The 71619-nt window shown below is 42.7% G+C and overlaps 3 protein-coding genes across 5 annotated transcripts; 2 read left to right on the top strand and 1 right to left on the bottom strand.

Moving 5' to 3' along the window:
• Window positions 1–29202: 29202 nt before the first annotated feature.
• Window positions 29203–33163, top strand: TCF21 (transcription factor 21). Its single transcript, XM_063124655.1, has 2 exons — window positions 29203–29826; window positions 32637–33163. Exons 1-2 carry the CDS (start codon window positions 29332–29334, stop codon window positions 32724–32726), a joined length of 585 nt encoding a protein of 194 aa, XP_062980725.1. The 5' UTR covers window positions 29203–29331; the 3' UTR covers window positions 32727–33163.
• Window positions 33164–40371: 7208 nt separating this feature from the next.
• On the top strand, window positions 40372–49449 carry TBPL1 (TATA-box binding protein like 1). Of its 3 annotated transcripts, none has more exons than XM_063124652.1 (7): window positions 40372–40430; window positions 44369–44555; window positions 45859–45941; window positions 46062–46125; window positions 47335–47438; window positions 47528–47622; window positions 48916–49449. In XM_063124652.1, exons 2-7 carry the CDS (start codon window positions 44421–44423, stop codon window positions 48993–48995), a joined length of 561 nt encoding a protein of 186 aa, XP_062980722.1. In that variant the 5' UTR covers window positions 40372–40430; window positions 44369–44420; the 3' UTR covers window positions 48996–49449. The 3 variants fall into 3 exon arrangements, with proteins under 3 accessions (XP_062980722.1, XP_062980721.1, XP_062980723.1); XM_063124651.1 differs by lacking the exon at window positions 40372–40430 and adding an exon at window positions 40460–40626; XM_063124653.1 differs by lacking the exon at window positions 40372–40430 and adding an exon at window positions 42696–42918.
• Window positions 49450–52896: 3447 nt separating this feature from the next.
• SLC2A12 (solute carrier family 2 member 12) lies at window positions 52897–70669 on the bottom strand. The gene is made up of 5 exons (XM_063125709.1): window positions 70495–70669; window positions 61291–62619; window positions 56241–56363; window positions 54788–54920; window positions 52897–53081 (listed from the first exon to the last, which is right to left on the bottom strand). Exons 1-5 carry the CDS (start codon window positions 70598–70600, stop codon window positions 52976–52978), a joined length of 1797 nt encoding a protein of 598 aa, XP_062981779.1. The 5' UTR covers window positions 70601–70669; the 3' UTR covers window positions 52897–52975.
• Between the last annotated feature and the right edge of the window lie 950 nt (window positions 70670–71619).

Genomic DNA, 71619 nt, shown 5'->3' with positions numbered 1-71619 from the left:
CGCTGCTGCCCTACCATGCCTATTCTTGACACCAGTCCTGTGTGAATGGATCAATCCAGACTAGGATATTAATGTGGGAAAATGTGGTCTATGTGTCTTGGATTTGCCAGGTGTATACCCACAGAGAGGGGAGACACTTTGCCACTTTTTGCTACCTGGACTCCTGAGCTTTGCTCATGGATTTATCTTTTTGCAGCAATTCTCTCTTCTCCCCACCAAGGATCATGTAGGACCATACGTACTAATCTCGCAGGTTTTGCATGTCTCATCTGAAGTCATTCAAATAAATAAATATATGCTATCTTTCCGGCGCCAGGTTAAGACTTTCCTCTTTGCCCAGGCATATAGCAGCACATCTTAATTACCCACATGTTTAGTTTTTAATGGCTTTTAATGCTTTATGTGTGTATGTACTGTGTTTTAGAATTTGAAATTTTGGATACTCATTTTTATCTTAATTTTTTAGAATTTCTGTAAACCGCCCAGAGAGCCCTGGCTATGGGGGCAGTATATAAGTGTAAATAAATAAATAAATAAATAAATCCTCCCTACTGACCAATTTCTTTAGACTGGCTTTCTCTCCTATACCCTTAACTGTCAATCCATTTTATATAAATAATATAAATGTCAAACCATCTTATACAGTTAATATAAATAATGGCTCAGCCCATTCTGTGGCTGTGCATCATGAAATTTTGGGAAGAGGAAAATTCCCAGGTGGGGGGAGAGGAGGAGGAGGCGGAAATGCTAGGTGCCATCTTGAACAATGGCAATGGCCACAATACGGAGCGCTGCTAGGATAATTCTATGGGAGCAGAGAGCTGAACATCCCGTGTTTTGCTTGGCCCAAATAGGAGCCAATTAATAAGTGGAAGGGAATGGCACTACCGAGGCATAATGGACCAACAGGATTGGTGTACTTTTTAGGAGTACATTAAAAAAAAAATCAAGGACAGACCACACTGAAGGTTTGAGTCTCAAATTGGTAGACACAGACCATATTGTGAGATGTGAAGCCCTGCCTATAAGTCCTTGCAGCCTGAAAAGGATAAAGTGGAAGGACATGCGGAAGTTACTAGTAGGAAATGTTTTTTTCTCATGGCCCTTTGCTATGTCTCTTGTAAACATACATACTTCTCTGTGTGTGTAAAAAGGCAATCTGGCTCCACTGATTTCCAGCTTGCACAGCAAGACTTACAGCAATGGATACAGAAGAAGGGAGTTGCAGGCACGTTACCTTTGACTGACCTAGAAATAACCCAGGTCATCTGGAGTCCATTCACTTAAAATATCTGACAGATGGGGCAGCATCATGTTTATATATGCATATATTTCCAGAATCGCATGATGAATAACAACCTGAGTCACATTGGTTGATTTCATTGGGCCATTGGACCCATCGTTATAAAATGCTCAGCTGGAGCAGCAATTTCCTCTCTTGGCACAGTTTTAAAGAACCAGTTTGTGGTGCGTATGCTTATGGAAAGTAATCACAATTGCAGGACGGTACCTACATATAATTAGGAGTCACAAGTAGTGACTTCCATATAAATTCACTTCCTTATATTCTGTGAAATGAATGATAATATGTGTCCAATCTTAGCCCAACCAGAAAGAATGTATCAACTCAAGTCCAAATCCCATAACAATTTTTCCAATATGTATCCAGAAGGTAGAATATTAGGGAGAAAAGGTTTCATGTAATTAATTGAGAAGCTACAGAGATGTGTGAACTAGCAATCACTAAGTTTATTAAACTCTTTCAAATCTCCCCCTTTTGGAATTGACAATTACTCCTGATGTTTTGACTTGGCCAAGAAGCAGGTTGGTGAGACAGAAGAAAAAGGGAGATAACCTTGGAAACAAAATATTGGTTTTACACTGCAGGGTATCTATTACAAGAGAATTACCTCTGGCGCCATCAGGTATTTGAGTAGGCATCTGGATGGATCCCAGTGGAGAAAAACTATGATTGAATTTTGGGGCTGTGGGGATCAGAGTATTTAATCCTGAAATACACCAGAATAAAGTGTTTTTAAGGCAATAGCAGTCAGAAAGTGTGTTAAAGTGTTATTCCAAAACAAAAAGAAGAAGGAAGACCCACACACTGGTGACTGATATTCCAAATATTCTGAGCTTCAAGAAAATCTTCTCTGTAATCAATTTGTTAGCTTTGTTAAAATTCAAAAATTGACAAAATGACCAATTCTGGAAAATTTCTAATGTGATATTTTGAATGAGAACTTTTACCTCAAAATTGAAGTGCTTTAGACTTGTAATTATATCTTCATTGTTTTGATTTTGACACCTGTCAAATATGAAATCACATAAGCTGTAGTCTATTTTATATTGACCAAATTCTACTGACTGAAAAGTATTGCGTATAATAATAATAATAATAATAATAATAATAGTAATAATGACCTTTTCCTGTTGCCATAGTTCTTTAACTTCCAATATACACCACTGGCCATGGAAGCTAAGAACTATGGCAACAGGAAAAGGTTACAATTATTCTGTTCAGTCACATCAGTCACAGGCATCACATCAAAAAACTGTACAGAAAACCTTCAGAAACTGGGTCTACTAAAGTTGGGGTGACCATATGAAAAGGACGACAGGGCTCCTGTATCTTTAACAGTTGTATCGAAAAGAGAATTTCAGCAGATGTCAGTTGCATGCATACAAATGACACTTGCTGAAATTCCCATTTCGATACAACTATTAATTAGGGGTGTGCACGGACCCCCCGCTCCGCTTCACTTGCAGATCCGCCATTTTCCGGATCGGGCCGCTCCGCCCCGCCCCCGCTCCGCCCACTTCCGCTCCGCTCCGCCCGGAGCTCCGGATCCGGATCCGGAGCTCCGTTTCCCCCCCCCCATAGGCTTGCATTGAAAGCTAAAAAAATATACAACTTTTTTTCTGTTCAAGTTAGAAACCTCATGTTTGGCACCATGACACCTCATGGGGATATACACACGCACGCCAAGTTTCAAAGCAATCCCATCATCCCCTGATTTTTGGCGAATTTTTGAAAATCGGGCACCCCACACACAACATCCCTGCGAGGTGGGCAGGGGAGGAGGGAGGGAAGGCAGGCAGGCATGCAGCTGGCATTTCTGGGGGCATAAGGAAGTGAGCCAAGGATAAGCCAGTAATGCATATAAAATGGAATAAATCAATCAATAAACAAAGGAGGGGTGGAATTAAAAGCAGCAGTGTTGCTCAATAAACAGCAAGAAGAATTTTTTTAAAAAGGCTATATCTGTCTTTTACCAGCAATAGGGGGACGTGCCCGGGGGAGGGGGAAGTAGCTGCCAGTTCAAGACACTGACAGCCACCAACAGCTCTGAGAAGAAGTAAAACGCTCACTTCGACTCATAACAGGCATTGCTCCACCACTGAAAAGTGACCATTCACTTCAACTCATGATAGGCATTGCTCCACCGTTTTACTCTCTTTGGAAGGCTCTAATGGCCTTCCAGTGCAGGAGAGAGTGGGGGCACGTCCACGATGAGATGCCCTAGGGGAGCTCATCCCCTTGCACCACATCGATTCAGTTGTTCACCAAGGTTAGGGTGGGGAGCAGTGCTGTGTTTCTATCTCTTATTCTTGGCTTAGTATATGATTTCAGGTTGTGTTTGTGCATTTGGTGGGGCTACTGTGTTAAAAAACACGGGGAAAAGCCCGTTCAGATGAAGAAAGAGAAGTTTCCCAGAATCCCAAGTTACCTGTTTTGCCTATGCCCTCCTCCAACTTTGGGATCATCATGACCGGGAGCTGACTCTGCCCCTCAGCCCTTTGAAAAAGGTATTTTTCCCGCCGATTTTTTAAAAACTTCTAGCCCGCGACCCGTACGATGCAGAAAGTTGAGAGTGGTCTCAAAATGACCCCCATCCACGACTCTCTGTGCACAAGAATTTTCAGAATGATAGCTTAACCCCCCCCCCAGTTATCCCCGATTCTTTCCCTCAATGCAATCCTATGGGCGAAACGCCGTTTGAGCCGCGCGGTTGACCCAATTTTCACAAAAATATAGCCCGCGACCCGTACGATGCAGAAAGTTGAGAGTGGTCTCAAAATGACCCCCATCCACGACTCTCTGTGCACAAGAATTTTCAGAATGATAGCTTAAACCCCCCCCCAGTTATCCCCGATTCTTTCCCTCAATGCAATCCTATGGGCGAAAAGCTGAAAACGCCGTTTGAGCCACGCGGTTGACCCGATTTTCACAAAAATATAGCACACGACCCAGACAACGCAGAGAGGTGACAGTGGTCTCAAAATGACCCCCATCCACAACTCTCTGTGCACAAGAATTTTCAGAATGATAGCTTCAAAAACAACGTAGTTATGCGCGATTATTTGCCGCAATGCAATCCTATGGCGAAATGTTTTCAAGATGGCGACCGGAGCGCTCCGCCTGAACTAGGAGCTCCGAAAAATGGGCGCTTCTCTTCGCCTTGCTTCTAGGGGGTCCGCGGTCCGCTCCTACTCCGCCTCTGGGTAAGGCGGAGCAGGCCAATCCGCTACTGCTTCTACGCTCCTAATCGGAGCGGAGCACATCCCTACTATTAATGATACAAGAGCCCTATCCTCCTTTTCATATGGTCACCCTAAGCAAAGTACATCCACACCAATATCCAGAAAGGAGTCATACTTAAAACATGCTAAATTGTCAGTAAATTCCTGAATCAGTAAAAGACAGCATGATCTGGCAAATCCCGTCATGTCCATCTAGAAAAACTGCCACAAATGCGAAAAGAAATAATAATAATAATAATAATAATAATAATAATAATAATAATAATAATAGATTTTAAATCAACCTTCATCCAAACATATTAGAGCAGTATATGAAAGAAGACCCCCCAAAAGGGTCATGGTGCTCTACTGTACAATACAAAACAAAATACAGACATAAAACAATTTAAAACAAGTAATATATAACAGAACCAACTAAACAGCTAAAATATCTTGGCAAGCAAACTAATATGTACCATTGTTTTTAGAAAAGTTGGCACCAGTCGCCTCCTGTGGGAGGGAGCACAATAAGGGGGCACAATAAGAGAGAAGATCCCATCCCTTGTTAACACATAATGGCCCTATTCAGACAACACACTAAACCATGGGGGTTCAACGTCTTGAGATAAACATTATGGCTTAGCATGTCATGTGAACTATGACTTAAGCTAGATCTACACTACTGCTTTATAGTGGAATTGAAGTGCACTGATAACCATTGGAGCACAGGACACATTTCATATACTGCTTTCATAGGGTTATTTCCTGCTTTTGTATTCCACATTCATAATGATTTGACTCAAGGGGTAGATCTGGCCTTAGTGTGTCGTGAACCATTCGTAATTATGGTGGCTACATAAACATGGTTTTAACATGCTCACTAACCACTTGCTACAAAAGGGTTAGTGGCCTAACCATGGCTTAGCATGTTCTCTGAACAGGCCCAATGTGTGGAACATACTTTGAGAAGAGCCCTTCCAGCAGACCTCTAGCAGTGACTATCAGATGCATCAATCCTATACTTTGATGTACTTAAGGTGCAATCTTATGGCCCCTAGACATTGCCTGAAGGGTCATAAGATACTGGGAATTTTCACCTCCAAGGCTGTAGACACAGCTACAAACTTGGAGGTGAAAATGTCCCTCAGATCTTCACGCCCGCCTTCCTCTCAGCCACCACAGAAAGCTCTGTGGCGGCTTCTACTCCGCTGTTGGTGTCATGAGTTTGGACAAGGACTGGGTGGGGGGAAAGGCAGGCGGACTTACAGAGGAGGAGAGGCCAGGATACACTGTATCCTGTGTCCTCTCCAGCCTTGGGCCTCACCAGTGCAAATGTACTCGATGGGCTCAGAGGCTCATCTAGTGCAAAAACATATAAAAGGAGGCTGGAGAGGCAAACATCAACTCCATCACCCTCCTGCCTTGCCAGCAGCAGTCTTGGAAGCCATCTAGCAGGTGGCAAGCAAAAAGGGTTATGCCCTAAATACTATTATGATAAATATCAAGTGCAGTGAAATACCAAATACCAATGAATGGCAGGTGACATAATTCAAATATCCAATACGGAGATCATATATAATTTGGTGTCAAATACTATTTTCAAGTGTTTTGTGAATATTATCCAATGAATATTCAACCTCAACATCCATTTGCAGAGAATTTGGGGAAGCACATGCCTTTGGATACTTTGACAGTTGAAACACAGTCTGTGGCCATCATTCCAAAGTAACTATGTTCTCCTGGGATGTATATATGTGTGCAAAATCACACCAGTTCTAAACATGTGGACTCCTGGCATCTGTGTAGCTGTTCTGTGGGCATTATTTAATGAACTGCACATTTTATAATCAAGCAGTAAGCAAAGAACTGTGCAATGGATTAAATTGGTTTCATTCTTAAAGGTATCTTTTAGCCCACATTTAGTCCTCGTGGGCTTGGTGACAAAGAACTTCATTGGAGGTCTGAAGGCTGATTCATTAGCTCAGAGCTGTCTGCTGATGCGCTTAGAAAAAATGTGTCTCTGATTTATTTGGGTTTGCCACTATAAAGGTCTTGGAAGACAGTTATTTATCTGATAGGATTCTTGACAAATTGGCCCAGGGCGGAGGGAGGGGGGCTGTTTGGAAGAGCATGGGCAGGGCTATCCCATATTGCACAAGTTTCGGACACAAGTAGCAACAGCTGTTGCTTGTTGCATAACTTACAATTGTTCCTTGTTGCACAGGTAGCAGCATTTTCTCAGCTTGGTTAGAATCAAGCAACAACAACAACAACAACAAGAGGAGAGAATAAACTCATGGCAAAGCCAACACTGTTGCCTGGAAATTACTTATCACTGTGTGTTAAGGCCATATTTCACTTAGCCACCATCCCCAACTTTTCAAAAAGTGTTCCAATCAGGCACGCAGAGCCTTCAGTGTCGAGACTTCCAGCCTCCAGAATTCCTTCCCCCCTCTCTCTCTTCCCCTGTCCTGGGGGGAATGGGGGACTCTGCTGCTGTCCTATGCTAAGATGCCTGTCAGAAACCATCTAGAATCCTATGTCTTATTGTTAGGGGTTAATTCTGAAATTGCTGCTCTTTGTTTGCTCACTTTTTACATGGAATCATGCTGTTTGTTCTCTTGTGTTTCCTCCATGCTTCTTCCATTTCTTTTCTTCCTTCCTTCCTTCCCTTTTTAAAGCAAAAGCACAATCTCCATAGGTGTAGATCAGTGGTGGACAGCCCTGGACCCCCCTACTGGCTGCATTTCTGCTGCTGCCGTGGTGTCATCCAAAAAATAGGTGGTTTTCAAGCTGAATTTGCCCTTTTTAAGCCTCTGTAGCAGTTGGCTGCTGAAATTTGGCAGCAACTTCCAATTTTTATGCCACTTTGGGGAACTTTGTTCACATAGTGGGGGGGGGGGGCTGCACCAGAGGTCTTGGGGGCTTCATGTAGTCCAGAGGTTATGTGTTGCCCAGCCTTGCCTTAAAGTTTCTCTTCTGTCTTTTTGAAGAGGCATGATTTTGATGCATGCAGTGACATTTGATGAACTCGAACCCTGTCACTACACGTGGCACCTTATCACCACACTTCTGTTCCTGGGCACAACTTTGCTGTTATCTTTCCGATCAACACTGTTGTCCCAACATTTTTATTTTTAAAATCAGTGCTTCCATCTCTCTCTCTCTCTCATATCACACACAATAACAATTGTAATTAATCTAAAAATGAAAAAAGTTGGGAAATGGTGGGGTTAAGAAAACAGGCAATTCAAAAGTGGGCAGGTGAGTAAGAAACCATTTCAGGAAATGATTAATTTAGCAGCCAGTAGCAGGAGGAACCACTTTAAATTACATCAAAGAGGAGGCATTTGCTGACTGAAGACTGCAATCTAACACTTTCTGGGGAATAAGTTCCATTGAACAGAATTCTGAGTTAAAAATGCTTGCTGTAAAATAACCAATTAATGTAAAATTAATAATCCAGCTCACTAATGCCTGCCCACTTTCCCCTTTGCTTTGGTGACAGAGCATTGCAAGATGGCAATGGGCATAATGTATATAAAGTAGGGTGACCCTATGGAAAGGAGGATTGAGCTCCTGTATCTTTAACAGTTGCATAAAAAAAGGGAATTTCAGCAGGTGTCATTTGTATGCATGTCGCACCTGGTGAAATTTCCTCTTCATCACAACAGTTAAAGCTGCAGGAGCTCTACTAGAGTGACCAGATTTAAAAGAGGGCAGGGCACCTGCAGCTTTAACTGTTGTGATAAAGAGGAAAGTTCACCAGATTCTCCATATATACAAATGACATCTGCTGAAATTCCCTTTACAATACAGCTGTTAAAGATACAGGAGCCCTGTCCTCCTTTTCATATGGTCACCCTAATATAAAGTGTGGTGTAGGACCACAGTTAAAATTCCACCTCCAGCTTATGATTCAGCAGCACTAACAGCTTTCCTGTACAATGCATTTGTTGTGTGCCCATCATTCACTAATTACAGTTGTTTACTGATTCTTTAGACAATTATGACATCATCCTTCAGTTTCGCTTCTGTTTCTAAACAGCACTTTCGACAAGTTTTTTTTTTTAAAAAAAAGCAGGGAACAGGCAATATTATTTGTGAAAGCAAATGAAAATTCTTTTGTTCACTTGTGCAATTGTGCTGTTCCACTGAACCAGAGTGCCACCTAGAGATTATATAGTGGAAAAGCAGGAAAGGAAACACTCCCCGCCTAGTGCTCACATCTCAATTCTGCAACGAAACCAAAAGTAGATACAGCATTTACAGAGCCTCTTCCATGCTTTGCAACAATTATTGTGTTGTTGTTTCTAACAAGGGTAGTCTTGTGTAGAAGCCTCATGTATTTGCACAATTCTGCTATGTCACAGCACCACCTAGGGGTTGTGAGTGGAACATGTAGAAAGGCAGAGAAAGAAAAACTCCAGAAAAAAACATGTGCAAAGGAGCCAATCTTAATCCTGCAAAGAATCCAGAAGCAGAAGCCTCGTTAAAGGTGTAGGTTAAAAGCCTAAGGTAGAAAAGCCTTTTGTCTTCCCAGACCTTTTAACATTGCCAGTGTTGCATTTTTAAAAGTCTTTTAAGCAGCTACAAGTTTTTATTGGCCTATGTTTCATCCTGTGCTGTGCTGTTTTGGTGTTTTAGTTGCTTTGTAATATTTATATATTTGTATAGATCTTTCTCTTTAAAGCTGCCTATAGCTCAATTGGTCATGGTTTTGTGTGTTCAAAGCAGCTTTGCCAGGAAGCCTCTGTGCTTGCCACTGTGGTTGTTTGGTCTTCTGTCTGTCTGTGCTCTTGTTTGCATGTTGCTTTATGGGAGTATAATTCTGAAAATCCACTAAGAAATGCTTTAAATATATACATACAGAAATTTCTTACAAAATGGGATGTCTTTACAAATTTGGCTTGGGGGACTTCATGTCTTATCTCAGCCTTCCCAAACATGCTGGTGGGGGGGATGCTGGGAATTGTAGTCCCAGGCATCTGGAGAGCACCAGGTTGGGGAAGTCTGCCTTATCTGTATTCCTAGAATCAAAGGGAAACAAAACTGTACTCTATCACTGATTTAGAAAAAGAAAGAAAACACTCACATGACTGCTCATCCATCATTGCACTGCTCCCTCCCCCAAACTGACACCTCCATAATGCATCCCAGAGCCATTCCGCTTCTTCTTCTTCTTTTTTAACATTTTGTTTATTTTAGAGAAAACAATGGGGGTACTTTCCCCCACACATGCACACACACATGCCATCAAAGGTAATAAAAATCTTGTTTAAAATGCAGAGGATTGAGCTTCACTTGAAAGGCAATGAGAACTGAACTTTTCCCTTCTTTTGCAAACCATTTGTGATTATCTACAAACAAAAGCAGTGGGCATTATATAGACATGTGGACGTAGTATCGAAATCATCAATTGCATACACATCGACTGCAAAGCCTTGTGCAAATAAACCTATGTGTCTGGGCCTATATGGCTGCAATCAACAATTTCAGATTAATGGCATATTTGAAAATCTGGTCCCGATGAACTCAAACCTGGAGCAAAGGCAGGAAAGGGCAAATGACAGTTAAAAGTGTATATCAAGAGAGCTAAAGAAAGCTACCGGTTTTAATCCGATACTGTCATACATGGGAGCAAGCCCTATTAAACTCAAAGGGACTTACTTTTGAGTGGATATGCATAGGATTGCTCTATAACTCTCTATTGTATTTTATTCTGATTCTGTTTTCAACTTTTAAAAGTTGTATATTATGTTTTGTTATGTTGTATTTTAGGATTTTAATGGGCAGTATCCAATGGGGCCAAGTGGCTCTCCCCCCAATTCCATTGTTTAAGCGTGATGAACCTTATGTGAGTTCCACCATCCAGCCCCGTTCCAAAAATGAACGTTTTTGCTTGTTTCCAGTTGTTCCTGGAAGCTCTATATTTCCGTTGCCCAAGTGGTGGGTCTTGCTTATGGAACAGACTTGGCAGAGGTTCAGTGCTCCATTGGGTTCTGCCCAATGTTTGTGAACCACTCTTGCATCTTTAAAGTTGTGTCGAACAGGAAATTTCAACACTCCACTTTTAAAGGTGCAGGAGGCTTGTTCTCTTGCATCTGCTAGTCACCCTATGAAAAACTTTCTCCTTTTCAGCCTTCCTCTTTCATCCCTAGCCACGTTTTTGTTCACTGTTCACTGTCCTTCACATACGTGGACTCTGTGCCCACATCCTCTACACATGGAGGATAGATCTGAACCTCCTAAAAACTTTCATCTTTGGGTTCCTTTGGTGCTGGAAGCTGATTTTAGTACACTGGTGCTGGTTTTGTGTTTGGAGTGTTTACATTGTTTTAAATGGTAGGTAATGTGATTGCTCTCCCCTCTTGTGATTATATTCACTGGTTTGCCTACTTGTTACAATTTGTGTCTCTTGATTTGTGTTGTCATCCAACTTGGGGGCCTTTGGGAAGGTCAAATTGCCCCCTTCTCAGCAATCCTGGAGTGCCTACCAGTAACTTTGTGTTATAAAACTCAATGAGAGGCATTGACAACTGAGCCCATCTCTATAATATAATCCTTAGACCCACCCAGGTACTGTTTCTTAACCATGGCAGATTATCACAAAATAGGGACGATATTATGATGGCAGTGATAATGGTTATATTAAAGTATTGGAAGCACCAGGCAAATACTGAGCCTGTTCAGACAACACAAAGCCATGTTTAGGCCACTAACCCTTTTGCAGTAAACATAGTGAACATGTTTAAATGATGAGTATGTAGCCAGCATGGTTAGGAGTGGTTCACATGACATGTTAAACCATAATGTTTAGCTCAAAAATCAAAATGCTTAACCACCGTGGCTTAGTGTGTCATCCGAACAAGGTCGCTGTTTTTAATTCTCCAGACTGCAATTCTACCAGCTTTCCTCAACTTGTTGGTGCCCCAGAAGAATTGGACTGCAACTCCCAAAATTCCTGTAAGTGGCCATGCTGGTTGGGAATTATGGAAGTTGCAGTCCAACACATCTAGAGAGCACTAGGTTGGGGAAAGCTGCTATGCATGCCTACCTGGGAGTAGGCCCCCTTAAACTCAGTGGATCTTACTTCTGAGTAGACACTGCCAGGCTTTCAACCTCTGGTGTGTTTTTTGTTTTGTTTTGTTCCTGATGTAATTGTTTTTAGGATTTCCATTTACTGAGGTTTTTGTGTGTGTGTTTATTAGTTATTGAAACCACTCTGGAAATTTTGAACCGGGCAGAAGTACATAAATGTTTTCAACGTTAATAAATAAAACTATTTCTTGTTGATTATATACATTAAATACACATAACAGTGTGTGTGTGTGTGTGTGAGAGAGAGAGAGAGAGAGAGAGGGAGAGAGAGAGAGAGAGAGAGAGAGAGAGAGAGAGAGAGAGAGAGAGAGAGAGAGAGAGAGAGAGAGAGAGTATTATAATCTTTGAGGTTTTGGTAATGGGACAGATTAGAAATCCTAATCTATAGAGTAAGCAACCAATTTTGGAAACACAAATGGGCTTGTCTTCAAATAGCTAAAGTTCTTTCTTCTGTATACTTGCCTTGTAAAGTCAGCCTTGCTTATATCAACTTCTCTCTTTCCTATATCAAATGAAATGCCTGCCTACTTAGCTACACAACCCCATTGTATCAGTTCAGCCAAAATAAGCATGTCCACATAATGGGTTCCTGGGTGAAATTAACAAATTGCTGAATCTGTTTCAAAATCATTATATTACATTTGGCACCATTTGAATATCCAATTTACTTCTTTATAGGCAAGAAGAGGGGAAAATGTCATGATGGGGGAATGTGAGCAGCGGTCATGAAATTGTTATGAATGTTGTAAATGTATAGAACCTGAGACGGGTGAAAAGGATAGCTAGGTTGCATAATTAAGTGTGTCGACAGACATGAGTCTTAAATCATCATTTGTAAAGTAACACTTTGATCAAGTTCTTGAGCACACAGATCCTGTGCTGTGTGTCAGCCATTCAACTGTTTGTAATGAGTGATTCTCCTTTGATATTGGTCAAAAATGTGTTGTTGGGTCTGCGCTTACCAATAGCTAACATCTTTTTAGAAAGCTTTTATTTCTCTGCAAAACACTGGGGAGCTGAGTGGTAGGCTGTTGCTTGCACTATACTTCATTCTAAATTCTCGGTTATTTGGTTCTAAGCTCTTGGGGTTGTTTATTTGTTTGGTGAATTAGGCTGTCAAAGAATATTGTCAACAGAAATGCAGCGGGAATAGTTTTAAACCAGTGTTATATGAAGGAAATAAAATTAACCTGCCTGGATCCGGCAGTGTGATATATGTGCAAGTATCCAGGGTACTGCATGCGAATCACCAGCACCATCCCTGATGTAGACAGGAAATTTCCAACATTTAACATTCTGTGCAAGTGGTTCATGGAGGAAAGGCCTATCAGTGGCTGTTGGCCATGTTATCTAAATAGAACTTCTATCTTCAGAGGCAACATGTGACTGAACATCACTTTTAAGAGCAACAAGTTTTCGCAATGTTTGTGAGCTTCCGATTCATCACTGCCTTCATCATTAGGCTGGGGAGGCTGGTCAATGGAAGGACCAGGCAGACACCAGGTTTAAACTTTTCCTCCCCCCCCCCTTCAATAGAATCAGCTACACTTCAGATCCCCAAAGAACTCACATAATCCACACCACATGCACTACAAATCAGGACTGAGGACATCATGGCCAAGTGCCTACAGAAGAGTGTTCCAGAATCATTCAAGCAAGTGAGTGAAGCAAACACCTTACAGTGGAAGGCAAATGTCAATGTATAAGTATGCTTACACACATGCACACGTACAGCTTCCCAGATCATTAATACGCTACACATAGGGAAAATGTCTTTCCTGATATCCAAACATGATGCAAATTTATAATGCAAACACCAAGCATATCTGATGTAAGTACATGAACACGTTTTCCTCTTCCTATTTGTGGCATTTTCTGAAGTTTCAAAGGAGGGCAGTAAAGTTCCTGAGAACTTAAAAGAGAAAAAAGCCTCTTCTGGGTAATTTTCAGTGGATCAGCAAGGGTTTCTGACTCCTAATTGTTTAACAATTGCAACAACAAAACGACTCTCCCCTGCAGTAAATTATTCTGCTGAAATGAAGAAAGTGTGGGGGAGGAGGTAACCATGAGGGGATTTTTGTGTGGAAGGAGGAGGATGACCTTCGTTCAGTTTTGGTACTCAAAACAAATTCCTGGGCTCTGAATTCTTTTATTCTAAAAGTATGTCTTTTGCACCAGGCCCCAGTTACTAGATCTCAGAGAGAGAGAGAGAGAGAGAGAGAGAGAGAGAAAAGTAGGTGTGCATCCACTTGAGATTAAACATGGAAGTTACCTCTAGGTACAACAATAGTCATGGGGTAAGTATAATGTGTACACAAACTCTGGATTACATCAGTTGTTAAGACAGTCCTAGAATGAGTAGTTCTGTAGGGGTGGTACAACCACAGAAAAGTGTAAGAAAACACCCTGTCAGATCCCCTCTGAGATTTCAGTGTTATCCAAGTGGTGGGATTACAGGAAACTTTAAGTAGCACTTTATTTTTCTTCCTGGGGAGCCAAGGGACTTCTCAGTAATTTAGGCTAAGATCATTTTCTATTTGTGCTATAACGTTACCAACCCTGGATTTCTTGCACCATCTCAGTTAAACCCCATTTAGTTTAAATCCAAGTATACTAACTAACTAACCCGGTTTGTGGAGCAATGTTTTCCTTGCTGAATATATTTAGACTTCTCTAGGATTTTTAAGGCTTGCCAAACTGATGCTGGCTTATGATCTAGACATGGAATGAACTATTTGCAAGATTAGATTGCTTACGGATATCCAGTTAGGGATGCTTCCAAAATTCTCCTCATCCAGATTCTTGCCTGGATTTGGAGCTCCAAATTACCTGAGCCCTGTACAGACATGAATTTGGGTAGAATGTGGTGCATGAAAGGCATCATAGAGGCAGGTCCTGGCCCTGGTTTACTTGCATTCTGTTAAATATCCAAAGTCAAACTACATGAACAAATGTCTGCATTGGTCTTGCATCTTGTTTCCAAAGGGAACCAATATATTAGGAATCCTTCTTTACTTCATTTCTCAATATTATTGAGAGCACTGTGTGTGCACGTCCCATTCATTTACATCTCCACTTCTGACATAAATAAGACGAGCACTGAGAAAATTCTGGGTAGTATCCAGTGGTGTCTCAACACTAGCATTATTGACGTTTTACTTGCATAAACCAATGATTGCTCAACGTAACTAGCACAATGGGAAAAAGCTGAAATTTGCTGCTGAAATTTGCAAACCACTGCCTTTCCTTGTTGCACTAGTTACATTGTGCAGCTGTTGCTTTATAGTAGCACTACATCAATAGTGCAAGTGAGACCACATTAGTGCAAGTTGATCCTTCTCACTGCAACAACAATACACACACAATGGGTTGAATTCAGGCTCAATCATGTGTAGAGCAGACCCAATGAAATCAATGGGACTTGAGTTAATTATTAGGGGTGTGCACGGACCCCCCGCTCCGCTTCTCTTCCAGATCCACGATTTGCAGATCAGGCCGCTCCGCTCCGCCCCCGCTCCGCCTATGTCCACTCCGCTCCGCTGCAGAGCTCCGGATCCGGATCGGAGTTCCGTTTCCCCCCCCATAGGCTTGCATTGAAAGCTAAAAAAGTATACAACTTTTTTTCTGTTAAAGTTAGAAACCTCAAGTTTGGCACTATGACACCTCATGGATGTATACACACACACGCCAAGTTTCAACCCAATCCCATCATCCCCTGATTTTTGGGGAATTTTTGAAAATCGGGCACCCCATTCACACCCCTTTCGATAGCTCCGTCAATTTGCACATTAGAAACCTCAAGCTCGGCACCATGGTAGCTTAGCCAGGGATACACATGCACACCAAGACTCAAGGCAATCCCATCATCTCCTGATTTTTGGCGGGGCTCTAACCTCTAACGCACCACCCATAACCCCAATTCACACCCCTTTCGATAGCTCCGTCAATTTGCATGTTAGAAACCTCAAAATTGCTACAATGATAGCTTATCCATGTGTCCACATGGATGCCAAGTTTCAAGGCAATCCCATCATCCTCTGATTTTTGGAGAATTTTTGAAAATCGGGCACCCCATTCACACCCCTTTCGATAGCTCCGTCAATTTGCACGTTAGAAACCTCAAACTTGGCACCATGATAGCTAATCTAGGGATACACATGCACGCCAAGACTCAAGGCAATCCCATCATCCCCTGAATTTTGGCGGGGCTCTAACCTTTTAATTCACCCCAAATCAAGTCCCATTTTACAACTATGTCAATTTGCATGTCAGAAACCTCACCACCTCCTATGACAGCTTACCCATGTGTCCACATGGACGCCAAGTTTCAAGCCAATCCCATCATCCCCTGATTTTTGGGGAATTTTTTAAAATCGGGCACCCCATTCACATCCCTTTCGATAGCTCCGTCAATTTGCATGTTAGAAACCTCAAACCTCAATCCCATCATCCCCGGATTTTTGGGGGAATTTATGAAAGTCGGACACCCCAGTATCTGCAGACAGCTCAATGGGCCCATTTCAAAGGAAATCCCAACATGCCATGAATTGGGGAGTAGAGATAAACCTAAATATGAATCTTCTTCCACACTTGAAAAATTGATTTGGAACTTGAGCACAGGAAGGACTTCTCCCCTGAGTCAAAGCAAGACACACAAAAACCAAACCATCCCTGCGAGGTGGGCAGGGGAGGAGGGAGGGAAGGCAGGCAGGCAGCAGACATTTCTGGGGGCACAAGGAAGTGAGCCAAGGATAGTTTCAAAGCCAGTAATGCATATAAAATGGAATAAATAAATTAACAAAGGAGGGGTGGAATTAAAAGCAGCAGTGTTGCTGAATAAACAACAACAAGAATTTTTTTTAAAAGGCTATATCTGTATTTTACCAGTAAGAGGGGAGTGGACGTGCCCAAGAGGAGGGGGAATCATCTGCCAATTTGACTGGTCCTGTCTAGGTACCAGTCTTTAAGAAGCAAACGATCACTTCAACTCATGATAGGCATTCACTCCAGTGATTTACCTTTGGAGGGTTCTGATGGCCCTCCAAGGACAGGAGAGTGCACAGGGCACGTCCTTGCCCTAGGGGAGCTCATCCCCTTGCACCACATCTATTCAGTTGTTCCCCAAAGTTAGGGTGCGTAGCAGTGCTGTGCTTTTTCTATCTCTTATTATTGGCTTAGTATATGATTTCAGGTTGTGTTTGTGCATTTGGTGGGGCTACTGTTTTAAAAAACACTGGGAAAAGTCCGTTCAGACTAAGAAAGAGAAGTTCCCAGAATCCCAAGTTACCCATTTTGCCTATCCCCTCCTCCAACTTTGGGATCATGTGATCATGACCAGGAGTTGACTCTGCCCCTCAGCCCTTCGAAAAATTTGACTCCAACCCAATGGAATGATGTGGATGTGATCATATGTACAATTGAGTCAAGCGTTTTTTTGTGCTATGTTTTACAAATGTACATGACATGTATCACTGTGTGCATTGCTATAACCCTACAACAACAACAACAACAACAAAAACCAATCTCGACATGATCGTATAATTGGTTACATCAAGATTCTGTTTGCATGGTGTTTTACCAATGCACAGGAGCACATGTGCACATCGGTAAAAACACCGCACAGAGAGAATCTTGATGCAATCATGCATATAATCTTATCAGGATTGCTTTTTGGCAGTGGTTTTTTTCCAATGCACTCATGTGTATTGGAATATAAATTGTTTGGCAGCAGATTCAGAATAGACAAAAGGCAGCACAGTATATAATTCATGTATGGAATTCCCTGCCACAAGATGTAGTGATGTCCACTAACTTCCATTGTTTTAAAACAGAATTGGACAGATTCAAGGAGGATTGGTCTATCAACTATAATTAAGGATAGCTGCATGGAATCTCCAGGTTATGCATGTATGTGGTAAATTTATATCCAACCTCTCTTCCATCATAGAAATCAAGGCGGTGTCTGTCTCCCATCCAAGCATTGACCAAGTCAAAACCTGCTTAGCTTCATCAAGGTGGTTGCATCGTGTCTGAATACCTGTTGCTGGGGAAAACAACTAGAGAAGGCTCTTGCCTTGCTTATGTCTTTCCAGAAGTGTCTGGCTGGCTCTGTGGGAAAGAGGGTGCTTTTCTAAATAGATTGGTTGTCTGATCCAGCAAAGATTTTCTTATGTCCTTGTGCATCTCCAGTGAATGTGCTTAGCTGCAATACAGCTGGGACCCAAGAACTAGCCCTTAATTACTGTAAAGGATTTTGTCCTAAAGGACATGAAAATTGGGCTAGGAGTTTGTATCTCTATGTTCTTAAGAAGCAAGAATTGTCTTTATATCCAAGTCTAATTACTGGAAAGAAAACCCAATGAATTATTACTTATCCACCGGTTTCATCATGTTGTTAAACCACAAAAATGTTAAGGATTAGCCAACATAGAAACAGCATATAAAGAGAGATTCAAAATCAAAACATTTTAATCTTTTGGTTATAAGCTGTCATGAAACATTGGGGTCTGTATTCTCTCTCTCTCTCTCTCTCTCTCTCTCTCTCTTTTTACAGTTATTCTGAATATTTGGAAGAAAGAATTGCAACATTTTGTGTCTGTGGTAGAACATCTTAGAAATATTTGATGCATTTCTTGACACTAAGGGCCAGATTCAACATCATGCGAAATGCACTGCAGAGCAGGACCCAAATAAAACTGCAGCATCTGCTCTACTCTGCTCAGTGTACATCTGAGTGGATGCTACGTTAAACCGACTCCCTGGGACTGGTCATCTTTAAGACGCCTCACAGCTCAGGGTGGCTATGGTTACACATGCCTTAGTTGCATCCTTTTGGACTACTGTAATACACTCCAAGTTGGGCTTTCTTTGAACACTGTTCAGAAACTTCAGCTGGTCCAAAATGGTGTAGCCAGGCAGTGGGCCCAGCCAGTTACAGGGAGCATGCAATTCCTTTGTTACAGCAGCTTCATTGGATACTGGCCTGTATCCAGGCAGAATTCAAAGTGCTGGTTATGACCTATAAAAGCCCTGGGACCAGGCTACCTGAAAGACCAACTTCTCCCATACGAGTCTGGCGAGTGCGTAAGAGCTTCTGGAGAGGGGCTTCAAGACCGCCACCATAAGAGGCCTTTTCAGTGGCCACTTCCAGGCTGTGGAACTTACCTCTTTCTCTGTCTGCTGCTGTCCTTTTGACAACAGGCAAAGACCACTTTATTCAAGAAGACCTTTGGCGCGTAAGAGGGTCTGTGGATTGGATGCTTTTTTATTCTGTAATTGTTGTTGTTTTATTCTGTTTTTAATGTGTGATTGTTTTAGTATATTTTACACGGTTTTGTAAGCCACCCTGAGTGCATTTTTTGGCAGAAAGATGGGGTATAAATTAGGACTGTGCACAGCCCTACCCAACTCACCTCAGAGGCCATTTTGGAGCCTCCAAAATGGTGATTTGACTTGGGGCGCTTCGGGGGGTGCCTTCCTTGCCTTGACACCAAAGCCAAAGCAAGATTCACACACACATCCAAGTGAGTCAGACTTGCAGGTTCCTTTTTTTTTTTTAATATAATTTTATTTTTCTACAATACTTAAACATACACATTACATCCTTTCATAAAGAAAAACAACAACATACTACATAATATTGAAACATTGAATACATAATATCTTATCTAAATACATAATCAAAATTAACATAGAAGTGCACCCCCCACCTCGGGATCTCATTCCCGATTCCAGAATATCATACTTTCTTCTGCTGGTGGTTTCCCACTTCCTTTAGAAAACACAAATATTAGGAACTGTTTCCAAATTCCTTCAAAATCATTTGATTTAGCTATACCTCTTCTCCATTTAATATTACTTGTCAATTTATCATTAATAGCTATATCCCATACCATTCTTCAATAGAATATTCCCCTTGAATCTTCCAGTTCCTAGCTACAATCAATCTTGCTGCAGTCAACAAATTCGTTATCAGTTCCTTAATTTCCTTTTTACATTTAAAATCTTCTTCAAATAGTGACAGCAATGCAACTTTTGGTGTTCGTTCTATCTTCATTTCCACAATTTCTTCAATCTCCAAAAACACCATCTTCCACAATTTTTGAACATAGACTTGCAGGTTCCTGCGTGCAAGATTGACCAGGAGTTCATGGGACTTCTGACTCCCTGCTTTCCACTCACAGCCCTTTTGCCTGCCCCCCTTTGCCCCTCGGCCCCAAACCCAGAGCCACCATTGTGACTTAACTTAAATTGCATCCTCCTCCCTGAGAGCCAAGTTGTGATTTAAGTTACCATGGGGATCACTGTTTTTAATATATCTATGGCCACAAACTACAGCGACCAGAGTGGGGGAGTGGCCCAGCACTGCTCCAAATCGGCCGATCTGCTTTAGCCTCGGGGTGCCTCGGGCCAATCCACTACTGCCTTGGCTTAGAATTGGGGATTCAGTCCAAGGCAATGCACAGCCCTAGTATAAATCAAATCAAATCACATTAAAGGGAGGGTCCATAGCTCAGTGTGACAGAGCACATGCTTTGCATGCAGAAGGTCCCAGGTTCAATCCCTAGCTTCTCCAGGTAGGAGGAAAAGAATCCCGCCTGAAACCCTGAGAGCTGCTGCCAGTCAGTGGCAACAATACTGGGCTAGATGGACCAATGGTCTGACTCAGTATAACTCAGCTTCCAAAGTTCCTAAATTAATAAATAAATAATGTAATATATTCTCTTATCACAAGACAAATGAGAAATGGTACTGTAGAAACAGTAAACCTATGCGGCAGGGTCTTGCTATTTACTGTGTAATCTGTACAGCACCATGTACATTGATGGTGCTATATAAATAAATAAATAAATAAATAAATAAATAATAATAATAATAATAACTTACTGATTGCCTGCCCAGCCATACAACCAGATTTACTCTCCCGTTTGTACTGGGTTGTATCCAATGTTAGTCCTAGTTAGAATAGAACTTTTGAAATGAATACATTGAAATACAATGTGTGTATACAATGAACACAATGTTGTATACAACATTGAATACAATGTTGTGTGTCCAATTTCTGTGTCCAAGACAGAAAAAGACTGCCTGCATCCTAATGTGTTTGTATTTGTGTGAATGCGAAGGAGACACAGTGCATGGAGGAGACACAATACATGGGAGTCCTTGCATTCAGTTCTGAACTAAATGCGTTCTGACCTCATTTGATCTATTGCTGCTTGAAAGCATGCACCAATCCATTACATTATGGTTCCAGCAGGCTTTGGCATTCTTACTGCAATTTGAGAACAAATGTACATTAGTGGCCGTTTTGCAACATTTGGATTCAAGTCAAATGCACATTAAGCATGAAATGTTTCAGTATCTATGAGCAATTGTGTACCTTTTAACAACTATGTAGAGACAGATGGTAATCATTTGAGTAAAAACCTTATTAAAGATTATTTAAAGTTAATAACCTGCATACTTACAACTTCACACCTTGGATAGCTCCTTCAGAGTTCTCGTTCTGACTGACACCTGGAGCAGATTCACCGCCCCACTGATATTGGAGCCACCAGCCTCCACTGGTGGTTCCTCTGCCTTGGCTTCTCCCTCCCTCTCCCCTGTAGGATTGCTTTTCAATCCACTCTGACTTCCTTTGCTTGTGTGTCCTAAAACTGGGGGAGGGCAGGAACCTCCTTTGCTTACTTTTGCATCCAAGCAAGACTCATGTAAGCCTTTATTCCGGCTCAAAGTGCCTACGCACGAAAGTCTCAGTGGATCCGTTGTGTCTTATCCCTATGAATTCTGCTTAGGTTCTGATTAGATACTTTTGGGGGGGGGGGTGCTATGCATTTCAGTCACCCGTGTTCAATGACATGAACAACTTCAACTTGACATGTCTGTCATCCTCACACTGGAAGAGGCTTCTATAGTATCAGTCACTCAGACCATAAATCTTTGCCTTGGAAACTGACCGTTTAGGGGGTCCACCTGTACAAACAGCCATCAGGCGCATTAAATAAGAAAGACCATAAATCTCAGACCTGCTGATTAGTAATTTGGGGGGTCTGTAAGAAAGGTTGTCTTAAGTAACAAGTCCCAATAATTAATTAAGCCTGAAATGCTGACAATTTGTTTAGTTAATGGCATAGTGAAAACACAAACAAGCCATAGTTAGCATAACATGAAAGTAAGGGTAGTGAATTCCCAAATGGAGCACAGGATGTATCAATTTGCTATTAATGTTTTTTTCCTATTATGCGGGAGGGGGTGAGTTTGCACTTAATGGCTGGTAGGTTGATTTAGTTGGTTGCTCTTTCTGATTTCTGTGGCTGAGTGAAGCATATGCAGATAGAGAGGTAAGACAATTTTGTTACTTCTTACCATGAAGGTGATCAGTAATCATGCAACAACCTTTCTCCCAGCATGGAGTAGCTTTTGAATCACCCCATTGTGAGAGCAACATGGAACCGGGTCTTGTGAAGCATCCAAAACACATCTGGGCCCCTCCATTCACCAAACCTCAAAAACTACATTGGCTGAATGTTTTGCCCATAGGAGGTGTGACAACATTCTACTTCTAGATGACTAGGATGGATTCACACAACTAGGGTGACCACCATATGAAAAGGAGGACAGGGCTCCTGTATCTTTAACAGTTGCATAGAAAAGGGAATTTCAGCAGGTGTCATTTTTTATATATGGAGAACCTGATGAAATTTCCTCTTCATCACAACAGTTAAAGCTGTAGGTGTCCTGCCCTCTTTTAAATCTGGTCACAATATAGCTGCAGTATAGCTCCTGCAGCTTTAACTGTTATGATGAAGAGGAAATTTCACCAGGTGAATATACATGACACCTGCTGAAATTCCCTTTTCTATGCAACTGTTAAAAATACAGGAGCCCTGTTCTCCTTTTCATATGGTCCCCCTAGTGTCACACAACCAGCAATTTCCTCTAGTGATAATGCTGACTTTTGTAATTAGGCTGCCCACTGGTTGATCCTGGCCCATTCGTAATGCTCACCTTTATAAGAAGCTGGACCAGTGAATTCGCTATTAAGTTCAGAATTAATCATGAGCTTCTGAGCACCCACAATCTCTATCTATAGTAAACAATGCCATTTTTCTGCATGTGCTGCATTGGTTGATTAACGCTTTTCTTTCCTAAGCTGGTGCTGCTTCCCTTTTCATCACTACTGCCTTTCTGGCTCCACAAGAAGGAAGAGGATTTGGCAGAGGCCACTCATAAATGTTTAGTCCTTCTACAATCTCCTTAGCAATTTCTGTCATCATTGCCACTACCATTGCAATTCTGGCTCTGAGGAGACTCTACATGATTCCAAACTACAGTTCCCAAGATCCACTTTGATATCGCACATCGTTTGCACAAAATGAGAGTTCACTTTGAGGGAGAGCTCTCATTCAAGCCTACATGGGTGAGTACATTTTTTCTGAGTAAATAACAAACCCACTGTAATCTGTACAGCACCATGTACATTGATGGTGCTATATAAATAAATAAATAAATAAATAAATAATAATAATAATAATAATAATAATAATAATAATAATACACTCGAGGCAATTCACAAATTCCACAGATGAGCTTTGTGCTGCCACAGGTGGCCCCCACCCCCAGCTGTGGTACAGGCCCTAGGAATGGCAACTGTGCCTTGTTTTCTTTCTTTGCCACAGAAAGGGCTTTCAGATTTATCCAGGGAACAAATATTTGTAAAAGTTGGTTTAGAGCCCTCTTCTTGTCCCCTCCTTCACTTCATATTCCAAATTTCTGATAGCTGATGCACACTTTTTTGGGGTGTGTGTGTTAAAATAGGAGGCATATTTCCTCTCTTGTACCTGAAAAGCTTTAATTTTAGATTGTTTAAGATTAAGAACTGCCCTCCCTCAGTGAAGAAGACCATGTTCTTGTAGGAGTCACTGTTCTGCATGTGCCTCTGGACTGGAAGAAGGCCAGCTCAGAAGAGTGACACCTGCAACTCAGGGGGGCAAGAGAAGACTCCTGTAAGGGAAATAATTTCATTTAACACTTCTACTTCCCCAGTATATCAGGAGTGACTGAATGATCCAATCAAGCCCCATGCAGAGTTGAGGCAGAATTACCCATCTGCCAGAGAGGTTGACTGGAGGAAGGCAAGGCTCAAGGAGGTGGAAGCCACCTCTTTGGGGGCTGGGCACTTTAAAGGAGCCTTTGATTTTGAACTAATTTGTTAGGGCACTGTCCTGTGTTGACCACAAGCAGCAACTCACAGGGCACAGCAGGTACCTCAGGGTGGCTTAGTCAGCCAGGTAGCATTGTGTTGGAGTTGCAGGACCTTGGAGAGCTCCAAGCAGGCAACTTCCTCCAATGAAGTCTGGAAGACTTTTACCTCTCTTGGATGCTCCGCCCACTTCCTGAAAAGGGGAGTGCCTCAAAGGGGTAGTTCCCTGGCATTTCAGCAGCTCTCGTCAGTTCCCACCTTGTGCATTGTCTGCACTGGGGAACAGGCCGTGGGGAAGTTGAGGCCCCTGCTTTAAAGGGGGCTGGTTCCTCAGGGGAATCTGGCTGAGGGGCTCTTCTCTCTGGGAGCCCCAGTTAGGGGTCTCTGGCTCAAGGAGCTCCTGGCTGACTTTAGGCTCAGTGTCAAAGCTGACGGTTAGCACCTCTGTGGCTTGCACCTCTGGTTTTCCTGTTCCAGCCATTCCTCCCTCTGTGTCCTGAGTGCTGCTCAAGGTCGGGGTCATGTCAGGCTCACAATGTGGGTCCGATGGGCTTTCTGCAAGGCTGTTTGCCAGGTAAAAGAGGATTTTTAAAAATATGGTTTAGTGATAGATCCTATGCTTTGTATGCAGATGGCCCCAGCACCCCCAGGTAAGGCTAAAAAAGATTCCTGCCTCAAACACTGGTGAGCCACTGCCAGTCAGTGTTGACAATACTGAGCTATGTGAACTAATGGCCAGACTTGATATAGGGCAGTTTCCTATGTCCCTATGGGGCACAACAGAAGCTTCATTCTTGATGGTGTGTGTGTGTGTTTAAGCCTCTGAGGCATCTCAGGCATTGTAAAATCCCCCAGTACCTTTAGTATTGCCAAGTTCAGATGCTGTACCTGAGAATATCACTCAAGTTGCAACCTATTAAGATTTTCCCCCATGTGATGACACTCTATATGTTTGTGGGTGACTGCATATCTTTCCGGGCATCTAAGAGAAACAGATAAAGGAAACCATAAATCTGAAATATAAATATTGGATGAAGAAAGCTGTTCATTTGGCATGGACATTTGGGTTTAAAAGCAACTTGTTATGCGATGTTTTAGCATGGGTAAATATTATCTGTTGGGGTGCTTTTTTTTTAAGGAGGTGGGGTTGGTTTGTTGGTTTTTAAAGTAAAACTGAATAAAACATTTTAAAAATATTTAAGTCAACAATACCCAAGAAAAGAACTCCAGGTTTTCAGCGAAACCTTGATAAATTGCATCTCTCACCACAGCTGTGAACAAATGAAACTCTAGTATATATCATTCCCATTTCACAGATGGGGAAACTCAAACCCTGAGAAGTTAAACTGACTTTCCAAGGGTCATACAGGAAGTCCATAGCAGAACTGAACACAATCCAGATCCCTTGGCTCCAAACTGTAGGTCTTAATCACAACTCAAGCAAGCAAGCTTCTGTGTTTCAAATGTCCCTTCTTAGGAATGTTATGTGTCAACAAGGCAAGAGGCAACCTGCAATAATCAGAGAAGCAGCCCCATCCTAGGTATACCTACTCAAGATGCCTGTAAGGGTGTTTAGGGCTGCTGCCATAATTTTCTTTCAGATTATAGTCATGGTTCCCAATGAACTCACTGGAGCAGTTCCATTGACATTAATGGGCCTATAAATAAATGGACTGCACAATTTTGTAGGTGTGCTAATACTAGGGTGAACCACATGGACCCAAGTAGAACATAGGGCGGAATCCAATGGAGCATTTATGCCTCCTCTGATTCTCTTCTGTCCCACCAATTCCCATCTGCAAACAGTGCCGACCACCTGTGGAATGAAGATTTAGTGCTTCGGGCAACCAGAAACAAGGGAAATGCTCATTTCTGGAATGGGGCAGGTCGGTGGCGCTTGCATAATGGAGCCTGGCCGACCTGTCCCATTCGAGAAACGAGCATTTTCACTCATTTCAGGGCTTCCTCTAGGAAGTGTGAAATCTCTCTTGTGCAAAGTGCTAGGTCCTGATGATCCTTGTGCAACGGAGTCTGCAAGGCATAAGTGAATCAGCGGGGTGTGTGTGTGTGAAGTGTAAGTGCCATGCTGGATTCCAGCCATAGGAAGCTGTTTTATCCTGAGTCAGACCATTAGTCTGTCTAGCCCAGTATTGTTAACAATGACTGGCAGCCGTTCTCTAGGCTTTCAGGAAGGAATGTTTCCAGCCCTACCTAGAGATGACGGGGATTGAACCTGGGACCTTCTCTATGCAAAGCAGGGGCTCTACCACTGAGTGATGGCCCAGAGGTGCCAGCAGGGCAGGACTTTGGGACCGAAATCCAGGGCCTCCATGGCAGAAAAAGCAGGAGGGGCCCAAAACACAGCAAGACTGGCTTGTGACAGTCTTCTGGAATGTAAGGAAGCCATAAAGACTGATCTCTTCCGGCAGATCTACCTAGTTGAATTTTAAGATGCCTTTTAATGTGCTGCTTTTAATAATGTATTAGTTTTATATGTTTTAATCAATTATATGTATTTTATGGTGTTTGCATTGGTGTTGTGCCCCGCCTCGATTCAGAGGGAGAGGCAGGTAACAAATATGTTGTTGTTGCTAAGTAATGCACATGGCCACCTATAGTGGGGGTGCATCCTTGAAGTCCAGAGTTTAAAATCACCTGATTGCACCAGGATGAAAGTGGGCAGGAACAGTCAGTATGCATTCATGCTGGCTGGGAATGGCAGGAGTCCCAGTGCAACACATCTAAAGGGCACCAGGTTGAGGATGGCTGGTCTTTATAAATAGATGATTGATAGATTTTTGTTCAGATATCAGGGGCAAATAACAAGAGAGGCCTGACACATTTGTGCTCTACGTCTAAGGCCGTAGCTAGACCTAAGGTTTATCTCAGGATTGTCCTGGGGTCAAACCTGTTCATCTAAGTGCTACACAGGGCATTCAGCGCTCAGGCAGAGACGAACCCGGGATGATCCTGGGATAAACCTTAGTCTAAGTTTTCCAAAGGCATATGACCATCCAACTCTTGGGACTTTTCCAGCAGAACTGTTCTAATGTTCTTATATAATTCACTTTGATCGTTGCACACTGGTCATTTATGGCATCTCCACTCCACACCTGACAGTCTGCTCCTGTTCATGTTTATTCTGAAATAGGTTGCAGTGAGGGCAGTGGAATTTATTCCCAAATAACTGGGTACAGGACTACAGAGCCAAGGTGGTATAGTGTCAGACCAGGATCAGGGAGGCTCAGATTCAGATTACATAAAGTTGAGTTGGGGTTGGCCCATCACCATCTCTTAGCCTAAACTACCTCACAAGTTGTTCTGAAGATAAAATGGGGGAGGGAGCTTTGTGTGCCACCCCTGAGAGAGCTGTGTGTGCTACCACTGAGCTTCTTAGAGGAAGGATGAGATTTAAGAATAAATAAATATATACATAAATAAATGTGAAGAAAGATTCCCAGGCAAAAACATAAGGGGCTGGATCTAGTTTTAGTTATACCTAGAGCACAAATCAATGGGATCTAAGTTAGACAGGACTAACTTCAAGTACCATTGGGTAGTATCCATTGTTAGTTATATGTAGAGTAGACCCAATGAAACAAATGAGACTAGTCATGACTAACTTAAGTGTCATTCATTTTAATAGATCTAGTCTATTAGGACTGACATTGGATACTACTCTTGATTTAGGCATGAGTACAACTAAATTTGGACCCAGCCCAATGCATGATGAGGCCTGCCAACAAAGTTTCCCCCCCTAGCGTGGACTGATTAAACCATGAGTAGCATGGGGTTTCCCATATGTGATGTGTGGACAGGGGGAGATCTACATGGGCCATGCAAGGGTAGTATGAGACCTGCAAGGAAAGGATTAGGTACACTAAAAACAAAACAAAAAAGCCTGTTTAGACTTCCTTCAAATTAAGCCACATTTAACAGTTGCTTATCCATAAACTTCTTAAAGGCTTCCAAAGGAGAATATCCCACAGCTTCCTTGGGTAATAATATGTTACTTGCATATAGAAGTGCATCTTGATATCCTAAACAAATGGCCTAGGCTGCAGCTTTGACCTGAATGCTTGTTGGGAGGTGGGGGTATACTGTGTAACAAAGCTGGTGTAGGTAAGTGCAAGCACCACCATAGTTTGGTGATTTCAGCTCCATCATAAACTTTGGGATGCTTCCAGATGGAGGGTTCCTGGTGTTACCAGTTACAAAGCATTATTCAGCTATACTGCCTTTTTCTCCTTAACAGGCTTCCTACTGTAAGGAAAAGGGGTATTAACTAACATTAATCCCACATGGAGTCAACCCATTGAAATGAATGGTATAAATTAGTCAAGACTAACTTAAGTCTCATTCATTTCAATGGCTCTACTCCATATGGACTAAGAGTGGACCCAAGGGCATAAAAAGTGGTGGAAAAAGACAAGTGAGTAACAAGTGAATGAGGCAGGGCAAAGTATGATAAAAGCTTCCTCTGGAAGCAGGCAGACACACACACACACACACACACACACACACACACTCCAGCCTTCTGTGAATGAGGCAGGGCACAATACAAACTTCACCTGGAAGCATCCAGAGCCATCCTTTCACTCCCAGCCCATCTTGGCCAGTGGTTTTCCAGGAATGCTGGATTATGGTGTTAAATATTTAAAGGCTAAATATTACTTCTTGTTCCGAACAAGAAAGACAGAAAGGATTGCCATTTGAACCATTTATTAAAATAAAAAGAGACCTTCCTAGTTGTAGCAAAACCGACCCAAGCTGAGTTCGGACGACGGGCTTATCAACTGTTGTTTTCCATTTTGTTCCTATTGTCGTCGTCCCCGCCGTTGATTAGCGTGTGGTCCGAACTCCGCCCAAGAGTCTTGTGGCACCTTAAGGACTACTCGGTTTATTCTGACGTAAGGTTTCGTGGACACTGTCCACTTCATCAGATGCAACTTCCCAGCTGCGTGAGATCTGAAATGCGAGACATCCGTGGTATTCTGAAGAAGAGGAGGGGTGGGGGAAACCCACACTGAGGCCAACCCTCAAAATGAGGCGCACCTCTTGAGACATCCCACCAACCCGTCCGGGTCAGACAGTAGTCAGAAAAGAGCGAATCCCTTCCAGGGAAGCGAAGTGGGCGGCAGCGGCGGCGGCGTCCCGGGCTGAGAGGCTGCCTGCTCCTCTTCCACTCCACTCCACGTTGGAAGGCAGCCCCCGCGGTCCCTGGCGCCTCTTCCCTGGGCGAATGTGGTGAACCCCGCCAGGCGCGGCGGCCGGCCGGCCTGCCCCCGGAAAGCCCCTCCCCTGGGCCGCTGCCGCCGCCGCCGCCGGCCCGCCTCTCCATCCCCGTGGATTATAAATGCCTCGAGGGCGCCGCTGGTGCAAGCGGCGCGCGCCTTCGCTCCGGGCCAAGGCAGAGTGAGCGGCGGGCGTCCGGGCGCTGGGCTCCCCTGCCCGTCCGCCCCTTCCCTCTCCCCGCTGCCGCTGCCACCCGCCCCTCCGCCATGTCCACTGGCTCGCTGAGCGACGCGGAGGACCTGCCCGACGTGGGCATGCTGGCGTGCGACGGCGGCGGCGGCGGCCTGAAGCTGGACCGGCGCTCTTCGGCCACGCCGCCCGCTGCGCCGCCCGCCCGCCACGACGAGGGCCCGGCGGGCCAGCGGGGCTCCCCGGGCGGCCAGGGCAGAGGGGGCGGCGCGGGCAAGGCCCGCAAGAAGGCGCCGCCGGGGGGCAAGCGGAGCCCTCCGGGGGGCGGCGGGGGCGGCGGCCCCGAGGGCAAGCAGGTCCAGCGCAACGCGGCCAACGCGCGCGAGCGGGCCCGCATGCGGGTGCTGAGCAAAGCCTTCTCGCGCCTCAAGACCACGCTGCCCTGGGTGCCGCCCGACACCAAGCTCTCCAAGCTCGACACGCTGCGCCTGGCCTCCAGCTACATCGCCCACCTCCGCCAGATCCTGGCGAGCGACAAGTACGAGAACGGCTTCATCCACCCCGTCAACCTGGTAAGCGGCGCCGCGCCACGCGCCCGGCGCGCTGCAGCCGGGAAGGCGGGATCCCGGAGCCCCCGGCGGCCTGAAGGAGCCGGGGGGAGGGTCGAGCGCCTGCCCCCCCCCCGCCTCCTTTGAAAGCCAGGGCCGGAGAGGGCGCCGCGCTGGGGGAGGCGGCAGGGGGGAGCCACGTCGGTTGCAGCCCGATCCACCGGCCTCACCTCGGGCGGAGCGCCTGGAATGCGATTCCGTGGGTGGAAATGGGAGAGCCCGAAGCGCTGGCGACAGGGAGGCGATTTGCACCCACCTCCCTTGACAGGCGCTTGCCGGGGAAGAGGGTTTCGCGGAGCCACGGCGCTTGGTTGCCCTCCGGCTGCTTGCGCTCCCGGCCCCGTTCTACGCTCCCGTTGTTGTTGTTTTGAATGATCCTAAACGCGTGTTGAAAGGGCGGGAGGAAATATCCGCCTTTCTAGCTCCCTTTTATCGTCCAGGGGTAATTCAAAGGAAATGAGGGGGACTACTTCGCATTAAGTCTTCCCGAGTATATACACGCCTATTTCTTAATAGGGTCGCAGCAGCCTGGTTAGAAACAACAACAGCGACAACCAGAAGTCAACATCTTTAAAGCTGCCCCCTTTTCACCTCACTGTCACTCAGGGCTGGGATTTGGAACTTGGGTGTGCGCCACAGAACTACGTTAAGCCGTTGGCCACCCGCTTATTGGGGCGCTGTCCTTCCCTAGTCAGATTTAGAGACGAAGATGCCCCATTAACAGAGGAATCCCATCCATGTCTACACAAAAAGAAGACCCACTGAGTTCAGTGGGTCTTATTTCTCAATGGCGCACTCCTATGCATGTTTAGACCAGAAAATGCCCTTCAACTCCCAGTATTCCTCAACCATGCTGTCCAAACATGCATAGCATTGCACCCTGAGCCTGCGATCTTACTCACACTTACCAGGGAGTAAGTCCCGTTGAACGAAGTGGGATTTACTTCTGAGTAGACACGCACAGGATGGTGCTATAACGGGCTTACATTAACCAAGGGATTTAATCTCTAGCGCTTTGCCTCTCCTGTACTAAAATTACTATTGCTAAAAGTTTTAAGTCGCAGTTTGAGATATAAAACAGGAACGGCAGGTTTTAAAGACTACCTAGCATACCACTAGCCCTGGGTTTGAATGGTCTATTATCGGGATCCTTTTTCGTAAATTATAGCTTAATGGGGGGTGAGGGGCGATGACACACCTTCAAATTTACGACCTTCGCGTCTACTTTCATCCACGATTTCAACGACTGGGGCACTGGAGCAAAACAAAACAAAATCAAAATTTATGAACCTTCTGCACTTTTTTCTCATTAGGATGCGATTCTAAATAGGGGCAATAATGATAATAAAAAAATCGTTTCATGTGTGCTTCCTCTAACACGACGTTTGTCATTAATAGCTGAATCGACTAAAAGTTGTGGTCCCCCTCCCCTCCCCTACACACACACACACTTACTTCCAAAACAAATTGATATAACTTCGTAAATTAAGCTCCATCCAGGGTTTTAAAATAATTTTAAATGAATAGAGTGGGAAAATTACATTCCTTACTCTACTTTCCATAAAATATTGACGCTCTGGTGAAATGGAAAGGCCCGCTCAGAAGGGTGTGGCTGTTGTCTTTGTTTTTATTATGGCCATGTAAGTAAAATAATTGCCAAAAGGACAATATTAATAGCAATTAATTAATTATATTAATAATAACAAAATAGTATATAAAATTACATTGCTTAGGGTTAATGAAAATATCGTTGATCAAGCAAATTGATACCCAATTAGCAAGCGGCAAATCGCTGAAAGGAAACATTCCAAAGATGTCCAAAGATGTTCTGACAGACTTTTTCGGTGATGTGATATGGCTGGATGATATTGATCTTGCTATTGTTAGTGTGTAATTTTGAAAAATGTTTTATATAAATATATAATTGTTTAAAGATAAGTGTCACAATTACTACAATAGTATGGATAAATAATGGAAGTCATTGCCTTTGTAGAACAACAGACTGGCTGGAAAGGTTTTTAAATTAAAATATGAGATTTGTACAATTATTTTTAAAACATCTAAAGTAATTGGGTGGCGTTTCATTCAGAGAGAAATGAGATGGATATAATTATACATTCAACGTTGTCATTAAAAAAAAATGCTTCTGACCTCAGGAGAACTTTGTAGCCATTAAAAACAAAGTAGAAGAGAAACTAAATCTCTGATTCTTTTAGAAACAGATAGCACTGTTATCTTTTCAAAACAGTGACTTGACATTACCCAGTAGATAATGGGCAGGTTTTTTTGGATTTCGTTAGTCTATCTGCAGACAATATGACTTTGTCAGTTGTGTTAATTATATGTTTTAGGAAAACATCATTTCTATCACATATGACACATGTTGGTACTTAGGGTGAATAAAGCATGACCCATCACCTCAAGGATTACAGAGAATTATGATGAGAGAGACTGAGACCCCACGAAGTGGCGGGGGTGGGGAGATTGCCTTAGTGGAGCGAAACATTTTTCTGAGTGCACGGTAACTCTGAGCAATACGGTGGAGCCATCTTAAAGAACTGGCTACACTCAGTAGCTGAGATGTCTAGTCTAACCACTTCTTCGTATTGTTTAAAAAGAACACCTGGGTAGTCTATGAAATTCTGGCAGTTGGCTTTGTTTATCACAGTTTAAGTGCTACGCCATTTGAAGTACACTGATATTTCTCTCTCTTCCCCCATCCTTTCTTTTCTCCCTTCTCCCTTTGTCCTGTCCCCTACTCTCCCACCCCATAGACCTGGCCCTTTATGGTTGCTGGCAAACCAGAGAATGAGCTGAAAGAAGCAGTGAACACAACTCGGTTGTGTGGTCCTACAGCATCCTGACCCAGGAATTTCAAGCATGGGAAAACCAATCTTCTGACTATATGTGCAGGTGTTTCTGCATGTGTGTTTGCGCACATGCATGTGCATTCACGTGTGTACGGACGGTGGTGATGGGGCATTAAGAAAGAGACAAGATTGCTTCCCTGTGGGAAAAAAACACAAAACTGAAGAGAGGACCAAATGTACCATGCCAAAGAGGAAAAAACTAAACAAAAACTAGCACCCGAAGAGCATATATTTAACTTTATTAACTTGTATATATTTGAATATCCTGCAACAACGCCTTGCTGGTTCAAGTGCTGTTATCTGGATACAACCAGACTTTACCACTGCCTATCTTTGTGTACTCCACCTTGTGAAAGACGGCGATTCCTAGAATCTATTATTCTGATAGTCACATCTCTCTAAAAGAATTCACATTAAAGATATTCTATGGATATATTTTCTTCAGACAGGTTTTGCTATATTTTGTGTGCATTTTTTTTAGAAAGAGATCTTTATGGGGAAAAGAAAAGAAAAATTACAGAGTGGTGTGGGTTTCCTTGAATTAATTAAAGAGGAGGATTGTTATTTATTTTGTTTTATTTTTGCTGAACAAGGCCATGTTGTTGGTTTACTTAGAAATTTTAAAGTGACATGATGCATCATGATGCAAAACTGTTTGACCCCAGATTATGAAATGTTTATTTTCCTAATTAAGAAGTGGTAGACCGTGTCCTTTTGGGGGATGGTAGATAGTTTAGAGGGCTAGAAAAACAGCATGTAGTAGCTGCCAAACTCAGAGAGAAAGAAAGAAAGTCTGTCTCCTCTCCCTCACCCCAATATGTAACAATTGAGTTTTAACTGGGAATTGAATAGATTGTGAAATTAGTGGTGGAACTGAATATTTTGTGAAGTTAGTATCTTGATCCAAATACTAGTTAGACGAACTGAATTTTGAAGCATTTTCATTACTAATAGTAACACATTTCGGTTTAGGATACATCATTTTTGAACATGGTTACGAGGTTAAATGAAGCTGATGTTAAATTGCCTGTCTATTCTAAAGAATGCAGGTTTGAGGCATTTTCACAAATTGTACCAACGATATATTTTAGTATGGAACATGACCCTTCTGAATGTTCCTAGTACAGGACTGAATGTGAAAGAGAGCCACGTGGAATTAAATCCAATTTTGCCTTGATTTGTAATGAAGATGAGGCATTTATTGTGCAATCATCACCCTGCTTCAAACACATAATTTTACTAGAGACCTGTGGGTCTAGATGACAGCTGCTTCTAGATAGAGGGCCCCTAGTGCTACTAATCTGAAGGCATGGTACAGCTCTTTTATCTTTTTGTCCTTAATGGATTTTCTGCAGTAAAAGATGGAAGAAGTGGTGGGAAAACATGGGAGGGTTATGCAAGGAAGATATGCAAGGAAGATAATGTTGTAGAGCCTCAGGCCTTAGCTAGACCTAAGGTTTGTCCCTGGATTGTCCCAGGGTCATCCCTGTTCATGTAAATGACACACAGGATACCCCTAACATTCTATGAATGAGGCAGGGCAATTGCACCATAAAAAACATCTGGAAGCACCCGATATATTCCATTTGTAAGCCTCCTGTGTTTTTTATAACTTCCCCCATCTTTTTTCATAACACAAAAAATCTCATAAGGAACGAAAGAATAGCTGCACAATGTCTTTTGATGGATAGCAGTAGGAACCCTCCATCTGGAAGCAGATTTAAGTGATTTGATTCCTGCTTGGAAAGAAGTCCTAGTGATTTCGGTGGAATTTATTGCTAAATGTGAAGGTTGTTGGCTTCATTCAACACTTCAGTGAGATTGATGTGCTGATCCTAAATACCTTTATTTAGAAGCAAGCTCCACTTCAACGGACTACCGTTCACATAGTGTTTAAAGGAAGCAACTTGGGGGGAGGGGGGAATCCTGTCCAACTTGCTGGGTTGTAGATCTGGATTTATATAGTTTGAGTTGCTACATGTGTGTGTGATTATATATACACAACCAAATACTGCTTTCAGTCAGTGAGACTTTGGATCCAGTGACAATGCAGCCATTTTTAGAGCAATAAATTATTTACTGGGAAGAGGTAATTAATTCATAGAAGCATAGAATAGTAGAGTTGGAAGGGGCTTATAAGGCCATCGAGTCCAACTCATTCTGAGTTCCACTGAGAGCACTCTCACAATGATACCATCTATTTTATGCATTTGATTTAAACAGCAGGGGCATGAAAGGTATTTTGGGGGCTGCTCCCTCCCCCAACCAAATTCAAGCTTTAGTGCCTTGGTATGATCCTAAAAACTCAGGAAAAAAGGGGGGAATTTAATAAATTTGACATGTGCCTCAACTTGTTGCCTGCTGGAGTGATTACTAGTATAAGACAGACTTTGTATCACATGTTTTGGGTGAGAGATGGTTTCAGAATTTTCTAGCAATCAGGTTGTGCTGGGTTACATGTGTGCCAAATGTGTACTTTCTGCATGTTGCAGAAGTAATTGAACAATGTTGATATGTGCATGACTGAAGCATTGAAGCCAGTGTCTTCATATATGTGACATACTTAAATTATACATTTGTGTAGATCTTAGATTATGATATGTCAATAACCTCAGTATGAAATAGCAGCAGTGCTTAATGTCTTAGAGGTTCGAATCTGTCTGGATATTACATGACCTGGAATCACCTGCCCCTAATCCCAAAAGAGAAACAAGAGAAAGGAACGTCTTCATTCCGAAAGGAACGTCTTCTGTGCATGCTCAAATGAATTGCCTTTGGTATTTTACTTCACAGGAACCCTAACTTTTGAAACAGTTTTGGGGCTCACTCCTCTGAGGTGAATGAAACGTCGCTCAGTGGCAAAAGCATGATGCAAAGATACCACTGGGAAGCCACTTGGGAGGCAAAATTACATTTCATGGTCGGGAAGCCAGGCACAGCGTCTAAGGAGAAAAGGAATAAAGATGAAGTTGAGTTATTTGCATGGGAGGACATTTTTACCCCTGCTTGGCCTACTCTTACAGTGCCTTGGCTTCTTCATTTAAACATCTTTCTTTCTATTGATCTGATTTGTTACTCTGTGAGAGATTAAGCTGAGAGATAAACAGAAAGTGCTGGGCTCTTTCCCCTGAACCAGCCCAGTCCAGAGGCAGCTGATGAGCCAGATCCCAGAGAAATGTTTAACGTTTCGAGGTTATGACCGCACTGTTTACAAAATGTCTTCAGTTATTTATACTGTTATTCCCAGCAGAGGGGCTTTAAATTTCCGCTTCACTTACTAACATATATATATATATATATATATATATATATATACACACACACACACACTATTGTGTTCAATTCGATACCTAGATTTTAATTGTATTTTTCCTTTGGCGAAAATGGGGGAGCACATGATCAAATTCACCAGGGGTAAATTCCAGGAAACTTTTATTTCATTTGGAAATGAAAACAAATCCAGTGAAAGGATTTTCACTGCAAATAGTGAATCAGGTAAATAGAACGAGATTGGTTAAGGGATACGGTTGTGTGGGGAGACATGCTTGGGATTGTTTAACCTAAAAGAACAATGAGTCTGGTGGCACCTTAAAGGCTAACAACACAGTAACAGTGCAACTCTATGCAACTCTACTCAGAAGTAATACTCACTGAGTTCAAGGAGACTTACTCCCAGGTAAGTGTATACAGCAGGGTGGGAAACTTCGGAGGGACTGGGAGATGCTTTTGACACCACCGTCTCTGGACTGCAGTCCCGCATCACTGAATTCGGTGGTGCAGTAGCAAACACAAGCTAAATTTGGCCTTTCTTAAAGTTTCGTAGTGGTTTACTGATGAATTCTGGCAGCAAACCATCTGGGGGATTTTGCCATCGCTGCAACACCACAAAAGAGGACATGGGATACATGTGTGTTGCCCATCGCAGATTGCAGCCTTATTTGGCCAAAGTTTTCACAGGCCAGAGCCCACATTGTCATGTGCATGAAGTAGTCCCTGAAGTGGGTTGATGTAAATATACCTTGAGTACAGATGAAAGACGACAAATGTTGGCGTTTTGTTTTTACAAAATGAAACCGAAAGGTCAAGCAACTCAAGAGATGGCTATAGGTGTGTTACATGTAGCATAAATCAATACGGAACACAATCAAATGAATAATTTCTTTACAGTGTTGGTGAGTGACTCACTCCAGCAGCCTCTGGGTGAGTAACAGGTATCAGTAGCGCCAGTTACTAAAGAGGGCCAGTTATCTTTTATAGTGAGCTAGAAATTCCAAGGATTTGTTGAGGTCAAATTTCAGTGTCCGATTTGATAATAAATTTCACTTTGATAGTTTCATGTTAGAGTTAATTACATTTTGACACCCAGTACATTTATGCTTCATGAGGTGGGGTAGGGGGATTCTATGTGGTGCCAGTGACTGAGAGCTATGGGGTAGTAATTATTCTAAGTTTATCAAAATAAAGATAAAGGATATGATTATGCAGATGTGGCACAAGAAATATATATGTATTTATGCAAGATGATACCCTCATACTCTGTATTAATTCAACAACTATATACCTTGTTTCTGTACTAGGAATGAATATGAATTTGAAACCTTACTTCACCTTAGTCTAGAGCATTGGTTCTCAACAAGGGGGGAATTCACCCCCGGGGGGAATTTTAGGGTTCGCGGGGGGAGAATTGGGACCACTATTCAGCAAAGTATGATGTCCTGTAGATTATGTCTTCATACACGTTATTAAAAATGTCCCAGAAAAGTGTCATGTCATCTGCAAAAGCCAGGCCTTTGCTCTCTTTTTCCTCCCTCCCTTGCAATCCTAGAAGTTTCAAGCTTCCCATGTAAAGGGGCAACGCAAAGCATGGGAGCTGAGAATATAAAAGGGGCCATGCTTTGCGTTGCCCCTTTAAATGGGACTAATATGGGGGGGAGAGATTTTCAATATTATATGCATATTATTTGGAATGCACCTTTTGAGTTAGACTATCTTGGGAAGGGGGGAATTATATTCTGAACAATGATGAAAGGGGGGAATGGAGGAAAAAAGGTTGAGAACCACTGGTCTAGAGGTAGGCAGCCTAGTGTCTTCCAGATGTTTTGGGCTACAGCTCCCATAATCCTTGACCATTGGCCATGCTGGCTGGGGAATATGGGAATTGAAGTCCAAACATCTTGAGGGCACCAAATTCTTTATCCCTGCCTTAGACCATTCATTGAAAGATGGAGGGAAAGGATGGTAGGGTTAAAGATGCTAAAGGGTAGTTAATGCACACAAAGTAATCTTGGATAAGTGCACAGATTCTGTTAAAGTTTCAATAGTATTCTTTACCCTCTGGCACCTTCATTGAAAATTTAAACAAATCAACAAACAAGTCTGTAGAGCCCAGATTTTTGAAGTACTTATATTTTGTTCAAATAATTCATGCAGCATGATCTTAAGCATGTTTACTCAAAGATGAATTTAATTTAATTCAGTGGGTCTTATGTGTGCTTAGGACTTAGGGTCAACTACATGTGACAGTAAACATGTTAATGCCACATGTGCATTTTTCTTTGTTTTTACTGAAAGTAGCAGCCACTGGGAGAGCTGATCAGGGTTGGGACCAAGTCACACAGAAAGAAGAGGTTTAACATTTTCCTTCTGTGGTATGGTCTTAACTGAAATCATCTTCCTCCAAACTGTTTTCATACTCAAACCACATGTAGCAAAATCAGCTTAAAACAATGATTAAAAACACCATAGAATAAGACTTTATAGCAAAAATATGAAATGGTTGGGGAAAATACTCAAACTCTGGGGTATATAGTGCAACACACCTTCATATCCAACTTCTTAAAACAGTTAACTATTTCCTCAGTGATTTTCTTAACGTATCAGCGGCTTCAATTGTATTTTTATATGCCACAGGGTGGCACTCATGCTACAAACAAGAATTAAACAGAAAGAATAAGACAGATTCTATACCAAAAAAAAAAGAGAGGTATGTGGGGGAAAGTCAGAATATTGTGTATATTTTGTGCGTTAAAAAAATCAAAATTGTTTTGAAGTAAGGGAAAAGACCACTTACATATATTTGCTTATTTGGCATAATTTGTTATGCTATTGCTAGCCATACGTTGAGGCCAGAAATAGTTGGGGCATGTGAGTTTTCAGTAGTAATTATCCAAATGTTTTCAAGCCTATTTCTGCAATTATGGGCAGTAGAATTTTTTTGTTTTTAAATTTAACACTTAGGTTTTCAGGTATTGAATTCAGTACATGCATGTGCATTAATGCATCTATATTCTGCAAGGATGGATATGCTTCCCTACCTAATACTGAAATCTCCTACCACAACCTGAAGATGATTAAAGTGCGTGTGAAGGGGCAACTGAACTCTCGCTGTCCAGTATTGTTGTCTTGCATAACTTGGCTGATTAGGTGCTGTCAGAGTGTTGTAGGAGAAATGTTATGCCTCATGTTTTGATCATTAGATGTAAACATGTTCAATTCTCAAAACTGGCTTGAAATTAGGCAATCTTGGACTACATATATATATAAGAAATTGCCTTAGGACAATACATATACATAGGAAACTACCTCATTCATGGAATCGTATGTGGGCATGGAGGTTCCAGAGGCCCTCATCTTCTATTTTTCCCACTGGCCTTTCCCCAAATTCTGTGTTTCTAACTAGTGTGGAAGTGCCTTAGGGCGCAATCATATGCATGTTTAAACAGAAAGAAGTCCTATGCTGGGTTTTTTTTTTTTTTTGTAGGACTTTTTTCTGTCTAAACATGCATAGAATGGTGTCCTTAATCACTTGAGGAAGATAGCCGTGCCTCCCAAATGGAAGGAAATATATAGAAATGGTTTTGAGATCATTCAGGTCATCAAGGTCTCTTGGAATGCACATGTTCATCAAATGTCATGTGTCTCAGTGCAGTGCGTGGAAGCCTCCTCCTAACAACAGGAGGAAAGTTAATTTTGAAGAGCCAATTCTGAAGCACACAGCACCATCATGGTGTGAGACATTCAAAACCAGAAGACCAAGAGGATCACTCTCCATTTCCAGAGCTAGCTGCATTAAATCTGTTGCAGCAAAAACAGCAAATTGAGTCCTTTGTATTATGGCAGCCTACTCTCCAGATGTGTTGAACTACAACTCCCAAATCCAGCAGCCAGTATGGGAATTGTAGTCTGTCCAATGCATCTGGAGGGCACCAGGCTGGGGAAGGCTGATAAGAAGCTACACTCCGTGTCTTGTCAGAAGCTCAAAATATTCCGTAACTTGACATCCGCCAGTTGTTTTGGACTAAAAGTCCCAGCATTCCGAAACACTGGTCATGGTGGGTGGGGCTGGTAGAAATTGTAGTCCAACACATCTGGAGGGCACCAGGTTGGGGAAGGCTGGCATACCTTTTCATGAACTAAAAATCCCCAGCTTCAGGCGTAGTATTGCTCTCTGTCCCTGCTGGTCACGCCCCCGTCTTTAATTTGCATTTTACGCTTACGTCTCTCGCTAACACCGTCGCGACGTTCGCCTCTCCCCTCTCCCCCTAGAAGCATGGCGACGTCCACCGGAAGTACGGTGCTTAGGGAGAACATCCTGGTGCCGCTCTAGGCGGCAGGGATGGGGGCTCTATCGATGGTGTTCGCGCGCTTTGTGATGCCTTATTGTGTCGCGGAGATTCGGCGGCCTGGAGACCCGGAACAGTAAGAGCACCAGGGCGGCGAGGACGTAGGACGGCAGCGGCGGGTCGCGCAGCAACCGGGCCGTGCGGGGGTGGGGGCGTGAGCCCGTTAAGGAGGAGGCGGAGAGAGAACACCCGAAAACTCGGCTGCCCGTTGCCCGGCAATAACGGTCTTCGTGCCGCTAAGCGAGCGGAGAGCCCACGGCGAGGAAATCTGGGTGGGTTTTTCTTCTCTCTCCTCCGTCTCGCATCGGGGAAGGAGCGAAGCCCCAAAAGGAGGGGCGGAAAGGGCGGAGGGATTTGCGCCCTTAGGGAACGGGAGCAGCTCCCCCCCCGCCGACCCCTGGTCCTTGGATCTGTCAAAAGGGTGCTTATTCATCCGAGGCGCAGGGAGATCCGCCCTCCCCCCCCCCTCGCCCCCTTTGCCCATCTGCTTCCCCTCCATTTGGCCGCCCAGCGGCATCTCCACCCGATGGTGCCCCTCTGCTCCGTGGCACGGGAGAGCCTCCCCCACCCCACCCCACCCTCATTCGTTTCCTGGCAACCCCGTAGGGCCGTAAGGACCTGGACTGCTTTGCCACTGCTTTCCTGAACATCCTCGTAGGGAGCTCCGGGTGGCCTTGGTGCCTGTCAGCGCCGTGGGCCCGGGCGCAGGCAAAGTCATGGTGGCTTCTGTTCCAGACTGGGTTGATTGACCTGGGAGCTTTGTGCGGGAAGGCACCCGCGATAAATTCCAAGAGTCAATACTCAAGGGGTCTTCTCCGGCTTTGCAAACGAAAGGGAAAAAGAAATCACACACACACCCAGCAGCTTACCATGGAAGGTTTGGGACAGTTGAGCCAAGTGGCGCAGGGGGTGGGGGGGGGGGAGAGAGAGAGAGAGAAATTAGCCCGACTGACTCCCTAACAGCACACAGTAACCTGGAAAGGGGAGATGCTCTGTGGGGCACATGTCTCTGACGTCCCCCAGGTCCAAGCTGAAATAAAGCTTTTAAATGTTCTTTGAAACTAAGAGCTGTTGGAGGCTTTATTCGGATTTATTAGAGAAGAAATGCATTTCCTCCAATCCCAACCGATTGCCCTCTCTGTGAAGTGACGTCCCTAAATATTCTGGTGTGTATAAAGAAAGGGTTGGAGGAAGGATGTTGCGAACAAGCATGTCTTTCAACCCAAATCTTCCTTATCCCAAGTGCTCCATAAAGCATAGTGAAGGAGAAATAATAATATTGAGTTCTTTGCAGTGTTGCATTACACTTCAGGTCTGGAGTAGTAGTTTGCTGAGGGTCAGAGCTAGGTGAGCAAGATCTAGGTCTACATCTCAGCAATCTCAGGCTATTTTGCTATGTTGGGGGATCTCCCTATTGTTGATCCCTCCCCTCCCTGGATTGCAACCACCAAGCCATTTGAAAGTATATTTAATGGTCAGTAACCTGTGCAGTCTCAAAACCACATAACTCAGTTCAATTAATACCCTAGCATGTTCTAACTAAAGTTTAAGTATATGTCAAAAAGACTCCCCCCCCCTTTTTTTTAACAACAACAAACGGATTTCGGCTTTTGGAATACATAACTAGTACCCAGGCCCATGTAATTATTATGAGGTATGAAAGAATAACTACAACAGGGACAGGGAAGCTTTTTTGGTCCACAAGCTGGGTAACGTCAAGGGATAAGGTTCTGCCCCCAAAGCCCGTCCCATGACATCATTCATTCCTGCCCTGCCCATTTATTTTCTTTCTCTGAGCTGAGAGAGGTATGGAGCTCTGCCTCTCAGCACAGAGAAAGGGATTCAGCTAGCGTAGTTCCTACAAATGCTGACTGAGTCAGGTGCCTCCTTTGTGCGCTCATCATCCCAATTGGAGCGTCTAGTGTCACTTGAAGGGAAGGGGTTTAGCTGGCAATTGGAAGAGCTGTTTCTCTAAATGCCAGCAGAGTTGGGTGCCTCCTTTGCATGGTACTTACTGTCCTAATTGGGGTGGTGAATGGTGTGGGGAGGGAAGGGACTCAGCTAGTGCATGGAAGCACTGGCTGAGTTGGGCACCTTCTTCCCATGCCATTCGCCATTCTGATGGGCTGGCATACAAAGGAAAGGGGCCTGGTCTCTCTTTGCACAGAGAAATGTAAAAGTGGGCTGGATGACGTCAGGGAGAGGGCAGAGCGTGGTTTATGTTCCTCCATGGGCTGGATTGGGAACCTCTGAAGGCTGGAGGTTCCCTACCGCTGAACTACAACAAATAAAAAATAAGTTTGTTTTAACTTTGAATGTATCCCAGTGTGGTCTTTTAGACCGTGCTGAATCTTGCCACCTGTCTCCCTGCCTTCTGATATCTGAGACAGCATCCTGGAGAAAAAATATAGCAAGGAAGAATGATAGATATATGTTCCCAAGTCTCCAGGCTTGGGAATAGATCGCTGCAGTAATCCTTGGTTGTAAAATATAATATCTTAAGTGAGCATCTGTTAGCTGACACAGAAAGAGGACTTGAAGGGAAAATACATTCACAACTCACAGTAAGTTTCTCATGTAATCCTGTCATCACCTTCCCCCAGTGCAAGATCTCTATAGAGTACTTTTCTTTCCATTCCCCAGCTGCCAGTTTGGTGTGCAAGCAGGGGTCTGCAAGCTTCTTTTCTGGAGCCTTTTAAAAGGACATGCTGTATTCTCAGATGAAGTTCCCCTTTTTGAACTAATAGGAGGAACAATGCTCATTTTTCTCTTGTGCCTGTCATCTAAATTCAGCAACTGAAAAGATTGCTTGGGTTTTTTTTTTCAGAATGCCACATAACACAGATACTTCTGCCTATTTTCAGATCTACTAGTACTTCGACAAGATGTTTATGGCTGAAGGACAGCTGTTAGAAATTAAACATGAGAATATGGTTATGTTCATAGGATGAAGAGTGAGCTTCCCAATTTTACTGCTAACTTGTATTCTCTTTTAGATTATATTTGTGCAGAAGTCATGTAAGAGTTGGCTTGCTGTCGTTAATCTGCCACAACAGTGGCCACAAGTAGTGTTTTTTTCCTGCTCTCTGGTTGTAGATCCAACCCATTGCTGGAAGAAAATGATGCATTCCCAGTTTAAATGTGCTTTTACACCTCCCATCTGTATCTCAGCTATGCAGTATCCTTGCCATGCCATCAGCTATGAGCCAAACTTCAACTAGGTCCAAATGCAGTGGCATCATTCTATCAGCATAGAGGAAAAAGAGTGTGCATTTTCCCGAGAATCTTGAATTTCACAATGAGTCCATCCCATTAGTCTCTACCTCCTATTAACAGGAAGCCATAAAAATAAAACACATTCACAACTCACTTATGCACCTGTTTCCCAGATTTTTTTTTTATAACTTGTAGATAGCTTCTTAGATTAGAATCATAAGTAATAGTCATGTTCCTCAGCTTGGTTACATGAAAGATCACGTTCCTCTGCTGCAGGTAAAGTATTTTCAGGGGCTAGTCCATGATATGTCAATAGAGCCTCTCAGAAATATATCACACGTGTATCTTGTATACACAACGAGAATATGGAAAAGTCAACATCTCTTATACAGGAGAACAAAAGAAGTGCTAACTAATATATAGAAAACAATTTGGTGGGGTGCAGAGTTTGTTCCCAACAAAAGATCAAAAATGAACAAAATGCCTCTTGCATTTTAGTGTTTAGCAGCCATTTTGCAACCGAAGCTCAGTTTCATTAAGCTTGTTACTCTTGCAGCCAATAGATGCCAAACTAACTTAGACCAAAGTATTTTTTTTATTAAAATTGATATTTTTCACAAAGTTTAAATATGTGTGAGATTTTCAGCAATCCAAACTATAATGTATGTATATGGTTTCTGCCCATCAGAGAAAATATATTTGCCTTGTTTTTCAAATGTTGCCTTATATTAGGGGATTCAAGCAAAGTGTAAGCCTTTTGCTGTAACTGTTTAACTTGTATGCCTTTCCTCTCCTCAGGATGTTATCTTTCATGGTGTTGTGGTGGGAATCTGTGTTTTAAGTCACCCCAATGGATGCGGAGAGTGATGTTGCATTGGACATTTTAATTACAAATGTAGTTTGTGTCTTCCGAACAAGATGTCATTTAAACTTGCGAAAGATTGCATTAGAGGGAGCAAATGTGATATACAAGCGTGATGTTGGCGTAAGTGATAACATCTCAATTTAGGAAATAACTCATGAATTAGTTTCTGCTCATGTCATAGGATATAGTTTGAGTTGAGACTTGCAGTCTCTTTTGGTATTTCAGTGGTCTGAATGATAGGGGTGTTTAGTGTTTTCTTTAAAAGTTGCTTGATTTAATGTGATCATAGCTGATATCTTCCAACTTCAGTATTTTGATCTAAGAAGCTTCTAAGGAAGCTAAGAAGTCTAGTTTCTATGCATTATGTTAATTTATGTTTTTATATGAAGGTCATTATAAATATAGCAGCTTTGAGAAAAATAGCATGTGGTGACGTACACAGCAATATCGATCAGATTGGGGAGGAATGATAAAATGGGGGGAGATTTAAGGCTGAAATCCTAGTCCCTCAGATGAAAGTGAATTCAGTGCAATTTACTCCCAGGTGTAGTCCAATAATGAAAATATGTATGTAGGGATTTTGACAGTGTGCTTTGCTTATACTAGCTTGGGAATTCAGTTTTTAAACCTAGGAATAATTACCTATCAATTAACAAGATTTAGGGCTGAGGGGAGTTGGGCTGTTATCCCTAAAGATTACACTTTGTTTATCTGATTAAATAATTATCATTTGGTATACAAGCAAAACATATGTTACAGCAGATTCCCTAAACTGGTGCCCTTCAGACGTTTTGAACTACGCCATGCTGACTAGGGTGGATGGGAGTTGAAGTCCAAAACATCTGGAGGTTGGGGAAGGCTGCATTACAGTAACCAGTAATGGATAGTAGATATTCTAAGTGCCAAATTTGCAGGAGAATGTTATTCTGTTAGTGGCATCATCTGTGTGCCACTATCAAGAATATGTCCCAGGAACCTGGGATTTTGTCCCAGGTAGCTAAAATAGTAGCTATTGGGGATGGCTCAAGGTCTGAAATAGCTTTTCATAAAAATACTTTGTGCAGAGAAATAAATTGCTGAATACCTTAAAGTTGAGACTTTTACTGCTTGTTACCCTGATATAAATTTCCTATCTAAAAGTTAAAAGAGCAGATGGCAAAGGATAGGAGTGACATAGACCGTATAGGATGTTGCCAGTAAAAGAAGAAATGAATGTCTAAAATATTATTACCTTTGTTTTAAGATTAAAAAGTTAGCCAGAAAGAAATATGATGAGATGAGATATTTTTAAGAGTAGCAACATGAGAATAATAATAACAATTAGCAAAATATCAGCATTTAGATCTGTAGTTCAATGTTCTCTTCAACTTTTATATTATAATTTTTCTTAATCATAAATCTATTTTTTCCTGGCTGATTTCAGAAAGTATTAATGAAGCTTAGGAAACCCAGGATTACAGCTACAATTTGGTCCTCAGGGAAAGTAATTTGCACAGGAGCTACAAGGTACATTTCATTTGTGGCTTTTATTTCTTTCTTTTATTACAAATCACTTATGTGTTGTTGAATTTTAACATTTAGTTCCATAACGTTTTAACCAGTTTCTTGTTTGTTCTTCAACTCTAGTGAAGAAGAAGCTAAATTTGGTGCCAGACGATTAGCCCGTAGTCTTCAGAAACTAGGTTTTCAGGTAATTCTTCCAATGAAATAACTCTAATCTGGTTCACTGTTAAATAGTGCCATGTCTCCTTGACCCAGTTTGCACAATCAAAACAACCCATGTTTGTGAGCGTGAGCTCCAAATTGGAGACCCCCATTGTATTAGAATCCCATAGTTTGGCCTTGATTCATATATTGTCCTTCTAGCGAATGAACTGGTGGATCAGAATCATCCATGTGTTTTGTAAATCTGGAGAAAGGGGTGGAAGTGAGCTCCCTCAACTGTCAGAATGGTTGACCGGTGTGGGCTTTGGGGACTGGCTTACTGTTGCTTCACTGCATATGGTTCAAGAGACAGGAGCAGGAGCCACACTCACTGCTCTCATACTATTCCACCATTTTCAAGATCTGCAGTGTCTTTTTAAAAGTAGGAGTTTAGTTCCTCATTTGTTCTGGCAGCAACCGTCTCTACCTAGTCAAGGGAGATCAGTTGCTGCTAAGACAAAAGCAGAACTGAACAGTTGCTTTTGAAAGGCGCCGGCTGTTAGTTCAATTAACATTTTTCATTAAAAGTTTTGTTTGAATGAAACAAGCTTAATTGTTTAGAACAGCGTTATAACATTTTTAGAATTTTTTCTCAATGTTCAATCACACTGATGATTCTTGACTGCTATTGCAGCCACTAGAATAAACTATGCAAAGTTGATTAATTTAACTGATGTCAATAAATTTCAAACAACCAGAAATTAAGATCCTCTCCTAAAAGCTTCTTATGGTAAAGGGCACATTCCAGCCATAGTTAAGCATTTTTAGGTCCCATGTGCTTAGCTCATTCTCCCATTGAAATAAATGGGACTTAAAGGAGCATAGCTTTGGATTGATTGCCCAATGTTCTTTCCATATAACCTATCATCACCAACAATCTTTTTCCCCACTAGTTGAAAGCTATTGGAACATGGTTACAGTCAAGGGAATTCTTATATAAATAATACTAATTTAGTATTTGAAGGGGACAGTGACATGTGAAAACAAACTGTTACCTAACTGAAGACCAGTTATAAAATTGTGAGCAGTTAAGAGTTTTAAATACTCTTGTTTTGTTAGGATTTGTGTTCAATGTTGTAGTAAACCACTGGTGACCTTTAATTGAAATGAGGCAAACATGTATATGAACCTTTTTTTTTTAAAAAAAAGATTAAATAGTTTCTAATTTCCACTTCTGTTCTTTTCCTTTAAAAAGGTGATTTTTACAGATTTTAAAGTTGTCAATGTTTTAGCAGTATGCACCATGCCTTTTGAAATCAGATTGCCAGAATTCACAAAAAACAACAGACCCCATGCTAGGTACAGTAGATTTTAAATTCATTCTCTCTTTATTTTGCATTTTTATTTAATCACTTATTTTTTAATGAACTTTCAACTCTACTTCCCAGTTATGAACCAGAGCTTCATCCTGCAGTGTGCTACAGAATAAAATCTCTCAGAGCTACTTTACAGATCTTTTCAACAGGAAGCATCACAGTTACAGGTATTCACCTTTGTGTGAATGAGTAACTTTCTTCATGTGGGAGCTTAATGTTTTTGTAGGCGATGAGATCAGCATACATGTGGCTTCCCATGAAAATGGTTTCAGAATTTCTGTGTGACCGATCAGCCTGAAAGAACTATAGTAGTACCCTGTTTCCCCGAAAGTAAGACATCCCCCGAAAATAAGACCTACTTCCAGTTTTGCCTCTCGCTGTAATATAAGGCATCCCCCCCGAAAATAAGACCTTTTTTTTTGTTCAACAATAAATGTGTACCGTATTCTTCTTCATGGAAAAATAAGACATCCCCTGAAAATAAGACCTAGCGCATCTTTGGGAGCAAAAATTAATATAAGACACTGTCTTATTTTCGGGGAAACAGGGTAGATTAGAGTCTTGTAGATTAAGAATAACAGTTTGATTGTAAATGGTTCTGGGGTGGCCAGTAGGTAGGATGAGCTAACTCATAAGAAAATAGGATTGCCACACACTGAAGTTAAGGTACTTGGATTTAAGCTGTCCCATCTGATGGAAGCCAGTAGGGCCAAACTACATGTAGGCCAAACTACATGCTATGCTTAATGCATAGTATGTGGCTGCATTGTTTTTTGTTTTAATTACAGGGCTGCAGGTTGGGGCACAATCTTTACCAGGAATGCAGTGTACAGAAAGGAGAGCTCATCTCTTGGTTCCCCAGCATGATGAGAATGAAACCCCATCCCTGTGCATGTGGCTAGAACACTTGGCGGGGGGGGGGGGAGGGGGAGTTCCTGTTGGCGCCAATAGGAATGTTTTTCCTAATTGTTTTATTCATGCTGGAGGTGAGGGAGCGTTTTTGTTCTAATCACACTGGGAAGAGTTGAGTGTCTTGAGTTCCTGGTAAGGATTGCCTGTAATTAAAGTAAAAGATAAGATACGTGCTACGGGAGCTAAATGTTTAGTTTGCTCCTGTACGGGTTGTGGGTTGGGTGGTGGCCATTGCCATTGGGAGGTACCAGGTACCATTGCTTTTATAATACAAAGTGCAGGAAGCAGCCACTGGAAAAAGAAAGTATTAGTTTTGCATTTTGTGCACATGGATGGGGTATCAATGTTACCTACATGAATGAGCTATGAATGGAAAGGACTTGCTGCTTCAGTAGTGTTACTTGGAAATTTTCATTTTTAGAATACTGGTCAAAAATAGTTTTTGTAAGAGTTAAGTTCAAATATTAATAACGAGATTGGAGCTTTAAGGCTTTGTATTCATGTGTATCCTGATGCTTCTTCAAGTTTTTTTTCCTTGTTTACCCTAGGGCCAAATGTAAAGGCTGTTGCCACTGCAGTGGAACAGATTTATCCATTTGTGTTTGAAAGCAGGAAAGACATTTTATAATTTGCCACTTCATGGTTACGTGAACTAACTAAGCACCTTTTATAAGACTGCTGCACATTGGACTAAAAGCAAAAAAAGGTGGGGGGAAAAGGACAACTGGACCAACACAGCTGAGGAGGTGCAAATTCTTGGCCACAGTGATAAACTCCAGTACCTTTTGGATTTTATTTTGGACAATGCTGTATTGTAAAAACAAAAGTTTACAAGATATGAAATTGCTGCTTTTTACAAGACATTCTATTTATTTCTGCAGTAATTTCTGTGTGTTCGTAAGCGGAATCGTCATGATATGCACTAACTTCGGAAACACTTCTTTAGGTTGAGCTTGTGTTTTTATTTGTGAATAGTCTTTTACATTTTTGTACGCTGACCGTTGGGCACCAAAGAAGCTGTAGACGTTACCTTTTTCACCTGACAAACGTGCACAAATAAAAGTCTGCAAAATCTTTCTCCATACCGGTTCTGTTACATTCCTTTCCCCTTTTCTATTAACAATTGTATATTGGCAAAGTAACTAGAACAATGTTAGAGTAATCCTTTGCTCAGATTTTGTTTCAGTTTTAGAGTGAGTGTGTGTGTGTAACGTGATCAGTAGAGGACTAGACTGAAATGAATGAGAGATACATATGCGTTCCATGGGTTTTAATACAGTATATTTGTAACTAAATGCAGAATTTGGACGATCTCCTTCGTGCCGTGTTAAATGAGAATGTACTCTGGATCATAACAGGCTTTCATGAAGTCTGTATTTAGTGAAGAGAAAAGCTTCCATTCTGAAGTGTTTGATGTTAGTAAAATCAGGTATTTGGTCTGCAGCCCAGATGGAAGTGTTGTTGTTTTTTAAAGCTGTGCTGTGAATTACTTCATGACTGATCTTAATTTTCAAAAAAACGTATTTTTTCATTGATCCAGTCCTAAGCTACTTCTAAAGAATTGTCCACTTTTTGCCAAATATTGCTATAGTACTGTTATATATTTTTTAAAAATGCTAGCAAGCAAGAAAGCTTGGTTTTGGCATGTAAACTTGGGACTTGAAAAGCCAATATTGAATCTCTTAATACATCTGCATTATGGAACAGATGAGAGGTCGATCATAAGCAAAATGAACATACTACTATTGCCATCTACAATAAATATGTAAAAACGCAGCTGTGTCTCTTTCCCATATCTAAGCCTCAAAAGGTGAATTGAATATAGTTATGATTACTGCAGGTAATATGCATTCAGCTCCCAGTTTTGTGCTTCACACTGAAATAAACTTAGCAGAGTACTGTAAATAACATCCGATTGAAAGCATGTTTTTTTATTTTTATGAAAACCTAAATATGAGAGGGGAAATAAAGTTAATGTTACATTTTCTTTTCTAAACAGAAAAATTGAGATGTCTTCTGTCATTATAGTTGGGACATGTATTTTGCTCAAGCAGACATTCAGAAAAGTACCAAAATGACTTGCCATAAAAATAAATTGCCACTCTATGTAGGTAATATCTGCTTGTCACCAGACAGTTTGTGCGGATGGGGTGGGGTGGAAGATCAAAACAGCAACAGAATGGAACAGGTATTATTTCTGCAGCTCAGGAGGAAGGGTGGGGTGAAAAGGCACCTGGCCTGCCTTGGCAGCACAAACAAATGTACAAGCTCCTGCCACCCTTTTTAGCCTCCAATTCGGAGCTGGGGACAAGCAAGGGATTGTTGAGAAAATTAAACCTTGGGGAACAGCTTTGCTATGACAGAGGGAAGGTCCTACCGTTGTTTTAAAACAAGTTTGATTTTTAAGGAAACTCATACATATGACAGGTGAAAATATTGCTGGATCAAGTTATGTTTTTGGGCAATTTCTGTTACTTAATGTGGACTAGCATACTGATTGGGAACAAAGATGGCGAGCAGTCGGCAGGGGCTGCTTCGTATGTTACTGATCCATGTTGTATACTTGCTAAACTTGTAATGTTTTTCAAGTACTGGTCTTTTTTTCTTTTTTCGCTTGCTGTCCAAGGTTGAATGGATCAGGTTATTCGGGCCTGCTATGATGACAGTCTTTGCTTCCATATATGTTTTTGAAATGTGAGTAGAAAAAAAGACAACTTAAAGGCTCAGTCATAATAGATGAAAAAAACTAACGTAACAGTTCTTAAATCAAGATATATATTTAAAAATTGCCTTTATAATATGGCTAATAGCTCCATCATGGGAGCATACTTGATTTTTCTTCACACTTGCTAGAGAAGCTATAGTCCATAGTTATGAGGACTACTAAAATCTGAAGTTTACATAGTCCTTCAAGACAGAGTAGAGAGCCCTACTTTGGACTTTAATACCAAACCGTAGTTTGGCACTACAAGAATGAGCCTCCGTAAGCAAAAGGCTCATGTGTTCTTCCCTCTCTACAATAGTGGCGTGGCCCATAAGGGGGAGATTAGAAGCATCCACTTCCTGGCTTAAACTAAACACAGTTTATTGTTACACTGAAACCAGGGCAAACAGTGATTAGTTTAGAACTATTGAAACAAGGCACACATCAAAGCGTGCGTTTGGATCTTGGTTTGCTTTGATAAACCATAGTTTAAACTGAAGTGGAGTTGCTGCTTCAGATGTAACAAAAAAAAAAGTTAGTTGAGACTGGGAAGCAGTTGTTCCCAGTCTCATCACAACCCCACCTGGGGAGGAGAGGGTAGTGCTCACGCAGGCTTGTTTAAGTAACACTAACTAACGCTGTGCCAAATATTTTGGTTCTTCCACTTTGGAAATTCGTGGAGGACAAAACAATAACTCTGGTGAAAGAGGCTGGAGAGGATGAGAACTTTGAATAATTTTCTGGTGCCGGGGGGGGGGGGGCAGGAGTTCCATTTACCTTAAGCGCAGGAGATGGCTGAGGGGGCCTTTCCAAATTTTGCTTTAAAAATGCAGTTTGTGCTTTCCCACCATTGCAGGACGCTTTACAGAGAGGTTTCTCCAGCCCAGCAGCTCTTCCTGAATGCCTATGAGAGCGTGCAATGTCACCTGGCCTCACGGGAGTTCGGGACTAGCTGCTAGGCTGAAAGCCTTTGTGTAGAGTCCCGCGATGCTGCATTGGCAGCTGGGGCAATTTTAAAGTTAACAAAGTGAATAATGGAAGAACCCCTCGGCTACTTCCTACACTTTAAAAAGGTAAGCAGAATCCATGCTCCCTCCCCTAATGAGAAAAAATATTCAAAATCCCTCCTCCCCCCATGAAAGAACAATGCCTCCTTTGCAGGGAGAGATAAATTTTGTGCGAATAAGGTTCAGGGTTCAGCACAGTATCAACACTAACCCGTGGTTTAGCATTCCATCCAAACAGAGAGCCACAGCCTTTTTGGGTCAGATTCCCTAACTCTAAAGAACTTACGAGAGATCTCTCTGGTTTGTGGAGATACAATATGGAGCAAGCGCTGTGCAAGTATGAGGCCTTAGATTAGATCCTCAGTATTCAGTTTAAAGGCCTAAAAAATTGCTTGATCAGGGTTGGCCATGCTGTTGCATATGGACCGCTTGCCTTGATAAAAACATAGCTACTTAACCAGGGGTGGGGAATGTGCAGCCCTTCAGGTGGTGGTGCATTACAACTCCCATCAGCTCACACAACTAATGGTGAGGAATTATGAGAGCCGCAGGCCAACATCATCTAGAGGGTGCCATGTTCCCCGTCTCTGTTTTAAACCCTCTAAAGGAGGAGTTTGCATAACTCCCTATTGTTTTGTGTACAATATTTCTAAGATGTTTTATTATATCAGTTTTCCCTACCATTGTAAGGGAGTGGTCTGTGCTTAAAATATGCAAAACATTTCAAACATTTATAAATGTCCACTGATCAAAAAGACCTGTATGAAAATAAAATACCGAAAAGCTAATTTACAGTAACCATATGAATGTAGTGGCACTTTTTTTTCTACTGTTCTACTATTTTGTCCTGTTAGAAAATCAGCTCTTCTAGCACTGGTTGTATGCACCTGCCTTTGGCTAGTAGAATAGTTCGTGGACTTCTTTTTTAGGAAGTTCTATAGTTGATCCTATCAATTGATCCTTCCGCCGGCCCATCCAGCAAAGAGTATCCTTTGCATGCTTTCTGAAAGAGAGGAAGCCTTTTAAAGTAAATGTTTCTTTTAAAATACATTATAAGTTTTTCTTTCCCTTTAGACAATATTAATAATAGTTGTGAGTTTGGAAGCTCATATTGTAGTGTTTGAAAAAGTGTATGCCATTCTACACAGATGGCTTAGAATATTATTTATTAAATTCAATGGAATTTGACTCACCAAATGTATACCTGTCACCAAACATGGCCATCATCACCATGAGCACTTATTTGTCATTTTTTAAAAAATAACAACAGAATATTTAAGAATGCTTCATAACATGTTTTTCTGAGGTTTTAGCAGAAGATTTGAAAAGCTTCATTTTCATTTATTATAAGAATAAATTATGGAAATTAGAGTATACAAATCTATATGTTTTATGTATATGTCTTCAATTTGAATGCTTTACACCAGCCTTCCTCAACCTGGGGCGCTCCAGATGTGTTGGACTACAACTCCCAGAATGCCCCAGCCAGCTGGCTGGGGCATTCTGGGAGATGCAGTCCAACACATCTGGAGCGCCCCAGGTTGAGGAAGGCTGCTTTACACTTTTTGAATTCTTGTAGATTTTGGATTTCTTTTAGTTTGTTTTTTTTTTGCAAAGACTGAGCTGGGATGAGACAGCAGATAATAAGCGGGTGAAGGAGCATTGATTTTTCAAGAGCCAATACTCAAGCTCCTGTTTTCATCAGGGATAGTCATACGATTTTATTTTTTTTAATGTGATGTGAGCATGACTGTATGAATGTGTGTTTCAAAGCATCCCCTACCCCAAGACACACATCTCCATACATGTCAGTTAATTAGCATGGGTATACTACCTGCTCAGCTATATAAGACAGCCTTCCCCAATGTGGTGCCCTCCAGATGTGTTGAACTGTAACCCCATAATTCCCTGCCTGGGAATTCTGGGAGTTGGAGTCTAACTTATCTGGAGGGCATGAAGTTGGGGAAGGCTGATATAAGAAGTTAGGAGTAAGACTACATATATTCAAATATGCTCCCTGCAAAAGCAATTGTATGCCTCATGCATTACACAAATTGCTGTCCAGTGTGCCACTGTTCATTCTGTTTTAGGGTTTGGCTTTATAGTGTGACTACATTTATATAAAATATTCGCATCCCACTTTTCTTTTAAAAAAGAAAGACATCAACCCGTAAAATCAGATGCCATAAATGTATCTCCACTTCAACTAAAGTATAAACACTGCTATTAAACAATGCATTGATTAAAAAAAGGGGGCTTCAAAAGCCTGTGTAATCTCTAATTTTGCTTTTAGAGCTCACAAAATTAAATTGAGGCGGGCCTCTTTCAGAGAGGTATTTCAAAACACTGAGGCCACAAGAGAGAAGGCCCTGATCCATCACTGTGCTTCTAATGGTGTACTTAGATATGGGCTTTGGGCAAAGGAAGGAAATAAACAGCTGGGAATTGTGTCCATTAAATGCTCATGTTTCCTTCCCTTACTCCTAAATATTACATCACTTGCTCACTAGATGGCAGATTTTCCATGTTCAAGAGAATTGTACCTTCATTAAACAACTTACACAGGGAAACATTCAAACCATCTGTAACCTCAGGTCACAGGAAGGCCATACCTATAGCTTTTTTCACATTTGAATAATCCCTTTGATATAGTGATGTTCTTGTATTTTGTTAGCAGTGCAACTTTCATAGATATCACTTTGTACTTACTGTTTTGCCAGTTTCATGGATATTTGCTCCAAGGAACATCCTTTTGTCTCGGGTATAAAGGCAATGACAAAAGCTAATGAAGCTAGGCTCATCAGTGCATAAATGAAATATATCCACGGTAACCCAATTCGGTCTAAGAAATAATTTTAAAAATGATTAGCATCAGATATCTAATGGGCATCAAACTCAGGCCAGTTAGACAATAAGCTGAGATTGCCACAAGAACTACTACAGGTTATTTAAAGGAAATAAAAACACTTGGCTATTCAACAAATGAATCAGTATGTTCAACAAGTCTGATTTGTAGCTGATTTGTAGCATGCCCAACACACAACCAGAATACTTATGTAGGTACATTTTCCCCCATGAGGCTCGCGTATCAATCCTAGTGACAGCATTCCTATAGAAACATATTGTGGGGAATAGTATGGATGGGGGAAGAGATACTAACATTTCCCGGAATGGTAATTGCCAAAAATCAGAATTTCCTTTGCATGTATAAGCTATGATTAAAAGGACTCAAAATAACAGGGCTGGGAAGGGCGCTTTCTCTTTGAGTTGTTTCAAGTTACATGTGTGAAACACATTACATGTTATTTCAGAGACCCGTGATGCCTGTAACATTTGAGGCAGAAACATGCATTCATTTTGACACACGTTTACTGTGCAGACCTTACAAAACCAAATCCACATTTTGGAATGGCTGTAGTATTAGCAAGTGAACACTGGGGGGCTGTAATGTGTTCACGCTAAAAATGTACCGCAGGGACCTGGCCTGAGTCTCCAAAGAAGCCAGCTTGGAAGTATAGCTGAGAGGCCCAGTCTGACCTGGCTCTTTGTCGGCCTGTCCATTAATCAGATGATGTATTTTCCAAACATACCGGCTCTCAAAGCACCTTGGGGTACCCCGCTTCTACAGGCTGAGCCACTTCTACTTTCTTGCGAAGGAGGAAGCGCAGCATGGTTTCTAGGCAACCTCTGCAGACAGCAGTGCCTCCAGGTGAAGAAGAAAAGTGCAGCAAGCAGGCATGTGTATGTGGAGATTGATGTGTGCGAAATAGCACTAAGCTCCATAGAAGGGATTGTATCCAATACAGTGTGCCTGCCAACGGAACAAATACCATTGGCAGAATGGATTCCCCCCTTCCCCCTGCATGCTCCCCAAATCTGCTCTGGTGGGCCCCCCACTCTTCTGGAATAGAGGAGGAGAGGACTGCTCGCAAGACATTGGAAATAGCCTGAATTACCCTAACAATGAAACCAAGCACTGGTTTGATCAGTGTAAATGGACTGTTCTTGTTCTGTAAGACCGCATATGCAGAGCCCTTCCCAGGTTCTTGAAATTCAGTTCAGATGATGCAACAACTGGCTTTATTTACGCCTTTTTAGAGGAGCATAATAATCTGCAAGCAAAATGGTCAATTATGCTCATCCGTAACCATACCGCCCTTACCTGTTATAGTCAGAAAAGTTGATGAGATGAGAAGATTAACACCCCAGTTCATGCTAGAGGTTAGAGCAATGGCTCTTCCTCTAATTCCACCAGGAAATATTTCACTCAGTACCAGCCAGGACACTGAAATTAAGAAAAAAGATATAATTTTAGCTGTGTTCAACCAGGTTCACACACTTCTGCCCTGATCTTACGCCTCGTCGTTCCATTCAGTTTTGCGGGGAGCGGGGGCACCCACTCCATGGTTGCCAGAAGTGGCAGAGCCATTCGGAGTTTATGGGAGACCTGGACAGAAGCTGCAGGACCTATGGGTCTGGCTACACCAAGCCTACACACCTACCTTCCTGCATCTCCAGCACCAAAGATGCTGTCAGGGTGGGTGCAACCCCATCCCAAATCAAGAAAGACCCATAATATTTGAGCCCCTGGCAAGCTGGTGCCAGATGAACCACTGGACTCAATCGAATCCAGCTTCATATGTTTGTATAAGTACCAGAGTGCTGCTGTCTCATACTTTGGACACTGGGCTCATGTACACCTGCAGCCCTTTAGGGAGTGGGGAGGGACGATCATGGAGTTTTCTACTTCTGGGATCATCCCTCGGGGAGCACATGCCAGCAAGTTGTCCCGGAAGTACAGAGGGACGTTCCGGGGCAACATTTTATTTTTTTAAAAAGAGACAATTGCACCAGCATGATCCTGTGCAAAGGTGAGGTTTTTTGTTGTTTTAAAAAAGCCACAACCAAAAAACTCGGTGCTGGAAGATGCCAAGCGCTATCCCAAAGATGGCAAAAATGCTCACCCACGATGCCCACAGTCTCCCCCCCTCCCAGCTCCGTGCCCATTTCCTAAGCCCTGCTACTTGTGGGGAAGAGAAAGGACTCCGGGAGGGAGAGCCACACCGCCTGCAGAGTTCGGGATGGTCCCGAGACAGCAGAAAAAGCAGTTCCAGCTATCCTGGGAGAACTGAATGCTCATCCCCCGGAATCAGTTGTGCATCTTTTGGACACGCAGCGACGACCTCACGACCACCCTAGGATACATGCAATATTTGCTTATCAAAGCCAAGCTTATGTTACAGCTTTAGCAATGTAAAATGCATCATTTATAACCGTCACCCTGTAGAATGGTAATATTTTGCATATTCATAATATGTACAGAAGTTTACTTTGTCTAGTGGAGTTTACAGCCCCCACTTACTTCTGACCTTTTTATCCTCCGGCAGGGCAGTAAAGGCCCCATTTATTATTATTATTATTATTATTATTATTATTATTATTATTATTATTATTAATTTATATAGCACCATCAATGTACATGGTGCTGTACAGAGTAAAACAGTAAATAGCAAGACCCTGCCGCATAGGCTTACAATCTAATAAAATCATAGTAAAACAATAAGGAGGGGAAGAGAATGCAAACAGGTACAGGGAAGGGTAAGCAGGCACAGGGTAGGGAAAAACTAACAGTAGAAAGTAACAGTAGAAGTCTGCACAACATCAAGTTTTAAAAGCTTTAGGAAAAAGAAAAGTTTTTAGTTGAGCTTTAAAAGCTGTGGTTGAACTTGTAGTTCTCAAATGTTCTGGAAGAGCGTTCCAGGCGTAAGGGGCAGCAGACGAAAATGGACGAAGCCGAGCAAGGGAAGTAGAGGCCCTTGGGCAGGCGAGAAACATGGCATCAGAGGAGCGAAGAGCACGAGCGGGGCAATAGTGTGAGATGAGAGAGGAGAGATAGGAAGGAGCTAGACCGTGAAAAGCTTTGAAGGTTAACAGGAGAAGTTTATATTGGATTCTGAAGTGAATTGGAAGCCAATGAAGAGATTTCAGAAGCGGAGTAACATGGTCGGAGCGGCGAGCCAAGAAGATGATCTTTGCGGCAGAGTGGTGAACAGAAACCAACGGACTGATGTGAGAAGAAGGAAGGCCAGAGAGAAGAAGGTTGCAGTAGTCCAACCGTGAAATAACCAGTGCATGAACAAGCGTCTTGGCAGAAGAGACAGACAAAAATGATCGAATCCTGGCAATATTATACAGGAAAAATCGACAAGATTTAGCTACTGCCTCAATATGAGGAAGACTGTAGCAGGGTATCTGTATCACAATCCTTTGAGGGGACATTTCAAAAGAGTAGCAGACCAGAGCATAAGTATCTCAAAACTAGAACAAAGGTTCCCAGGAAGAAGTCAAGCAACAATTCACAAGCACTCTCATGAAGGCAGCACCAACTCATTGCACAAATGCATCGTGATTGGAGTGTTGTACAAAGAGAATATCATTCAGTTCGTAGTCTTCTTTATCGGTATCTTCTTGCATTGTTACTTTTTTTTCCTTCTGTCAAGAAGCAGCAATAACCCCAAAGGGATGTTTCCTCTTGGGTGATAACAGTAACCAGATGCCAGGTTTTTATAATAAACATTGGCAGCTGCAAAACTTCGGTCTCCAGCCTTCTGCTCAACAGAAGAACCTGAACAACTCTGTCTGGCACAGTATTCAACTTTCCACCTCTGTACAGCTAAGAAGCTGCATTTCAGAGTTAGGGAAGACTGCATTTCTTGTTGGAATGGGAGAAAATGCATTTCTGTGTACAATTCTTAAAACTATGCACCATGTTGTTGCTGTTTTTATTGTGTCTTTACTGTTTTATTGTGTCTTTATCATTTTTTAGTACTGCATCATTTTTCATTACGTGCTTTATTGTTGTGTGCCATCTTGAACGGGTTCCTGCCCAGAAAGGCAACTCAGAAATATTTTTCATTAAAAATGCATACTTTTCCACCAGTGACTTTTGAAGTGCACATTTTTCTAAAATAAGCATTTTTTTTCAAATCAGCATCGCAAAGTCAGGATTGTCCAAGCTTTGCTGAACAACAACAGCTTTGCCCCATTTGCGTTGGACAGCCGCTCACTGCCCTTTATGTATAATATTTGATTAAAAGTGCCCACTAGCAATTACTACAAAGCTTGAGTCTTGCAGTTAGCCCTGGACCACATAGCTATCGCATCCAGTGTGCATCAAGACCACACTTGGTTGCAATGTAATGTGCTGCCTTCTCCAAAAGGACAGTTAGGGAACACTTTAATACCGTAAGTGATACATGAACATATGGTAGCTTATAGACTCTGTGGTCATATAATCATAGAATAGCAGAGTTGGAAGGGGCCTACAAGGCCATCGAGTCCAACCTTCTGCTCAATGCAGGAATCCACCTGGATTCCTGCATTGGTCTGATGAACAAGGCTTGCTCTGTTCCAGCTCTTACCTGCAGCTCTCTGGCTTTCTTCCTATGTGCCTCTGAGCTACAGTCTGAGGAAGCCTATACAAAGTGTGCTTCTCTATGACCTTGGAGGACTACCTCCAAAACAGGCGTTGGGCCAAAATGAAAACCTCTTTACCTAAAGCCTCAGTTGACTTCACTGAGTTAGGTATGTTTGCTGAGAAGAGGCAAAACATGTTGGTATTTCCTGGACTACCTGGAATAGTCATTTAAGAACCTTTCTCTTTGACCTCAAACCTTGTCACTGTAACAGGTTCAGCTACATAGCTGCAGTCTAAATAATCTAGTATTGACTCTGTTTCCTGACTTTCCTTCTTCAGAGTAGGCTCAAGCTTGTTAAGGCTTTAGAAAGTAGAGTTCAAAGTATTTGAAATGTTTTCGCGGGGGGAGGGGGTGTTCAAAGGTACGCACTGCGGACAACTGCAACAAAAGAAAGATTAGAGGCTTACAGTTTAGAAATGAACGCAGCATGGGATATGAAAGCCTTTGAAGAGAATGAATTATTACAAAGTGCAAAGCTGAGGGACAATAAAGAAGGGGATTATCCCCTAAGTAATGAGGTCAGAATGTCTTGAAGGGGGACGTGCCAAATACACGTAACACACTTCCAAAAGCAAGATCCATAGATGGACAGATGGATGTAATCAAGGTATGAAAAACTGAGGAAGGAGAGCGGAAGCTACAATCAATCTGTCAGGGATAGGGAGCTACTTCCAGCGCCAGCGGACTCAGGCGCCTCCCTTGCACGCCTCTCGTTGGCCCAATCATCCAAGCAAGACGCCTCCTTTGCATGCCTCACAGTTCCCATTGGGGGTGGCGAGAGGCCCATGGAGGATGACTTGTGAAGCATTGGAAGGAGCCACTTTACCCAGTGCCAGCCAAATTCCCAGCTTTGCGTGGCATGTGTATCCCCACAGTTACTTTCAATCTGTGATCAGGGATAACAGGAGGATTCCCCTGTGCATTCTACCCACCCAGTGCAGTGCACAGGGGAATCCCACAGAGGAACCCACAGAGGCTCCATGGCTTGCTGAATTACGCCCGTGGGTCAGAGGTTCATCGTTCCTGGATTAGATGTTGCAGTGTGGGGCTAAGTCAATATCAGTGATCAAGAGTAAACCCCATTCTTCTCCCCACTGGATCACTGCCCCAGGCCTAAGGCACACATTGATCTACTCTAGCTTGGCAAGGAACTGGACGATGCCATTTCTGCTAATAGCTCCAAACTATGTCAGAGGTAATCAAGTCCCACCAGCCTACTGTGTTCCTTGGGAAAGTAAGGAAGGGAGATTTATTGGTTAGTTGTCCTTAAGAAGCAGGCGGTAAGCTGGGAAATAATAGGCTACCACTGCCTGTGTGGCATTGCAAGGCAGGGTGGAAGGCAGAGGAGTTTAAATGCTGCTTTTTATCAAAGCCTTTGAGGGCTAGTTTTGCCTAAAGCTGCACATAGTTTTATTTGTTTTTACTGCTTTTTGGTATTAGTTTGTTAATGCCGAATATATTTTTAGCTGTGTAAATTATTTATTGTTTTATATCGTTTGAGTTGATTTTATCTGCACGTCACCCTGAGATCTCAGTGATATAGGGTGGGATACAAATGTTTTAATAAATAGATAAATAAATAACATATGAGCAAAGCTTTTGCTTGTAGGGCTTTAGCTTTCCTATACACCAAGGACTGTAATATTCAGTGACATCAGGGTGAGCACAATTACTTAGCAGTCAAAACAACTTACGAACAAGAGAACACGTAAAAACAATATATGAAACACTTACTTGGTCCAAGTCCAATGGAGAAAGCGGCAACGTAAACAAGTAAGCCAGCCAAAGAGAGCCATTTCAGAGCAGCTTGGACTTCCATAGCTCCTGTAGCCACCTGGGATTCTGCTTGGCTTGTGGCAAAGGCTTTGCCTCCTGCCAACGTTGTCCTGTTCTGCTCCTCTGTATCAGCAATTCCATCCTGCCAGTGTGAACTTCTGCTAGGTGAAGCCATGCCAGCAAATTGCTCCTTAAGAGTTTCATTTGTGGAGGTCAGTTTTCCCATTCCATGGAACACAAGTTCTTCCAAGGACTGGTTTCTACAGACAGTAGTGACATTCACATGTATATTAAGCATCACTAATCCCATGGTGCCTAACGACACAAACATGAGGGATGAGCCAATACAGAGAAATGTCTTGCTTCCAACATGATCCACAAAAAGGGTGGCTGGGATTGTACTGATCACTTTGACCACTCCAACGCCAGTGGAGGCCAAGCTAGCTGCTTCATTGCTTTGGAATCCAACTGATCTCAAAACAGTCGATGTATAAAATAAGATGTTCGGCTGCCCTGTCGTTTGTACAAAAAACACTAGAGTGATGCCTATCAGCACCCGGGTCCTCATGTTGTCTTTGGAACGGAACAGGTCCAAGAAACGGTACTGGTGCTCATCTTTCAGGGAAGATTTGATTGCAGTGAGTTCATCAGTAACGTCTGAAGTTGCCCTTAGCTTTCCAAGTACTTTACTAGCGGCTTCATCAAAGCCTTTCATAACCAGGAACCGAGGACTAGGCAGAAGGAAATACAAAGAGATGGCTTGCAAGATCCCCAATGGAATGGCAAGGCCAAACATGTACTTCCAGCCATGGGAAACACTCGCAAAGGTATAGTTTGAAACATAGGCAAAAAGGATGCCCACTACAATCATGAGTTCATTCAAAGACACAAGCAAGCCTCTTCTGTGTTGTGGGGCAATTTCTGCGATATACACACAGGTTGCTGTTGAAGAGAGTGAAACAGAAACCCCTATTGCAATCCGTCCTGTTATAAGTAGCCCATAGGAGGCAAAGAGTATCAAGATCACGCTGCCCAGTACAAATAAACAAGATGATAATATAATGGTAACTCGCCTCCCATACTTGTCTATCAGGATCCCACCGGTCAACGAAGCTAGCAAGGCACCAATGAGAAGCGCACTTACAACTATTTCTTGTTGTCGGCATGAAAGCGCTAGTATGCTAGTTAGTTGAAGAAGGGCTCCAGAGATAACTCCTAGTTCGTAACCCATCAGAAGGCCACTGATAGCAGCAATGGTGGATGACAGAAGAGTAAGCATTCCACAGCCTGGAATTAAAGGATATGAAAAGAATCAGTTTAGTTCTGCATCATCAGAATATATATACCTATATATTACAATCCAACATTTGCCCAAGACGCTCAAGCAGACAACACATAAAAAAATGATGGAGAACTCCCTAAAATGTACAACATAATGGGGAATTAGGATTGTCATCCATTGATTTAAGAAATAGCAAAGTGATGTGAGGGGCAAGGGGACCAAGCCAGGATGAGGAAATCAAGAAAATCTGGCAAATCAAGGTAGAACTATAGCAAAACAAGAGTGGAGTCTGATAAACCTGGTGGGTAGACCCTGGCACAATATGGTAGATCATGGATATAGGGTCCAAGGAGGAACCTGTTGGAACTTGGTGTGTCATAGAGTGAGCATGATTTGTCTGGATGTGGATTTTCAAGCAACAAAATCTATAGCCTAGCATAACATGGATTTACTAATTGGAACAGTAGAATAATAGCCAGTTGGGAATGCTGACAAGGCTGAAGAATATCTTCAGCTAATGGATTGTATCCAACTTTCATCCAACGGGTTAACATCATGTGTAAACCCAGCCACTATCAACACAAACACACACACACACACACACACACACAAAAGAGAATCACAATATAGCAAAACATACATTTGCTGGTATTTGATTTACACTGGAAAAGGTAATAAAAAGTGCCCCCCTTTTTTGTACTTTAGAAGAGAAGAGAAGAGAGGGGAAATATGAGAGTCCATGGTTTACACAGACCAATTTTTAAAACATTAAACCATGGTTTAGCATTATGTCACAATCTAGCATTATTGTAAGCTACCTTGAGGCCAAATGCAAGAAGGTGGGATATAAATCCTGAAACCACATTAAAATGTCACTGTTTGCTATAAATAGACCATGCTATGATCTATGTTCACCCTTCAAAAGTAGTCAGATAGATGGCTCTGAGTGATCACGAGCAAGACACAGGGGTAATGGACATGCCCTCTTTGTCACCAGAACCTAGGTTTAGCTTAGCTATCATCATTGGCAATCAAAGAAATAGATTTTCTTTAATTCTTGGTAAAGTTCTCTCAACTAGCTGCCATTGCCACATCTTAGGCTAGTGAATTCCATAACTTAATTACACATCATTACATAACATATTTTTCCTTAAGGCTCATGTTTGGACTCTGAACTTTTCCTTATCAGTAACCCCTGGCTTCTTGATTATAAATTAGGTTACATAGCCAATAGAATTTCTAATGATTACACTCTCAAGAATAGAAAACAAGCAAAAATCAAGGTGAAATATGAGACAAATGGAAAGCATATGCCACTTTATTTTCCATGTGCCAAAGTAAACTTTGCCTTCTACAGCTGCAAACATTGTTTATTATCACAAGACAGAAGTAACTGTGCACATTCTACTTCTAGTGCACCCTTTTGTACTCTAGCCATTGATGGATAATTCTTGTATGTAATTCTCAGGTTCTCTCTTTTCATCAGCCGAATCACTTTCGCTGCATGACAATTGGAGGCCCAATGAATCAATTCATGATTTTTGAGTAATTACAAACAAAAAGGTCATATTTCTGGAAACTCACCACCAAAATTCTTAGTGTACATAATCTAACTTTGCTATAGCCATAATTAAACACCGAGTTGGGTAACTCAGTTCCATGCTGACAGTAATTGCATTATTACCACACCAGAGTTGTCTTTTTGAATAAAACAGACATTTGGCACAATCCTATGCCTATTTCTGTAGAAGGCAATCCCTCTCTATTCAAAGGGGCTTACTCCCAAGTAAGTGTGCATATAATTGCAGCCTTTGACTACTAATTTTAACCTACCCCCCTCAAGTAAGTCTCACCCCACTCCATTTTTCTAAACCATTGGCTAAATCTAAGCATGATTTAGTACTTCACTCTGCATTATCATATCCATCTTGAAAACGCCAGATATATAAGAGCCCTTCTGGATCAGGTCAGGCCAGAGCTACACTATGAAAGCGGTATAGGGAATGTGTCCTGGGCCCCAACAGTTGTCAATACACTTCAATACCATTATAAAGCAGTAGTGCAGCTCCTGCCCAAGAGTCCATCTAGTCCAGCATTCTATTCACAGTGGCCAACCAGCTGCCCAGCAAAAAAACACAAGTCGGACATACGAGTGCAACAGCAGCACCATCTTGCCCCAGCAGCTGCTGTACATAGGCAGACGGCCACTGAAACAGGAGGTAGCATACAACCAACAGGACTAGAGCCACTGATGGCCTTCTCCTCCATGAATTTGTTCATTTGCCTTTCAAAACCATCCAAATTGGTGGCCATTACTATATCTTGTGGAAATGGAATCCATAGTTTAACTAAGCGCTGTGCAAATAAGTATTTTCTTTTATCTGTCTCAAATCTCCCACCAATTGGCTTCATAGGATGATCCTGGATTCTAGTATTATGAGAGATTAAGAAAAATGTCTCCCTATCCACTTTCTCCATCACAAATTGGGTGAATAAGGAGTGAAAACAGAAGACATCTGATTTCTGCATTGATACGAAGACCTGGTTCACATATAACACTAGCCCACAGTTTAACCCGTGGTTTGTCTGGTAGATGATCAAACAAACTGCAGCTTGCTTCCTCAATCCTTAGGCTGTTTGTTTACCTCCTCCTTCACCTGCTCCCTCTCTGTATCCCAAATGCCTTCGCAGCAGTGTAGTACTGGCATGTAGAGTGGCTGGGTTTTTTTAAAAAACAATCTCGCCTATAGCTTGGTGAAACAACCCAAGTATGATCCATGGTTGGGATTCACACATAACAACAATCCATGGTTTAAACAGAGTTTGCAACCCAAAAGCAAACCATGGGTTCCCCTGCTTGATTGTTTGTGGTTGACAAACCATGGTTTGTCAGTGCTTGCTTTGCACATCAAGACAATCCAGAATTCAACAACACATGGGTTAAATAAGCTAGTAGTTAGCATTATGTAAAAACCAGGTATATCTATGTGGGTCAGCAATAAAAAAAATCTGTAAGTAAAAAGAAACAAAACAAAGAAACTAAAATATGTAACCTGGGTCAGTGCATCCAATAGCCTACAAAACTGCTTCTCAAATTTGGGAAGGGAGGTTTGAACACTGGAGGGAAGCGAAGGAAAAGCATTTGCTTGGCTGAAATAAGTTTTTAAATGATGGGACGAGAAGGGAGACCAAGTTCGTGAAGTCTGAACACCCTGCCCTGCAAGTAAGACCTAATCTACACTTGCAGAGCTTCCAGGATGGAGTGGGGTGGGAGAACCTCGGGCTTTCTAGCTTCTGAGATCATCCCCCAAGGTCCAAAGCTACGGGCCAGTGGGGGTGAATACCTTGTGTGTGGGAGAAACTGCTTCCTGCTCTTGGGGAGAAATAGTAATGGCACAATATAGGCCAAATCAACACCAAGCAGGATACGCACTATGAAAGCGGTATATAAAAGGCAGGAACCACACCAAGAAGGACATCGTGATATGAAAGCGGTATATGGGTATGTGTCAATGAACCCCAACAGTTGTCAGTGCACTTCAATACCGCTATAAAACAGTAGTGTGGCTCCTGCCTCTTATATACTGCTTTCATAGTGCAATATCTTTCTTGGTGTAGATTAGGCCATAGTCAGGCCAGAGAAAGTAATCAAATATGGTAAAGGGGGCATTTGCAGCACTAACACCAAGCTTAACCTGTATTTCTCCCTCTCCTTGCTTACCTGTGTGGAGTGCTCAGTCCTGGTACTAGAGAGGGACAGAATGGCCTAAAGCTAGTTTGTGCCCTATATTCATGCATTCACTAGTAAGCTGTTCCATCCCATTTTGGTGTGGATTTTTAAAAGGTAAACAGCTACATAGCCGTAGCAACTTGCCCTTTAAAAACATGGTTAAGTAGTACTTAGATGTAGTCCAAGGGGCTGAATTTCTCTCTTTTCAACAGGTGGTGGCCCCTAGAGTGTGCAGCTCTTGCTGTGTACATTCAAAATGTGGCTGCACTTCATCACGGAAGTGATGGGACAGGACAATGAGCTGTAACTCTCAGGGACATTGTATGAAAAGAACTATCGTTTGTCCCTTTGAGCATCAATACCCCATCATAAGCCAGGGCATATTGCAGCCCACTTTTCAAACTATGTGACAAGATCTGCACATGTTCTAAGTCGCTGGTACTTATGGGGAAAAAAGTAGGGCGGGGGAAGTCAGTCCTCAGATTATTTCATTGTAGTATCTGGTAAAAATGTGGATTCTGAAGAATGCTATCTGAACCACAGCTTAGCATGGTGGGTGCAGATCAGGTAAGCCTGTTTTTTAATTTGGATTCAATGAATTCCTCCATATCTGCCCCCCACACACACACCAGTTGTAGGGGTGGAGTTTTGGCATTGGGTAGCTCATTATGGTTCTAAGCAGAGAAGAGTTAGCAATGTGCTCAAGTTTCTCTGGAGGCAGACTGGCGATGGAAACAAGGAGAAAGGACACTCGGCACATAGATTTCCCTCTTGTAAGTTTTAAATGCACGCATCATAAGGCTAGAGCAAGACAGCTCCATGCAAGGCAGTCTTTCATCTGAGTCATGATCATCCTGTGTGGGAGTTTATATACTGATGGCAGTATCCAGTGACTGGGTGCTGAGTTACACCATATCCTAGGCTCTATTGTGGCAATGTGAGCAAGGCAGTCATCTACACAGGGGTGGTGGTGAGGGATTCCCCCTCCCCTTTCCCATTTAAGTCACAGGGAGGGAAATTTCTTGGGTCAGGACTGTGGTAAGTATGAAGTGCACCATCCACAGGGGTGTAGCTGTGGTCTGCAGGAGTATAGGATATGATGTAAGTGTGCTCCTCCTCCCTCCCCTCCCTCATCTCACACCCAACTCCGCCTCTGTTTTGCCCATTCCACAGATGTAACTGAGGCAGTTCACTGGCCTATCTCATGGCAACAGGTGTAACTGCAATTCCTCTGCCTGATTCTATGGTTTAAGGGAAATTGAAGTCTGAAACATCTGGAGGGTCCAAAGTGGAGGAAAGCCAATCCAGATGTTCATACTGTACGTGTGGGTGCTTGGAGGGGGAAGGAACGCCATGTGCATGATATCAGGGGCAGCGCTACCTGGCACAGCTTTGCTTGGGCATTGATTTAAGCATTTTCAGGAACAGTTGAGGGTAATTATGGTAATCAGACAGCTCGCAACCCCCACGTGTGAAGAAGAAACTTGGGATGTTCAGTCTGGAGAAAAGAAGACTGAGGGGAGACACGTTAGCAGCATTTAGGTACATAAAAGGATGCCACGGGGAAGATGGTCGAGAACTATTTTCCATGGCCACAGAAATTAAGACCCAAAATAATGGGCATAAGTTACAGCTACCTAGATTCTGATTAAATGGAAGGAAAAACTTCCTGGCGGTAAGATCTGTACAACAGTGGAACAGTCTACCTATGGAGGTTGTGGGTTCGCCATCTCTGGAGGATTTTATGAAGAGCCTGGACAGCCACCTGTCGTGGATGGTTTAATTGGTTTTCCTGCTCATTGCAGAGGGTTGGACTTGATGATCCTTCCAACTCAACAATTCTATGATTCTAAGGCACTCCATCAAAGAAAAAGCAGTCATAGAATCATAGAATAGTAGAGTTGGAAGAGGCCTATGAAGCCACTGAGTCCAATCCCCTGCTCAGTGCAGGAATCCACCTTAAAGCATACCTGAAAGATGGCTGTCCAGGTGCCTCTTGAATGCCTCTAGTATGGGAGAGCCCATGACCTCCCTAGGCCATTGGTTCCATTGTCGTACTGCTCTAACAGTCAGGAAGTTTTTTCTGATGTCCAGCCAGAATCTGGCTTCCTGTAACTTGAGCCCGTTATTCCATGTCCTGCACTCTGGGAGGATCAAGAAGAGATTCTGGCCCTCCTGTGTGTGACAACCTTTCAAGTATTTGAAGAGTGTTATCATGTCTCCCCTCAATCTTCTCTTCTCCAGGCTAAACATGCCCAGTCTCCAGCCACTACTTGATTATTTTCCTTATTCTCAACTTCCTCTATGCTACTGGGTCACAAACAATAGCAAAGCTTGAAAGTCTTGTTTTCACCTCATCCAGTTGACAAGGCAAAAAGGCTTGAGGCCTGTCTTCATGGTACTGCTTCGCCGCTCCTTCCTCCTGAAACCACATAGCATCGCTACTGCAGGTTCAGGGCAGGAAATGCCCAGGAGGGAGTGCAGGCTTTTCCGGCAGTCATCCGGGTACTGGAGCCCACCCCCTGCCCTCTTCCTGGCTTCCAGCGATCAATCACTGGTTGCCATCCGTCCCACAATCGATGCCGGAGCGAGGACACACAGCAGAAAGGCCATGGTGACCTCACTTCCAAGGGAAAAATCTGGGTAAGTCCCTGTCTTGTGGCTGCGAGTCGGTGGCTGCATCGGATAACCATGGTAGTGCCACCATGCAGCCACAGCAGAGCAAAGAAGACATTTGAACAGCCCCCTGGTCTATTACCTGGTGCTCCTCCTCTGAGAAAGTCCTGGAGCTGCACACCCCCTTTGTCCCCTGCCCTCCACTACACCACTGATTGCACAAACACTGACACATTCTTTTCCAATTGGCCCTTTTCCTTGTGGCAATTATGGCAAGCAGACTTTTAAGAGGCTGCATTTTATAAACCAGTTGGCCACCATGTACATTCACCTTAAAAGGGCTGTCTTCTACTTCTCTCTATATTAAAAACATTCAAGTGTGCACATACATTGAGTGTCTCGATCCACTTTCAATTGTCATGGGAAAATGTTCCAAAATCAGCGAGTGACAGTGGAATCATTCCTTATTCAGCATCAGCACATTCTATGAGGATATATAACCCCATGTAGCTATTTTGTGTTACTTTTGGAACTTGGTGAAAGACCAAGAATGTACAACATCTGGGATAAACAAAGTGAAACAACAATGACATTGAGATCTCAGGGTGTTTCCCCCACCCCCAGAAATAGTTATACCAGTCTTGCTGTGCTTCAAAACCAAAGCCAAAAGCACCAGTGACCCATGGAAGAAAAGCCTATCCCAATGAGGTCTAGAAACTTGAATAAGAGTGGCAGATTTTGTTTTCACAGTACCGTGCAAATAGCACGACAGCTATTCTAGGCAACACTAGATCTTGTGATATTTCAATGGACTGAGCTGCAAAATCATCCTCATCCTAATCACCGCCATCACAAGATACACAATCCAAGTTTTACGCCAAAAATACATCAAGGGTCCTCATTCAAGTGTGAGAATTAGAATGGTGCAAAAGATAGAAACTTGGACTGAACAGACTTGTATTAAAACCTAGCCACTATCTCTGATTTGGATCCAGGATCTGCCTTCCGCAATAGAAGGGCTCCACTCACAGAAGGTCCCTTTGCTGGATTTTGGGGGATCCCCCACACACCACACCCCCACAGCTCACTCTATTCAGCAGGGTCTCCTGTCGCTCTGTGTAACATTTTCAGGGGGCTGGAGGGACTGCCATGGGAAGTGCCATATCCCACTTCCAGGGGGATCTAACCAACCCTCTCAACTTAATCCACTTTGCAAGAGTTGTTTTCAGTCCGAAATGGAATTAACTGAAGGCCCTCATGCTTGCCTCCCTAAAGTTCCTTGGAGGAAAGGTGAAACACAAATGTGATGGACGCATACATATTAGAACTGAGATTTCAATTTGCCCCTCCTTACAAATCAGAAATTAGAAGGCTGGCTGACCTGGTTCCTTTAGGCTTACTGGCCATTTGGGGTTCTTGTTGTACTTTTTAATGGTTATTCCGACCCTCTGACTGTTCTGTTTCTTGAGGCTAGAACATTAGTCACACATCTCTGCACCTATTGTCCTGCAGGCGTCATTGCCAGTTGCTCTACCTGTTTGGGCCGGAAGCTTGCGCAGGCTGCTGCATCGGTTGCCCTCTTCTCCTTGACTTTTCTGGCATTGCTGGTGGAGGTCCTCCGTGTCCTGCAGAGGGATCATGGTTGTGTGGAAACAGTTCTCCCACCAGGCTTCAGGGCTGAAAGGCTCTACAGGATGGGCGCCTTCCCTCTGCTGTCAAAACCGGCGCCACTCGCTGTTGTCCCGAGCATGGCAACGTCCTGCAGGAGCGGACTCTAACGTGAAAGTTACCAAGGGATCCACCGACAACTTTTCTTTCCCTTTCAGCAGGCTTTGCCCTTTGCGGTGACACAGTCTGTTGCTATTCTGGGTGAGCCTATCAGGAGCAAGAGGGAGGGCTTTCGTTCGGGTGCATTGTCTCTGCCTTTAAAGCAAATTGCTGAAGGCATTAGGGCTACAACAGGCATCTGAGAGCTTTGAGTCTCAAGTTTTCTGTTTCTCCAGGTGGCGTATATATATTTTTTTACCCTCCTTGTTCCTACATAAAAAGAAAAAGAAAAAGGGTCTGCAAAAAAGGGGGGCACTGAACAAACACAAAACAGCTGGCATTAATTATGAGCAATTAAGAAAGAAACAAAGGAAAGTGGTCGCTTTCAGCATATCAAGGAGCTGGTGTTTCTCATTTGGCTGGTTTTTAAAACAATATTTTAATCGGCTGTGCCACACCCATAATAAAGAGAAAGCAGAGCCCCAATATCTGAGAGGAATATTGGAGTGATTAGTTTGGAGATAGGATAGCTAGTTTGAGAGAGGCATTGCTTCCATGGTACGTACACCTTTTCTGTGCTCCACTGGGCCAGTTGCACGATCAAGCAGCCCACCATGGCTTATTTCCGCTCTTGTGGGCTGTGGTGCAGGCAGGTAGCCATTTTGAATATTCAAGCCATAATCATGGCTTGTCACATTGTCCGAACCCAGCGAGGGTGGCTTTTGGCAGGGTTAACAAACTACCCACAACTCCAAAACAGACGATGGGGGTCTGAGTGTTTTGTTAACCATGCCACATCCCAGGGTAGCTGGGTTCGGATGACATGACAACCCATGGTCACAGCTTGAATATTCAAAAGTTGCCCAGCACATGCCTGCATGTGTCGCAGCCC

The sequence above is a fragment of the Elgaria multicarinata genome, chromosome 4, assembly GCF_023053635.1.
Source record: "Elgaria multicarinata webbii isolate HBS135686 ecotype San Diego chromosome 4, rElgMul1.1.pri, whole genome shotgun sequence".
NCBI lineage: Eukaryota > Metazoa > Chordata > Lepidosauria > Squamata > Anguidae > Elgaria > Elgaria multicarinata.
This window is presented reverse-complemented; position numbering and strand designations above follow the sequence as displayed.

Bases quoted from the DNA above. Each gene is read 5' to 3' on its own strand.
- TCF21 (XM_063124655.1), top strand. From the start codon at position 29,332: ATGTCCACTGGCTCGCTGAGCGACGCGGAGGACCTGCCCGACGTGGGC. The intron at 29,827-32,636 runs GTAAGCGGCGCC...CCCACCCCATAG, and splicing joins TCATCCACCCCGTCAACCTG to ACCTGGCCCTTTATGGTTGC.
- TBPL1 (XM_063124652.1), top strand. From the start codon at position 44,421: ATGGATGCGGAGAGTGATGTTGCATTGGACATTTTAATTACAAATGTA. The intron at 44,556-45,858 runs GTAAGTGATAAC...GGCTGATTTCAG, and splicing joins TATACAAGCGTGATGTTGGC to AAAGTATTAATGAAGCTTAG. The intron at 47,439-47,527 runs GTACAGTAGATT...TCTACTTCCCAG, and splicing joins AACAACAGACCCCATGCTAG to TTATGAACCAGAGCTTCATC.
- SLC2A12 (XM_063125709.1), bottom strand. From the start codon at position 70,600: ATGATCCCTCTGCAGGACACGGAGGACCTCCACCAGCAATGCCAGAAA. The intron at 62,620-70,494 runs GTAGAGCAACTG...CTTTAATTCCAG, and splicing joins CAAGCTTCCGGCCCAAACAG to GCTGTGGAATGCTTACTCTT. The intron at 54,921-56,240 runs GTAAGGGCGGTA...ATTATTTCTTAG, and splicing joins AACTTTTCTGACTATAACAG to ACCGAATTGGGTTACCGTGG.